Here is a 71,376-nt window from a genome sequence, read left to right on the forward strand (position 1 = left end):
TACATTCTTCTCAAAACGTCCTTTCTCTCACAGTCTTTTTTTATGTAAGGTCTCTTCGTGAAGAGATTTTTGTATATTTTATAAAAGTGAAGCATTACCATAACTTGCATAATTATCATTGTTATGGAAATAGATGCTCGTTGACGATCTCTTAAACTACGCATTCTACAAATTATAACCATAAAATAAGTTCAATTATTTACACTATCAAATAATAAGAAATACCATATCACATTATCCTTCATCATCACATAAGTAGTACTCATATATAATCCATATAATATATAAACTATGATATATATTCGAACACAACACCATAGAAAAAGTTGATGGAACAACAAAAAAAATTTCTTTCCGTTCAAGTTTTATGATGAATAATCCCATTAATATAATATTTTATTTTGTTTATATGGTTTTTAGAGTTCTTCTATAGATATTTTTGTCTTGCTTTTTTTTTAAGACTATCTTTAAGTACCTATATTTTTGGTTTTCTCTCTCTTAATTAATTCACTTTTTCCTCTTCTCTCTATAAAACTAATGAAAAAATTAGGTTAACTAATTCACCAGAAACAAATCATATGAGACTTCTAAACAATATAGTCAGCCATGAGTTAGAGTTCCTCACCATCTGTATCTTTTCTCTCACTAGCTTTTTGTAGCATGTGAAATATGGATGATAATCATAAAATACAATGAGGGCATGATCTAGCTTGTTCTAAAATCTTGGTAACACCATCTAGCGAGAGTTGATAAAATAATTCAAAGTTATGGAAGATTTATTCCAACAATTGATAGTTTTTTTAACTCCATTATGTTGTTAGGGATCCTATGTCCTTTCTCTGCATATGAATGAGAGAGGTAAATATGTTTGGTACAACAAGTACATCTCCATTAATGGGGATAAGCAAAAGTGTAAAAGAAAAGAAGAAGGAAAATTACTTGTGGAGATAGAAATTTCTTTTTAATCTTTTGTTTCTTCTTTAATCTTTTGTTTCTTCTTTAGAGCAAACAATGACTTTTCAAGATGGAGGGTAACTTAAAAAGTTCCTTTATATAGGTAGAAATTTGACGAAAATCTGATAAATATTAGGAGTTTTTTTCGAAAATATAGAAATAAATAAGGATTAGGATTCCAAATAATTTGAAAAGCTATTTCTTTAATTTCCATGGAAACTAATTCCTAGAGGGGGCAAGGAATTAAAAGTAGGGTATTTCACGGTATAAATTTCTAGAGAAATTGAAGTCGTGGAAGTAAACTTTGTATCAAACGGTGGAAATACCTATTTCCATGGAAACTCTTTTATTTCCATGGAAATAGGTTATATCAAACACACCCTTGAAGTTTCTTCTACACTATTCTCCTTATACTTTCTCTCTCTAGATTGTTCTTAAACTAGTCAAACAAAAGAACTCTCTACACCCTTTTAATTAATTTCATGAGACTTTTCCTTTTTTACCCCTTCTAGTTTGATCAAATCATTTACTCAAACCCACATTTCATAGTAGGTCCAAACCCAAATTTGGTTTAAAAGCCCACTTTCAACAAGTATGTTATATGAAATTTAGAAAAGTTAACTTCTACGATTAAGACTCAACAATTTGGTTTTTGTACTCGTGTGAAAAGATTTAGATATGAAATGAAGTCGATATTTCCATTAAAAAATAATAAAAAGAGATAATCGAACGTTAATAAGCAATGAAAAGATTAAACTCTCTCATTCACCATGTGAAGTGTCCAAAATAAGAGTTTGACTTTTATTTTCTTACACGGTCACATCATTCAACATTAGGATTTAAAATGACAAACTTGACAGAGATGCCTTTTATCTTGTTTGTATTTACATACTATAGAAAATGAGTTATTAGATCATTAAAATTAGGCTAGGTACATACAAGATTCAGATTGTGGCTATTATGAAAAACTAGCCGAAAAAAACAACTAACAATGACACTTGAACCTCAGACCACTTCATACAAGGCATAAAGCCAACCAATTAGGCTACCACTTTTATACTGCTTATATTTACTCCATCTTAATATATATCAAATAGAAATAACGATAAGGGACCTAAAAAAAAGTATGCTCCGTATGGTGGGTGGCCATGTGAGGGCACCCGACCGAGATCCCCATGGCACGGGCCTGCACCTTATAACTGTTTACATTTTCATTCATTCAAACGTAAAATTTTATTCATTCTAATACTATGTTAAACTCATCAATCAATTCTAACAAAATCCAGTTTAACACAATCCAAAAGTAAGAAAGCTATGAACTAATCAAACTAAGATAACAAAAACAACAAAAACTAAACAACTATAATTCCTTAACCATATTGTTTTGGAAGCATCACTAAATTGGCCTTCCTCTTCCCGTTCCTTCATTATTTAAACTTGCATTTTTTCAAAGGCATTTGGCAACAAATGTTGGAGGTTGCTAAGATTTGTGTTCGTAATATGTTCTTTTTCTTTTCTCTTTTTGCCTTATCTTTTTGCTTTTCTACTTGTTCCTTTCGTTTTTCCTCGAGTCTTCGAGCATCTTCCTGAAAGTGTTGATATGTTTCTTTAAGTTTTATATCTTTTTTTTTCAGTAAATTTTTCCTTGAATCTCGATTTTATTGATTGAAAACGAACTATTTTCTACAGTGCATTGGAGGTTACTCAACATGAAAAATAGTTTTCGGGAAAACAATAAAAAAACGGTTCCTGAAAAAAAAAATCGCGCTTTTGAAAAAATAGTTTTCACTATTTTTTCTCTCAATAGAAAATATCGAATTATTATAAATTATAAGATTTTTATTAGTTACCAAGCAAACCAAAGAAAATCATTTGGACTCCTGAATTCGAATGACTCACGATTCCTTCATCCAAACACACCGTCACTCAACCTTAACTCAACTCAAGTAAACCTTTAGGGTCCGTTTGATACGTGTGAAAACGTTTGGTGTGAAATCAATTTTTTTTCTCGTGGTAAAGAAAACTAAGTTTTTTCTATTTGACAAACATGAGAAAATTTGACAAAAACTATTAGGGGCACTCAACATTGTTGCTGTTGGCACTTTTTTAAAACACTAAAGGCGCGCCAATGACAAAAATGTTGGGCGCCTTTATAAGTGCTAAAATTCAAGTACCTAAAACTAGAAAACTATCTTCTGGCTATCTCCCTCGTTCTCGTCTATCTTCTCTTTCGCATCTATCTCTCTCTCTTTTTGAATTTGGTTTTTAAGATTAATAGGATCATTTAATCTCAAGCAAATCCTAATGGGAAAATTTAGATGCAAGCAAAAATCCATTAAGAAATTTACAAATTTACAGTGTATCATGGGAAGCAAAACAAAATCTTGAAGTTAGGGTTCATAAGAACCAAATCTTTGCTAAATTTTGGAAGCAAAACAAAATCTTGAAGTTAAGGTTCATGAAGTAATGACAACCGTAGATAAAACCCTAATTGTTTTTCTTATTCCTGCTGTGAAGTTAAGGTTTACTAACGTTCAAGTTTCTACCCCTCATTCACTTGGTATTATTTTTGATCCTGAACACTGAATTTATAGAAAAATCTGGTGTGATTATTTGCATGAATCACTGAAATTGCATTAATCACGGCTCTAAAGTCCTATTGAAAAATCTGGTCTAGTTGTTTGCAGAGAAAGAGAATAGTATAGAGATGAATAAAATTTCTAAAGGAGGGAAAGGAGAAGAGAGAGACAATGAGGGAGAAGAGAAAAAGAGAGAGAGAGAGACAATGAGGGAAAAGAGAGATAGACTATGAGGGAAAAGTCACAACGGAACATTGATGAGTGAGTAAGAAAACGATTTTACTACCTATTTGGTGGTAAAAAAAATTTCACATTTTTCCCACCTTTTTTCCGTTGAGAGTTCAACTTTCACACATATTTTATCATATCAAACGACATAAAATCTATTTTCGTAGAAGAATGGATTTTCCCATCCTATTTCCACGTACCAAACTAATCTTAGGTCTCTAATTAGGGAGTAAAAGTGTATTTACAAAGAGACACTACGAGGAAGAATAAAACAATTTCAGACTAGAGACCCAAAAAAATGTGTTTTCAATTTTAAACCTTTTTTGGACTTAAAATCATTTCTAATTTGTAGATGGATATACGATTAATTCCCATTTTTGGGTGGATTATATTCTCAAAAATCTATATAAGTAGAGAGGAAGGTATCTTTTTTAGAATATACCTTCCTATTCAATGCAAAATTACACTTCCCATGTTCTAAAACTTATCTTTAAAAGTTGAGATTTCATTTCTCAAACTTATCTCTAAAGGTGGAGATTATCTCTCTCAAATTTATCTTCAATGGATAAAATTATACCTCTCAAACTACCTCTCAAACTTGGGTGCCTCTATAGGCGCCTCCCAAAACTGCTATAGGGTCCTCTCGTCTGTAGACGCCTCTCAAGCACCCACTTTCCTTTTCATCTTTCTTCTTTCATTCTTCTTTTTGTTCTTTCTCTCTCTCTCTCTCTACTTTCTCTGAAACCACAGATTTGACTGACCATTGCCCGATTACATTAACCCTAACCATTTATGATTTTTTCATCTTTTGAATATGAGAAAAAATCGTAGCTTGAATCCATGAAAACCATAGCTTCAAATGAAGAGCCCTAACTATTTATGGTTTTTTAGCTTTTGAAGCCATGGAAAAATGAAAACCATAGCTTGAATCCACGAAAGCCATAGCTTGAAATGAAGAACCCTAACCATTTCAGATGATTTTCACGAGAAAAGAAGAAAACCGTAACTTGAATCCATAAAAACAATAGCTTGAAACAAAGAACCCTAACTATTTTTTGTTTTCAGGTTTTGAATCCATGGAAGAAGATGAAAACCATAACTTAAATCCATGAAAATCATAGCTTGAAAAAAAGAACCCTAACCATTTATGTTGTTTTTCAGCTTTTGAATCTATGTAAAAAGACGAAAAACGTAGCTTTAATCCATGTAAACCAAAGCTTGAAGAGAAGAACCCTAATCAGATGATTTTCAACTTTTCGGACTGGACGATCCGTCTATTCTTGGACTGGCCCCCCGTCCAAAGACATGCTTTGGGCCTCAAACTTTGTCAATCCGAAATGGGGGGCGCCTACATTTGACCTACAGTTGTCGGAGTTTGATCTTTTAGTCCAACTCTGTTAGGGGGCCTACAACAATTTTGGGAGGCGCCTATAGAAGCTACCCTCAAACTTAAGAGGTTAGAATTGTCTGTGGCGGGCCCAGGTTAATGAAAGATGCTCCTAATATGGAACAAGATAGTTAGTTGCATACTTCTTTTGTAAAATATTCTTGCGTTTTGCCCAAGTAACGGTGTACTCAACACGCCGACTTTACGGACGTTTTCTCTCTTTAACGCCGTCAACACTCTTCTTTTCTTCTAGAGAGAAATAAGGTTCTCTAATCTATTCCCCTTCTCCAAGATAGACAAGAAAACCCTTTTTTCCCATGAAAATCGTAGTTTTTAAGCCTCTTTTCATGATCTTTTCTCATTAAATCAGGTAATCTTTCTCCTACAATTGGCATTTGGATATCTTTGATCTTTGTTTCATTTTTCTATTCTTTCTAGGGTTTTAGCTGCAATTTTCTTGTTTTAAGAGTTCAATTTTGATACTGTTTGATTGGATATTGTGAGTTGTATTATTTAATCAAATTACTTCTGCTGATATTGGTTTATCTTGTTTGTTTGATCTCCAAATTGGCTGTATTTCTTAATGAAGTTGATTGATTTTGAGATTATGTATTGAAGAAGTTTAAGTTTTTTTCTTTCTTTTTTTCAAAAAGCTTTAATTTACTGGTCTGAAAAAAAGGCTTTAGGCTCTTGGAGAAGGGTTATTTCAAACGGTTGATTTCAATATCTATCTTGATTGAGCCTGTTGAAAAAATTTGATTCCGAAAGCACGGTGCCGTTTTGAGTCTTTTGTGACCTTGTTTCTTGAACTTCTAGTTCAGGAGTTTTGGGGTGAAATTCTACTTGACTGAAAGGAATTTTTTTGTTTCCGTATGTTTTGTTAAGATCAGGGAAGAAGATAGACTTGTACAAAAATGAACACTAACTGCAGAATTATGGTATGTTCTTCAACTTGCGGTTTTTTGCGTTAAAGATGTGCTTACGTGGAATCAATTACTTGTGTTTTTTTGTTTATATATACTCGTTAAAAAAAGTGGGACTTCTTGCTTCTTTCAAACAAAGTGATGAATCACAAGTTATTGTTGCTGCAATTTGTTCGATTCGAATTTGTATTCACCGAAATGTTATTACTTATAAGCAGTCTAGTTAAGGGCTTAAGGCAAGCCAAGCACCTCAGGTACCTTGACTTCATGTTGGGTATGTGTGTTGGAACTTCGAAGGTGAAGTAACTTTATGAACGTATATGCTTTTTGCGCTTTGGAATATGCAGAAAAGATATGTCTTACTAAATTCGGCATTTTCGGTGAAGACAGAAGTAAAACACTTAATACGCTATGAAATACGTACTTCATTTTAGTAAGAAGAATTTAGTAGGATGTGCCTTGAGTGTGCCTGCGCCCTTAATTAGTCTCCTTATTAGTAAGTGTATGATTCTCTAGTGAAACAATATGTTACTTTCTTGTTTTGAGCTATTATTACTTGTCAGTACTTCACTGAGTCTTTTGATTGCTGAATTACATTTCTTTTTAATGGAATAAGGCGGCATGAATACAATTGGGCAATCTGTTTCCTCATTATTGTATACAATTTTCAAACATGATAAAAGATGCACTGCTAAATGTAGGTCCATGACTCAGATTTGTTTAATTCGGACGCCATCTGTGTGCAGTTTGTTTAGAGCAGATGCTATGAAATATTTATTTTCCAAATAGATTTCCGGGTTTTTGTGCTATGATGCAGCCATGCAGGAAAGTATGAAGTAGATGGCGGGTGAGATGTGATGCTACGTAGTTTGATGCGAGGCTTGTCTAATTATGTTTTTCTTAATAAACTTATATAGAAGGGCTTCTACGTACATAAGCATAGTTATTATTTAAATGGAAAAACTTCAATGTATATATATATTTCTTTTACTATAATTCGAGAACTCCATAAAACATGAGAGAAAAGAAGAAATAACGAAAAAGAAAAAAAGAAAAAGAAAAAAAAGAAAAAAAAGAAAAAGGCTCAGGCCTCGGGGGTCGTTAGTTACTTCCAAGATCGATCACCATAGATGGTGACAGGGTCCTTGCGTTTGTGTATTTTGCCGACGCTTTATTACACAAGTTGGTAACCGTTGACATTGTTTAGGCGATAGAAGTCTGGCTTACGTTTCTTGGTGTTATAATTTATTAAAATTGAAAAAACCACTTTCTCCGTTATGATATGGCTTTGACTACTTGTCCAGTGCTCCTATGCTTGTTTGAGTTTATGGTCATAGTGGCTTACAACATTCTGTTAAAATGGTGGATGATGTGCTCGTCAATCGTCACGTGTATTGATTTTCCCGTGATCTGGACTCGATGCGTTACTTCGTTCTTTTAGCATTTGTGAAACAAATATTGTATGTTTCCGTGTCTACATTTAATGCTTCACTTAACTGCTTAATAATTTTATTTACTATCGGTTTCCACTTTCTATTGTTGTTCTTGTTTATTTGTATTTCTGTATTTGTAAGAGCTAGGATGTCTGGATTAGTATTAAACGGTCATTGATTTTAGCAATAAACAGAAATACCAATAAAGAAAAAGTTCCATACTATCTCTAATCTGAGTGGGGTAAGGTTTTATTCACATGCAGATCATCCTCATCAAAACCCTACCCACTCTATGCCCCAGTTCTCATCAGTTTTTACCATGGGACCACTCTCTACCCATTCTAGAAGGCTCTTAAGAAAATATACAGAACAACATCAAATGATTTAAGTCTATAGACTATAGTAGTATCGTGTTCTAGAAAATGTGAATACCAAAACAGAATAATTAAACATTTTATCTGTGGAAGGTTCATATCGATGTTATCTTACTTTCCGCTGTATATCGGTGTTCTTTTGTTCTGTTATTCCTTTTTTGTTGGTTAATGATCCGTGACATTGTCATGTGTACAAAATCCTGACTACTAACTTTTTCAGGGAGGAGTGCACTTCGTCGGCATGATTTTTGTAAGGTTCATCTAGATTAGAACTTGTACAGTAGATAGTAGTTCGACTTTGTGGAGTTAGATCTGTGCATAGGAATTGGTTTAATACAGAAAAATGAAAGTGAAGAGCGCAAAGGTATTGGATAATGGCCAAACAATTGTTGTTCATTTAAAGAGAGAGCAAGTAGCTCGTCGTGCTTCTCATCTTAGTGGAGCCGCTGGAATTGGAGCACAACGATGCTCCAGAAACTTGCCTTCCAAGAAACTAGGCAAGCGGGCGAGGTCGGTTGAATCCAATGACAGACGTGGGTCTCATGTTAGAAAATCTTTGCTGAAAAACTACTCAAATTTTATGAAGAGTGGGTTGCCGCAACGATTAATGTTTTATGATAATGGGAAATGGACAGATCTTCCAGGAAATACCGTTGGGTTGGTTAAAGAAGATTTTATGGTTAAGAAGGCAGCCATAGAAGTGGAGTTCGAGGGTTATAGGTCTGTTTTGGACTTTCTTCACATGGTTCAGATTGATCTGAAGACAGGTTGTCAACACCCAATTGCATGGATTGATGAAGGAGGCAGTTGTTTCTTCCCTGAATTTTATTGTGATGCTGATGAATCACGCGAGTGCTTTCAGCCCAGGTTTGAGAATGATAACAGACTCCTCCATTCTGAGCCAAATGCGACGCATGAAATAAAGTTGCAATTAGATATTGAATTGACTGCAGCTAGCTCGAAGCCTGTGGAATACATTGAAGGGTCAACTAAACGTGTTAAAAGGCTTAAAATTGATGGAAAACCTGCTAGCTTCTGTCATGAGATGGAAGAGGATGGCAGTCAGGAAAAGCCAGATGAAATTGAGGAGGCTTGTGGGGAGACGAAATTGTTGAATGCCTCACAAAACCCAATTCTAGAGTCTATGCATGAGAAATTGTCCTCTGACCATGTGGAGAAAATGTTTCTTAAGGGTATGGGCTCACTCTTAAGTGCAAAAAATGTATCTGGAATACAGCATGGTTCGGGTATGTCAGCACAGGCTCGATTGGAGCTCTTCCTGAAGCAGGTTGAGATCACAAAAAAATATCGTGGCAGTGCAAATGTTCGGTATGCTTGGCTTGCTTCTTCGAAAGAAGCAGTATCTAGGATATTGATGCATGGACTGGGGATTGATGGATTGCCCAAAACTAGCCCAAGATATGGGCATGGTGTTCATCTTACCTCGGCTGACTGCTCCAATATCAGGTGCATATTTTTGTCTAGAGATTATGAAGTTTCACCTTTAGTTATGTGGAAGTTGCCGTGTACTTGTTATTTTCTTCTGGCTACTAGTTTGACTGTTTTTATCGTTGGAACCAATTGAGGTCAATAGACTAGATATATATTTATATTCAGTTTAGTAGAATGGGAGATTTACTTTTATTGGTTTTAGAAAAATGTCTTTCCCCTCTGGAGGCGGTTTGCTCTGGAAAAGCGTTCGTTTTAATGCTTATTTATCAATGCGTAATTCGTAAAACTCGTACATTAATTTCGTAAGAGAAATATTATATAATACAACATGAGTTACATATCATAGTACTTTCTTACTTCCATCATTGCTATAATAATGTAATTCTCTAGTGTTTACAAACAATGGTATCTAATGTTGCATAAACTCAATCAGTCTGAACATCTTTTCTTGGTTGTAGGTGCCTATGTCTCAAGGTGAGTACAAACCTACTCACCTCGAGTAGAGCCTTGAGGCATATGCCTCTACATGCAATGTAGGAGATCTATAAAGATAAGAGTGATATGAAAAATTAAAATTAGCTCAATGACAATTCATATTTATTTTACCAATGAATAATATCCTAATATTATCCTTCATATCTAATTTGTTTATTCTGAGGTGTGGTCTGTTGAAGTTAAAATATCACTACCTGCCTATGCTTAGACGTGTTTGTAATTGCAATAACTTTAATAGGTTGTTGAATAGAGACATTGCGTAGGTTACTTTTTCTTATGCCTTTTTTTTCCCTGTTGCAGCTCAAGGTATTGTGATGTTGACGAAAATGATGTACGGTATCTCTTGTTGTGCCGTGTTATTATGGGAAACATGGAACTTGTGAATGCAGGATCTGAACAGTTTCACCCTAGTAGCGAAAATTTTGATAGTGGTGTAGATGATCTTCAAAATCCAAAGCATTATGTAATATGGAATGTGAATATGAACACTCACATCTTTCCTGAGTTCGCTGTCAGTTTCAGGGCGCCTCCTAATGTCAAAGGTGATATTTGCAATATAGACCTATTTTTTATTTATTTATGTGATATTAAATTCACTTTACTATCAGGAATGAAGTCCTTTTTCTGCTGTGGTACATAACTACGTACTTATAATGAAATCCAATTTCTGTATTTGGATCATGTAACTGGTTTATAATGTTTAGATGTATTACATGCTACTCAGCCATGTTTACTATTTGGTCTGGGGATAGAAATTTCTGTTATTCCTATTTCAGCTTCTTAAATACTTGAGCTTTGTTTTTCTTTTTTTACTGATGGTTCTATGATACAGAGCGTTTAGTTTCAAATCAGAACAGAGTTGACGGGTCTATGGTCACAAATTCTGCTTGCCAACTGCGATTCCAGCAATTCTCTCCTCTTGGCCCAGTAAGACTCCACATTGAAGCTGTAGTTGAATCTTAATTATAATAATGCGATCTGTATTAGATTAAAATTAGCTGATGAAAATTGCGTACTTTTTTTGTCGTTCTAAAACTCAAATCTATTATTTTCGAATTGGTTCTCTTTACTTAAAAACCGATGTATTTAAATAGTTTGAGCTTTGCAGCAAGGAATACGATATTCTCCATCACTGGTTGTGTCCCAGTGAGATTATTTCTATTGATATTTACCTTTTGTTGTTAACAAAATTTTACTTCTCTCTTTTTCTAGGTGGAAGATGGTAATGCGTCAACTCAGACTCAGGGATTAAAACCAACTACTGAATCGAAACCTCAGAAGGTTCCAAAATCACCATGGATGGCTTTTCCTACTGTTTTTGCAGCTATCAAGGATAAAGTTCCACCAAAGGCTATGGATTCAGTAAATCTTCATTATGACTTGTTTAGGGTAATGGACTGACAAACCCCCGTTCCTTTTCGATACCCTACTCTGTCCCCCAGAAGGCATGCTCCTTGAAGAGTTTAATAAGGTTTATTTTGCTTTAATCAGAGGAAAACAATCAGCCGGGAAGAGTTTGTGCAAAGGTTGAGGTGCATAATTGGTGATAGTCTATTGAGGTCTACGATCATTAGTCTTCGGAAGAGCAACGTAAGTTTGTATGATTTTGATAATTTAGCATATCTAACACCGCTGCATCTATTCATATTATAACTGGACAAAGTGAGAATAGGCCCACATGAGAGAAGGGTGAACTAGTAATTAAGAATAAAATGTCTAGGTCTTCTCCACTCATTGCCCAATTGAGTTTGAGTTGGATAACCACAAACCTCACTTGGTATCAGAGCTAGGCCACACATGACAGGTTTAAATGCCACATGTGCTCCACGTCACTCGGAAAAAAACACGTCTTAGGCTCAAAAAACGCCACACGTGAGGGGGCGTGTGAGAATAGTCCCATGTGGGAGAAGAGTGAACTAATAACCAAGAATAAATTGTCTAGATTCTCTCTACTCATTGGCAATTGGTTTAGAGTTGGATGGCCACAAACTTAACATATTATCCATTTTGATGATATTTTGATAACTTAGCATAACTTTTATTGTTCGTCTTCTGATTCTTGGTAATAACATTCTCTGATGGCATCTTGCATATAGTCTGTAGATTACTATCAGCAAGGGTTACATTGTGTGCTAGCTGTAGGCTGAGTTGGACGTGCCCCAACACGGAAACCATAAGTTCGTTTTAGCAGAAGTGCAAAAAGGGAGAGCTACGTTGATGGATGGTCTCCAGCTGCTGTTCTCCCTTTTCCTCTTATTCTGCGTAACTTACCCATATCTCAGCATTGCCTTTCTGAGGCCGCCATGTTCACCCATGTACACACGGTTCTGTACATGTTACATTTGAAAACAGCATGATTGTCACTCTAGGTTTACCTAAGCGAGGTCCGTTTAAATATTGTGGACCCTAAGACATGTAAAGGGATGTCGTCATATCAACAACAGTAACCCACGAAATTAATGATCTTGTAGCATTCAAAAATATGTGATTCCATTTCAAACATTATTTAATGACTGGCATTTGAAAAGCTATTTAATTTGTCGTCTGGTTATTAATTCTCACAATAGTTTATTTATATATGAATATGCAGTTAACTACTGCTGCTGCTGGTTGTGGAACAGTAGTGCCGGAACAGGAGAAAGAACCTTGATCTAATAGATAGGATTTCTCCCTTCATACTGCAATGGTGCATATATACTTGTGTTCGAAAAAATCTGCAGCTCTGCTGTAAAAGGGAATAACAATATGACTGTAAGGTCTTGTTGGTGTCTATTGCAGGCAAATGCGTCGACATGAAAGATTTTCATACGTTTTAGGGTTCTCAGGAATTTCAGATACATAAATTACATTTTTTTTTAATATTTACAATCTTGAATGTTTGTATGGTTGGCTTCTTTTGGTTTTATTGCCCCCTTTTTTTCTTTTCTTTTCTTTTTAAAATATAATAACGCCGGGTAACAATCTGATGGAATGTGCAAACCGTTTGTTCAGCCTTGATATATTCTTCTACGGTATGTGTTGCACCTCCTAAGGTGTGAGTTCCTCTTTCAACAACAAAAAAAGCTGTGAGTTCATCGCTGGTTCCTTCACTCAATTTCATCTTGGGGAATGTACATATCAGCGTTTTACTTGGTGAATTGATGGATAATGGGTATCTTTGATTTTAAAATTGTTCGGGTTTGCAAAAAACAGTTGATGGGAATGGCGTTAGAAAAATGCCCATTCAAATTCCGAATCGGAGTAAAATTCTCTTCAAAATTTAGGTTGAAAGCCCTGATTTGGATTAAAGAATTAAGATTCTGATGGAGGATAGTAAGAAGTAATATTTGCAACACCAAGATAACTCATTCAAAATTTAATAAAAGAACATAGCCATAAACATCAAAATGTAGGCTACCTGCATAAATCAGTAAAGGTGAAGGTTTTACAGAGATCAGCATTTCCATGACAAGTTACATATATTCCATCATCGCTCTTGACTGTTTAAGCTAAATCCGAAGGTGAATTCTTCTCAGTTGATGGATCCCAACCAGGAGGTTTGATGTTTGGCCAATCGCCACGACATCCTAGCCTTATGTAGAGACTCTTCTTTCCTTCAAAGATAATAGTTAAGTACGTGAGTTCGACTTCATATTAGTTTTGGCAGTTTAATGTCGAAAACAAGAGCTTCCCAAACAAGCTTATGAATTTCATTTCTCCAAAAATGGTTTTGGTAATTCAATGATATTTTCTACGTCGCATCCAGAATTCACTAGAAAGTAAAAAACCCCATTAGTGAAACCAAATGTTGGTAAATTACCTGGAAGTTTGTTGTCTGATAAGATTAATCTTTTAAGAGCACTCAAACAAGCTTGTGCCACAGGTTGAGCAAGATCAGGACCCGACTCCCCGATTTTGACAACCATTTCGGCATTTGAATATGCTTTACTCCTATCTAGTATTTCCATCTTAACCTCCTCTTTTGCTGAATCTTCATCTGCACGGAAAATTAGTTTAAAGCAGCACATACACAATTCCATCGAGAGCAAGTAATTACATTTCCATTATTCAGAGCATGGGATGATCGAACTCGAGGTAACCTACTAATGGTACCCTTCCAAGAGGCCTACTTGCTTCGGGTTTATACTAATGAGTATAAGATTGGTTCAATGCAGCCTCCGTTTAGATTCCGAGCGACTCTAGAACCATAAAAAGAACAACTATAAATGGAAAGCATCGTTTGACCCACACGAAGAAGAAAAGGCAGATACCTTACCAGTAGCTTCAGACTGAGATAACCATATCGTGAATCCTGAATAAAGGTGTCTCCACTTATCACTTCTTCGAGCAGCTCCATAGTGTCCCCCTAATGTTGCAATGACAGCACGGACATGACTGTATGTAAATAGAGACACTATAAGCGTGTCCTCTTCTCTCCGAGAAAAAAGAAAGAAAAGAATGTAAGCATCTGATCTGGTAATTGTTTGTACCTGCTAAGACTTTCTAGAACAGCACTTTCAGCTTCTGCTACAGAATCAACACCCTCTGTTGTTACCCCTAGAAGCAACAAAACTAGTTAATGCATGAAAAGATGGGGCCGAGGTATGTGGTATCTGGTAACCAGCAAGAGATATCTAAACCTAGGAACCAGGTCCATATATTTTTATGGCCCATAAGCGAACACCTAATATTTGAACACACGACTAGGAGTTCAGAAGTTGGGGGGTTGAAGATGTGTACTATAAGGGCATGAAATAAAAGAAAACCGATTCCAACAACCAGTAAAGGAAGTGCAGTATAGTTAAACCCACAAGCATCGATTGTCTGTTTAGCAAAAGCTTCCAGCAAATCCTTTGTATTAAGTGGAGTGTACCTGAGAGATCAGTAATCAGGCATTCATATGTCATCTATCAATGTATTCGTAAAAAATAAAACCCATGTTTTGGTTTTAAATAAGGTTAAAAAACATTCTTTAGCAAGTGAATTGAGAGTAGCCAAATATAACAGTTTCCTTCAACAAATTAATAGGTAAACAGAGTAGATAAGGCAGAAGCATACCCAATACCACTAGCAAGTTCTTTAGCCACACTTTGATTAATTTCAGCTGAATCCCCAACTATATAAATTGATGTTCCTTTTAGCAGCGGAACAACTCCTACTTTAAGGGATTCCCATGATTCCACAAAGTCAGGCCACTTCAAGTCCGGGTCATGCTTCTTCAAGTTTACAACTAGTTGGTCCTCGTCTATATACCTTTCCGAAAAGAAATATAAGAGAGTAAATTAATTTCAATCATGTACTGGATTTAGCAATACATATTGATGCATATACATATATAAGTTAATTCGTCGCTAGCTTTCTCTAAAACAACGCTGTGTCTTCCCTTACCATCTCGACAGTGTCTTTCTCGACACATGATGCTTCATGAAAACACAAGTTTATGGGTATTGTTTAACATCTCTCTCTATTTAGTTCTATTTCGGGGTGTAACATTGTTGTTGGTGGGGAAGAAAACCATAACATGCCAGTAAACGACTCTACTTAGACAAACCACTGTCAAGAACTTGAACAGATAGTCAATGAGGATCTAGTTCGTACTTGGATGTCATAATCCTGTCTAAGCCGGCTGCTAAAGGTGGAACGTTAAAATTTCACTCATTTCAATATAACTCATCGATATCAATTTTTATAACACTCGATAACAAATTAGAAGTCATTTATACAAACCATATAGTTTCTCCGGGCTTGATCTTCCCATATAAATCAGTAGTTTCTAGTAGAGTAATAAGTGACCCAGAGGACTTCATCCTGATTGTTAAGGAATTCTCATTTGCATCCACAAAAATATCTTTAGAATTTTGAACATCTTTGACTCCTAACTGTATCCTCAATTCTACCTCAGCACCACCATCAGAAAACTGCATTAGGGTTTTTACATACAAATATATTCTCAATTCACAGCAACCAACAAAAACAAACTAATTACAATTACAAACAACAAAAGTTCTAGAGAAAATTATGATAGATAAAGATGAACATCAAAATTTTCATCAATGTCAATGTGGGTAGTCTAAATTTTGAGCCTCCAGTAGATTAATCATCGAATTTTCCATAAAATTCAATCTGGGTAGTCAGAATTTTGAAGCTCCATTTGGGTAATCATCATAAATTTTCAGGTTGGTTGATTTCAATTTTAATTTCCATAATTTTGCACTAGAGAATGGAAGTATAAAAACAAATAGAGAAGGAAAAATAGGGTTTTTTGTTACATTACCTCGTAATCTTTAGTGTTAATGGAAAAGGTTGAGAGAGAACTTTTACATGAAATGCATCGCAATCTGTTAAAAGGGACGAAGCTATTGATTTGAAGATGAGATTGGGGAGATAAACAGAATTTCTTCTTTAAGGAGAAAATAAGGTTGGAACCGTTTGAAAGATTGAATTTGGGTGGAATAGAGAGTTCTAGGGTTTTAAGATGGTTTTGGGAGTTCAGGCAGATAGTTGTTGGGAGAAGACTAGTAGGAGCTGCCATTTTTGTGACACAGAAAGAGTGAGAGGATAAGAGAGCCGTTAAGATTAGGAATCGGAGAGCAACGTTATAAAGGTTAAACGGTTTTTTAACGGTGTAAGAGCATCTCCTGCCCCAGCCCGGCGCTCCAAGCCCAGCAGCTTGGAGCGGAGGCTGGAGCCCCAACATTAGTCGCCCCTAACATTAGGGGCGACTGAAGGGGGTCCCCATGTGACCGTTGGGGTCCCCAACGGTCACATTGGGGACAGATCTAGCCGTTGGTTTCAGATCTACCTTTTTTTTTTTTTTTTTTTAAAAAAAATAAAAATAAAAACATTAAATAATTAAATATAAAATTAAAAAAAAAGCTAAAAAATAACAAAAATCAAAACAACCATTAATAATGAAATTATATTAATACAAACCGACTTTTGCATTAATAATCCGACGATCTAAAACGCAAAACTAATAATCCGACGATAGAAAACACAATACTAATAATCCAACGACCAAAAGTTATTCATTGTCATCGTTTGATCTCGTATTCCATAAGTGTTCAATAAGATCTGCATTCAACCGAGAATGAGTATCTTGGCTTCTAATTCGACCTACACGTTCAAGCACTTCGTCCGATAAGTCTTCTCCACGCTCTAACGGACCCATTTCATATCCCTCAATATTGGTTGTAGCATTTGGACCTCTTCAATAATCATGTTATGCATTATGATACATGCCTTCATAATGTCACTCATGGTCTTTACGTCCCACCAACGTGACGGTCCCCGAATAATTCCCCAACGAGCTTGCAGTACACCAAAAACTCGTTCAACGTCTTTTCGAACCGACTCTTGTCTTTTGGCATAATATGCTTCTTTTGGACCATGTGGATTAGCAATAGTTTTAACTAAAGTACCCCATGGAGGGTATATCCCATTAGCAAGATAATAACCCATATTATATTGTGTGACATTAACTACATAATTAACTGGGGGACTCTCATTGCTTAACAGTTGATCAAAAACCGGTGAACGTTCAAGAACATTAATGTCATTGCAGGATCCAAGCATCCCAAAAAATGCATGCCATATATGGAGGTCTGACGATGCAACTGCTTCTAGGATGATAGTTGGGGCTTTGACATGGCCAGTGTAGGATCCGTGCCATGAGGCAGGAAATTTACTCCATTCGCAATGCATACAATCGATACTCCCTAGCATTCCAGGAAATCCTTGCGATTCACCAAGTGCTAGGAGTCTAGATATATCTAACTCATTCGGATCTCTCAAGTATCTAGGGCCGAACACATGGATGACTCCGATTAGAAATTCTCTTAAAGATTCAATGATAGTAGACTTACCAATCCGATAATATTCGTCTTGTGAGTCGGCCGCACATCCATATGCAAGCATCCTCATAACAGCTGTTATTTTTTGATGAGGTGAGCATCCCTTTTGCCCCAAATGCATCAACTCTTTCAGTAAATCTGGGGTTGTACCCCCCAACAACATTGAGAATACGCAAAAATAAACCACGATTCATCCTGTACCGTGTGCGAAACAATGTGTCATCATAAGTTCGAGTTTCATTGAAATAGTCTCTCATGATGTTTTCATGGCCGAGTTGTCTATTACGATCTATAGTTTGGCGACCAAAAACAGAACCAACATGACGAGAACGTTTTCGTGTAGCGTTATTTTCCATTTCTTCTAACATTCTACGATCATCGTCATCTCTTTGTCGAGCCCATTCATCTTCTTCAAACATCAACATTAATAAAGTAAAATTGGAATTCATGGGATTCAAAGGATTTATGGGATTCATAATATTCATAGGATCCATGGTAGAGAAAGAAGAAGATGAAGTTTGATGAGAAAGAAGAAGATGAAGTTTGATGAGTTTGTAGAGAAAGGGAGATGTATTTATAGAGAAATATGAGATATTTAATATGGTGGTTGGATAGTTAATAATATTTAATATGGTAGAAAAGAGGGAAGTTCAAATTTCAAATTCAAATTTTCGGCCTCAAGAGAGGCTGCGGCTGGAGCTGAATTTTAGAGGCTGAGCTGAGGCCAATAATTTTAGGTGAAAAAGTGGTTTTTTCGGCATAAGACAGGCTGGGATTGGAGATGCTCTAACGGCCTTGTCAATGGTTTTTGGGTGGGGAGCGGCTAATAACACCAGTTCAAAGTGCTGTTAGTCCCCGCCCTCTATTAGCCCCCGATACGGATCATTATGAGGCACCCGAGAGACCCATATTTTCTGACTCTAGTTAAAACCCAAATCTTGCGCCCAAATGACCAAATCTCCATCCCTCATGCTGCCCTAATTTGAAACCGAGAGAGCTACTGAGATCGAGAGAGAGAGACCAACTATTTCAACTCGATTTCTTCATCTTCTTCCTTAATTTCTTGCTCGAAGAAGAAGATCCTTCACCTCTCGACCTTTCTCTTGCACACCTTGCTTCGTTCGTGGTGTAGAAGGACAGATCCAAGACCTTCAATTTTCATTTTAGGTAAGATTATAAATTCTTAGTTTTGCTTCGATTCATCTCAGTAAGAGAAGGTTATTTGTGATTTATATGTTCATAATACTAGGAAGTACTTGTATGATGTATGTTTGTGGAAGATTTGTAGTGGTTTGCCTTTAAAACTTTAGATCGTGAATCTGTGTAAGTTCAGACTCAAACGAGTTCGAACTGTGTCGGACTATCCAATCCGAATATGTACGGATAGGTCAGTCCAAACAGACAGCGTCATGTTCATTCCCTTATTTGTTTTTCTTAGTTGTGTTTATTCTTCACCCCAGATTATTCCTTTATTTCCATGGTTGGGTTCATCCTACCGGGTGCGAGAGGGCTCGTAGAGTTCAGAGTCAAATAGGGGTTAATATTTCGGTTTCGACAGAAGAACCAATTGCTACACCACACTTAGAGAGGACCAATAGTGTTGAACACAGGCATAATACACAACAAAAGGAACCAATATCAGACCCTTATCTGGGAGGTCCGTCAAATTGATCTTTGCTTTGAGGGTTCGAGGAACACATTGCGTTCCTAATGTAGAAGAAATTGGCAAGTTTAGTCTTGTCATTGAATAAATAATTTAGTTATCTTTTTTGTTAATGTTTATTTCCTTTTTGTTATTTTAATTTAAGAAAGACTGCCTTTGAAATTACACAATCATGCTTCCACTGTTCTCATCAGATCTCTATCCATCGAGACAATATATGAAATAAAGAAAGCGCAAGTGTGAGACTTGGAACGGGAGTGCGACGAAGTTCAGTAAATGGTTCAGAATACGAGACTGGATCCCACTGCCAAGTATTCGTACCAAAAGTTGGATCGAATCCTACTTTCGACATTTGTGGAGAGGTGGTACAAAGACACTAACACTTTCCATATGCCCTCTGGATAGATGACGATCACGTTAGAAGACGTGAATCGTATGTAAGGTCTTCCGATGATAGGTGATGTGGTTTACGCACCAGAGGAGAACGATGAAGAAGATATAATTGTGGTGACCCGACTTCTAGGTGTACACTATGATTATGTTGAAGAAGAAATGGGTACTTCAAGATTGGTCTGGTTGAAATGGTTGAGACAGAAATTTAGTGGATCTAAAGCTGAAGACAATAAATATTTCTGAATCAATGAAATTGTTTCCGTTCAATTTCTCCTTCTCAAGAATTGAACATAGGTTGAAGACTCCTTCTTTTATCATAATTAAACTACATAAAATAAATGCAAAGTAATTTTAAAACTTGTTATAATTACAAAATCTAATTTGTCATATTTAGTCAATGAAATCCGTCCCTGGTTGAATAATATGATTCCAAGATCCCATTTCTTCGATCTTAAGATACTAGGGCCCTGTCCTCAACCTCGTCGACCTAGGTGAGTAAACTCTTTACTGGTCATACTCTTATGACTCTTGGTTAATTGATGAACCACACGTTAATGTGTTGGATTGATCATTTGCCTCGATGTCCAAAACCCTTGTGCTAACTCGTTGAGAATAACAATTTAGACGTGTAGACTTCTGCCAAGGTCTACCCGTATTGTCCCAAGGTAAAAGATGGCATCCCTGTGGAGGCAGACCCATTATTAATGAACAAGGGCGCCATAGGTGTCTTAGTCTGGGTAGGCTTTACTCACAATTATTTTTAGGGACTTAGACGTTTTTGTCGTACATGCAATACTGTAAACTCAAACATAACCATCCACGACATAAAACGTAAATAAATAAGTAAATGCACGCAAGAAAATAAATCGAACACATCGGGATCCTAGTATGGACCCTAACCTTAAAAATCTAATCTTCTTCAGTTTTTTCTTGTTTTGCCTTTGATTCGCTTGGATCTCCATCCTCGAACCTCCACTTGAATCAGGATCCTATCCTTTAGTTCTTTATTGGACATTATTAACCCTAATTTGAAATTACAAGACTCAATGATATGCACATCGTATAAACCTTAGATTTGAATTAATTACATCAGGGACATATTTGTGCTTAAAAATTAGAATGAAAGAAAAATCTTCTAAGCCCAATTTCCACATTCACATCCATACATACACAATAATGTGACATTCATAATATAATCAAGTACGCATACTAGTTTAGATACGTCTCAAAGTTCGAATCTAGGTTCACTACAATCTATATAGCTTCTCGGGAGAAAATATTGACATTTCAATGTCAAACGGGCCCTGAGTCTATTTTCGTAAAATTTGGACTAATGACGCGTTTCAGTTTTATCCTCAACTATTTCTAAAATCGGTTTTAGGGAAAAACCCGCTTGGGCCTTCATATGACCCGGATCAATTTCGAAAAATTATGTATGTGGAACGAAGAGAAAAATTAAGAAAAAGACGAAAAACTCTTACTCGAGTCGAGACCCGAAATCTCAATCCGCAATCCAAGTCCAGACTGTGAATGTCTCAGGATAAGCCTTGATCAAGGTTCAAGACACTCTCGGCCTAGACCCATGGGTCTCGTGAAGGATATAATGCCTAAAGTCTGAAGGAATGGTATCCTTCCGAAGGAGTGTCCTTCAACCAAGGATGCAATGCGTACAATTTGGCGAATAGGATCTTAATGACCTTACTCGGAAGATCATTAGTCCGGTCCAATTAGGGGTCGTAATGCTTAGCTAGAAGCCAACTACGATCGTCGAATCAAGAGTTGATTCGCGGCTAACATAGACCGGATCCTACAAGGGTTACACATCAGAGTAGTGATTTGAACGGAGAGAATTGACTAGATGGATAATGGCAAATAAGTGGATTGGATCCATTATTGGTAAGTCCTGAATGATTCGGAGAAGTCCGAAGAGACAAACATGTCTGGGCCCAAAAGAGAGGCCCGGAAAGGCTTTAGGAAGGCCGGCCATGTGATGGTCGACCTAGGCAATAGGGCCGGCCATGTGATGGCCGGCTAGGCCCTAAGTGGACCGGCCAAGGAAGCCCATAGAGGGCTATGTTGGCCGGCCACCTTAAGTGACCCAAAGGAGGGTATTTCGGGTGTTGCCTAATAATTAGGTTTATGGAATCCTAGTTTGAGTCTAATACCTCTTCTAGGGATTTCTATATATATACCTAATTATACAACCTAAAAAAGGAGGCAATTCAAGAGCCAAGTTTGTGTGATCTTTTCTGAGTGTCTGAAAGAGTTTCAGAATATACATCTCAGAGAGAGAGAGAGAGAGAAAAGGAGTTTTCTCAAGTATCTAGTCAAGAAGAAGGAGTTCTTCATCTCAACCTTCAAGAAGGTCCTAGCTGACTGAAAGGAGGGAGTTTAAGTCATTACTCGGTGTCTCAAGTAGAGGAGCTACACTTGGAGCTCTTATCTTCCGAATACTGGTCGGGCTTTAGTTCGTGGGAAAGCGATTAAGAGGTAATCATCTTTCCAATCTAGTTCATTGGTATGTTCATGTATAGATCCTGGTAACTAGTGTTAAACATATAGATGTTTGAGATTCCGCTACCAACACTAGACAATTAGGTGTATGAGATACCCTAGTACGATCTCCTTCAGTGGCATCACGAGCCGTTTGCATGAACTATCTTTGACTAGACGAATTAGATTCATACTTGAACAACTAGATATAGTGTTTATGATGTTTGAATAGAGATTCAAGCATAGTTTGATGAGATCAAATTAGGGTTTTTGAATGAGATTCATGACCTAGAAACACTAAAAACATAGTTTTATGAAAAGAGTTTTCATAAACAAGCTTTAGGGTATAAGAATTTTGATAAAAATCATCAAAACCATGAAGATTGGTGGATGAATTTACCAAAAACAGTACCTAACAGCAGCTGGAACAAAGAAAAACAAAAAGAAAATCAGTTGGAACGGTTGGATTTCCAAAGAGTTTGGAAACCCTGCTGGCCGGACCAGACAGGACGCGTCCGGGCCGGACCAGCACGTCTCGGACAGACAGTCCGAGACAGACAGGGACACGGATTGGAAATCCCAGTCCGTGAAGGACCGGGAATCCTAGTCCGAGCCGGACTAGGAGTCCGAGACTCTCGGGTCTCGGACGTCCCAGAGCGTCTAGGACGCGTCTGGGATATCCCAGTCGGACACGGACTAGGAGTCCGAGACTCTCGGGTCTCGGACGTCCCAGCGCGTGGAAGACGCGTCTGGGATATCTCAGTCCGAGACGGAATAGGATTTCGAGACAGGAGCGTCTCGGACATCCCTGACGCGGCTTGGACGCGCTCGAGGGAACCTATTAAAGTCTCGGTCTAGGACCGAGACACTGGACGGGTGTCCGGACGCATTCAGGATGCGTCTGGAGTGACCAGATGCATCTTAGATGCGACTGGAAGCTTCCAGACGCGACTAGGATGCGACCGGAGCATCCAGAAGCGTCTAGGACGCGTCTGGACGCGTCGAGAAGGCATCCCAGGTAGGATGGCCTTGCCGTCTGTGCACAGAAGCGTCTGGGACGCGACAGTGGAGCACGAGTGCATCTCGGACCGAACATCCGAGATGGCACATGTGCTGTCCCAGGTCAAGACACGTACGGGACGCGTCTCGAAGTTCCAACACCTCTCGGATTGAGTACCCAAGAGGGATGAAAGGTGACTGGATGGTCTGGACGCGTCTGGGACGCGACCAGGACGCATCCTAGACATCTCACCCGAGATGTCTATGGCCTATCCTAGGGCAGAAGCGTCTAGCTAGGCTAGGACGCGACTGCCCGAGAGACTGAGCACGACAGGAAGGTGCTATCTCATGGTCCGGACCTTGACCAGGTTAAGTCAATAGTTGACCAGAGACCAGTCAAGGGACTTTGACCAGGGTTGACTCAGGTCTTTTTGAGTGTGACTGAAGGGCTTTTAGGCCATGACCTAAAAGGGAGTTTTTCAGACTTTTTCTCCCGGTTCCGAGCATAATTTTTTCCGACATAGACCCGGGTTAGAGAAGAGCCGGAACTGAGTTTTTCCTTATATTGATTTAGGAAACAATTAAGGAAGAAACGTAATGTGCTTCTAGTTTGAGTATTGTGAATACGAAACTTTAGAGCCCATTAGACATAGAGATGTCACAAATTCCCACGAATAGCTATACGAGACATAGCAAAACCTAGAAACGAATCTAGGATCCATACTTTGTTTATTATGATTGTCATATTATTGTATGTATGGATGTATGTGATTGCGTAGAATAGTATACCTTTAGATAAGATTATCGTTTCTTGTTTTAAGCGCAAGGAGTTCTGCCCGAATAATACTTAGAGTATAGGGTCTTAGAATCTATTGACGAACTGAATGATGAGATCAGGGTTCAAGTGGGAGTAGTCAATAGAGGTTCTTGGATATGGATCCAAACGAACTATAGGCGAACAAGAAATAAACTTAAAAGATGAGATCTTTTAAGGGGTAATACTAAGATTTTACAAATCATTACGCAAACCCACATAAACTTTTACGTAATAAATCATGAATGGTTATGCAAGAGTTCACAGTAACGCAACTTGATAAATTACGTAATAAGTCCCAAAAAGAATTTTGAGTAAAGCCTACCCAGATTAAGACACCTGTTGAGCCCTTGTTCATCGATGGTGGGTCATGCCAAAGCAGGGTGCCACCTTTTACCTCGGGACAATACGGGTAGATCTATGAAGAGGTCTACATGTCTAAATGGTTATTCTCAACGAGTCAGCAAAAGGGTTTTGGACTTCGAGGCTAAAGGACGATTTAATGTTTAAATCGTTAACCAAGAGTCATAGGAGTATGATCAGTAAGGAGTTACTCACCCAGGACGACGAATTAAGGGCAGTGCCTGAAGGATATAATGCCTAAAGTCTGAAGGAATGGTATCCTTCCGAAGGAGTGTCCTTCGACTAAGGATGCAATGCGTGCAATTTGGCTAATAGGATCTTAATGACCTTACTCGGAAGATCATTAGTCCGGTCCAATTAGGGGTCGTAATGCTTAGCTAGAAGCCAACTACGATCGTCGAATCAAGAGTTGATTCGCCGCTAACATAGACCGGATCCTACAAGGGTTACACATCAGAGTAATGATTTGAACGGAGAGAATTGACTAGATGGGTAATGGCAAATAAGTGGATTGGATCCGTTATTGGTAAGTCCTGAAAGATTCGGAGAAGTCCGAAGAGATAAACATGTCCGGGCCCAAAAGGGAGGCCCGGAATGGCTTTAGGGAGGCCGGCCATGTGATGGCCGGCCCAGGCAATAGGGTCGGCCATGTGATGGCCGGCTAGGCCCTAAGTGGGCCGGCCAAGGAAGCCCATAAAGGGCTATGTTGGCCGGCCAACTTAAGTGACCCAATGGAGGGTATTTTGGGTGTTGCCTAATAATTAGGTTTATGGAATCCTAGTCTGAGTCTAATACCTCTTCTAGGGATTTCTATAAATACCTAATTATACAACCTAAAGAGAGAGATTGAATTCTCAAGAGTCTGAGGGTTAACTGAAAGAGTTTCAGAATATACATCTCAGAGAGAGAGAGAGAAAAGGAGTTTTCTCAAGTATCTAGTCAAGAAGAAGGAGTTCTTCATCTCAACCTTCAAGAAGGTCCTAGCTGACTGAAAGGAGGGAGTTCAAGTCATTACTCGGTGTCTCAAGTAGAGGAGCTACACTTGGAGCTCTTATCTTCCGAATATTGATCGGAATTTAGTTCGTGGGAAAGCGATTAAGAGGTAATCATCTTTCCAATCTAGTTCATTGGTATGTTCATGTATAGATCCTGAAAACTAGTGTTAAACATATGATGTTTGAGATTCCGCTACCAACACTAGACAATTAGGTGTATGAGATACACTAGGTTATTCCCCTACAGTGGCATCACGAGCCGTTTGCATGAACTATCTTTGACTAGACGAATTAGATTCATACTTGAACAACTAGATATTAGTGTTTTTGTTGTTTGAATAGAGATTCAAGCATAAGTTTGATGAGATCAAATTAGGGTTTTGGATGAGATTCATGACCTAGAAACACTAGAAACATAGTTTTATGAAAAGAGTTTTCATAAACAAGCTTTAGGGTATTAGAATTTTGATAAAAATCATCAAAACCATGAAGATTGGTTGATGAATTGATCAAAAACAGTACCTAACAGCAGCTGGAACAAAGAAAAACAAAAGAAAAATCAGTTGGAACGGTTGGATTTCCAAAAAGTTTGGAAACGCTACTGGCCGGACCAGCCAGGACGCGTCCGGGCCGGACCAGCACGTCTCGGACAGACAGTCCGAGACAAACAGGGACACGGACTGGAAATCCAAGTCCGTGAAGGACCGGGAATCCTAGTCCGAGCTGGACTAGGAGTCCGAGACTCTCGGGTCTCGGACATCCCAGAGCGTCTAGGACGCGTCTGGGATATCCCAGTCCAACACGGACTAGGAGTCCGAGACTCTCGGGTCTCGGACGTCCCAGCGCGTGGAAGACGCGTCTGGGATATCCCAGTCCGAGACGGAATAGGATTCCGAGACAGGAGCGTCTCGGATATCCCTGACGCGTCTGGGACGCGCTCGAGGGAACTTATTTAGAGTCTCGGTCTAGGACCGAGACACTGGACGAGTGTCCGGATGCATCCAGGATGCGTCTGGAGCGACCAGAAGCATCTCGGATGCGACTGGAAGCTTCCAGACGCGACTGGGATGCGACCGGAGCATCCACAAGCGTCTAGGACGCGTCTGGACGCGTCCAGAAGGCATCCCAGAGAGGATGGCCTTGCCGTCTGTGCACAGAAGCGTCTGGGACGCGACTGTGAAGCACGGGTGCATCTCGGACCGAACATCCGAGATGGCACATGTGCTGTCCCAAGTCCAGACACGTCTGGGACGCGTCTGGGAGTTCCAACAGCTCTCGGATTGAGCACCCGAGAGGGATGTAAGGCGATCGGATGGTCTGGACGCGTCTGGGATGCGACCAGGACGCATCCTAGACATCTCACCCGAGATGTCTATGGTTTGTCCTAGGACAGAAGCGTCTAGCTGGGCTAGGACGCGTCTGCCCGAGAGACCAAGCACGGCAGGAAGGTGCTGTCTCTAGGACCGGACCTTGACCAGGTTGAGTCAAGAGTTGACCAGAGACCAGTCAAGGGCCTTTGACCAGGGTTGACTCAGATCTTTTTGAGTGGGACTCAAGGGCTTTTTAGGCCATGATCTGAAAGGGAGTTTTTCAGACTTTTCTCCCGGTTCCGAGCATAATTTTTCCGACATAGACCCGGGATTAGAGAAGAACCCGAACGGAGTTTTTCCTTATATTGATTTTGGAAACAATTAAGGAAGAAACGTAATGTGCTTCTAGTTTGAGTATTGAGAATACGAAACTTTAGAGCCATTAGACATAGAGATGTCACAAATTCCCACGAATAGCTATACGATATATAGCAAAACCTAGAAACGAATCTAGGATACATACTTTATTTATTATGATTGTCATATTTTTGTATGTATGGATGTATGTGATTGCGTAGAATAGTATACCTTTAGATAGGATTATCGTTTCTTGTTCTAAGCGCAAGGGGTTGTGCCCGAATAATACTTAGAGTATAGGGTCTTAGAATCTATTGACGAACTGAATGATGAGATCATGGTTCAAGTGGGAGTAGTCAATAGAGGTTCTTGGATATGGATCCAATCGAACCATAGGCGAACAAGAAATAAACTTAAAAGATGGGATCTTTTAAGGGGTAATACTAAGATTTAACAAATTATTACGCAAACCCACATAAACTTTTACGTAATAAATCATGAATGGTTATGCAAGAGTTCACAGTAACGCAACTTGATAAATTACGTAATAAGTCCCAAAAGGAATTTTGAGTAAAGCCTACCCAGATTAAGACACCTGTTGAGCCCTTGTTCATCGATGGTGGGTCATGCCAAAGCAGGGTGCCATCTTTTACCTCGGGACAATACGGGTAGATCTATGAAGAGGTGTACATGTCTAAATGGTCATTCTCAAACGAGTCAGCAAAAGGGTTTTGGACTTCGAGGCTAAAGGACGATTTAATGTTTAAATCGTTAACCAAGAGTCATATGAGATATGATCAGTAAGGAGTTACTCACCCAGGACGACGAATTAAGGGCAGTGCCAAAGTACGCTTAATTTCGAAGGAATGGGATCTTGGAATTATATTATTCTAAGGGGACAACAAAAGTAGAATAATATAGGCAAATTGAGAAAATTGCCGGGATAACAAGTTTAATCACTTTTGCATTTCTTACATGTAGTTTAATTATGACAACGAACATCTTCAACCTCTATACCATACTTGAGAAATTGAACGATACCAACTTCGTTCAATGGGAGAGGAACCTGAGAAAGGTTCTAGGAGAAAGCGCAGAAATATTGGACATTCCGATCCCCGTGCTTTCAGAAACTTCTTCTGATGAAGAACGTAAGCAAGTAGACGATATTCGAAGGAAGTCAGCGCCAGTAACCGGTTTAATGCTAATGGCCATGGAAAGAAAATATATAGATATGTTCATTGAAATGGAGGCATACACCATTATTCGACGACTAAGAGAAGTGTTTGGAACACAATGTCGAATAGAAAGATTTAGAATCACAATGGTGACACTGGGAATGCGACTGGAGAAAGGGAAACCCGTCCGTTATCATGTTTTGGAGATGATTGATCACTTCAAAGACATGGAATGGATGGGGTCTCCTATGCCAGTCGTAATGGCAGTTGACATCATCCTGAATTCATTGGATGAAAGGTTTCAGGATGTAGTAGCAAACTTTGAAGATAAGTTTGGACGGGTATCCTTCAAAAGTCTACTGGCGATTCTGGAAGTTGCTGAAAGTAGGTTCAGCACCCCTGAAACTCTAGAAGAGATTCTAGGAGTTCAGGAGACTGTAAATACGGGAACGGAAGACGTGAGGAGAAGGAAGCCGTCTGGCAAGAGAATGGGCAGGAAAGCACCAAGACCCAGAACTATCCTTCCTAACAAGAGATGTCTTGTGTGCGGTAGTACATCTCATATTCGATTAAGAGATTGCCCGCGATTCTTGGAAGAACTAAACGACGGAGCTGGGAGTTCCGGTCAAGGTAAAAAAATTATTAAAAGTTATTCAATTAAATACACATTCCTCGAGGTATGTGATACCTAAAAGACTCTTATCATTATGAATGACAGGAGCAAGAGGGAGCTGAGTATTTATTGAAGAGGAGATGAACCTGTCGAAAGCTGAGAAGCCAAGAGTTGCTGGAAAAGCTCAAGAAGGATCATAGACTCGATAGGCAATACTTTAAAGTAGTTTTAGTATTTCTTTTTCTTTTTAGAACATTGACTCTGTAATGAGATTATGGGAGTAAATAAAATATGAGATATTTTATGATGTTCTTAAAAGAGCCTATCTAACTTTTAAGTAATTTTAACGAATGATCCGACTTAGTCATTCTAAATCTTGTAAGAGTACAAGAGTTCAGTTAATCGTAGAAAATAATGTTAGACATGAAAGTCTGCGATTAGTCTGATTAGAATGGACGTAAGACTTGATTATGGAGAAGTTTTGGAAACAAATCCTAAATCGAGAAGCGGATCTGGGTGACTAAAGAATATGATGAGATCATAAGTTCAACAGTCATCGGTCTTCCAAAACACAAAGTCTAATACGTATCTGCCAAACCACTAAAAACATAGAAAAGCTATAGTGAATAATTGAGTCCATCTGGATATGGATATTATTTTAGAAGGAGTTCTAAAATTTGTCAATTATTCTAATGTCTAAAGCGTGTTAGACATAAGTTCTTCAAAGGAAGAACGGGGTTTTCTCGCAAATCATCGAAACACAATGAGATTGTTGCTCTCGATGGTGTCTTCATTAAAATGAGGGTCCTTCTAAGAAGACAAGTGGGAGGAAAAATCGAATGGGATTCGATAAAGAGCAACAAGAGGAAGTAAGGAGTTACTTGCCTTAAAACGAAAGAGAGTAAGAGTTACTTGGCTTAAAACGAAAGAGAGTAAGAGTTACTCGGCTTACGTGACAAGGGATGTCGACTTGAATGGTTCAAGGGACAATCGCCTGGAAACTTCTTAAGGAGTTAAGAAGGTTGCTCAAAAACCCCAAGGAATCTTTAGAAGATTCAAAAGAACTATAGCAGAAACCAATCTGAAATTGGATCGGAAATCCAAAGAGATAAGAGTAAGAATGGTTAAATCTTGTGAGACAAGAAGGTAAGTGGGAGTGAAACAAGCGTTGTTTCAGGTCCTGTATGTAGGAGACATACAAGAAAGGACAAGAAGACGAGGGTGAATTAACCATGGGCATCAAAAGTCTATGGAGATAGACCAGAGGATGATAAAGACTCGTTCAAAAGAAGTTTTGAAGAGGTCTGAATAAGAAGATCTCTTGGAGAGAAATTCTACCCAACTTCCGTGATAAACATGGGAGAGACACTTATGTTAGAAAACATAAGAACGATCATGAGATGATTGTTGTTTACCCGAACATCTAAAAGTACTTGGAGTACGAAAAGATGTCGTCGCCCATACAAGTCAGAAGATTGAAGAAAGTCATAAAAGTAATCTTCCGAAAATAAAGATAGGAATCTTTTAGGAAGGGCTAACAGGTGGAAAAGAGTTTTCCATGCTGGGAGTCGTTACTTAACTCTACTAGATAAGAAAGTAAAATTAGAACTTGGGAAGTACTAATTTCAGTGGGAGAAAACTGATATTATCATAAAAGCTTGCGAAGAGTTCGAAAGCAAGATAATAACAAAGCGAAGTGAAAAGGAAACTAAACTGTCACCTTAGAACGATCATGAGATGCTCGGATCTAAGGAATTAGGATCCAGGAAGGAGAATCCTAAGATGACTTGTAAAATTGAGAACGTGAAGGAGTTCACACGGGTGCTCAAATTTTACAGACTCTTGTTATCCGAAATAAACTAGGTTTATTTCGTCATCTAAATTGTGGTTTAGAATTTAGACGACAGTCCAAAAGGATGGAGTGTTCCAGGTAGGCTTATTAGATACGTGATCTAATGAAAGAAACCCTACTAAGTGAACATGGAAGCACATCATCCTACTATCCCTAGTCCAGGTCATTAGTTGGACAATAATGACTTAGGAAGACTAGCATGAGTGATTGACAAGATAGCGCTGTTTCTTGGGCTATGGGAATAGGAGTATTCAAAGGTCAACTTCATGGGTGTATAGTTGATACACTGGAGACCCGCCGAATGAGAGTACTTCAAGAGTTGAAGTTATAAGATGTCATAACTCTCATTTAAGCAAGTTGGAGAGATTCCTCAAAACATGAGTACTCACTCAGTTTATGGAAGGAATGTCGAACTTTGGTACCGTCAAACGCCATCCGTAAAAAGTGGTTATAAAAGCGGCATACTGGGGGAGACAGGATAGACATGAAATTGAGTGGGAGTACAAGAATGGATTATGTTTTCCTGAGTAAAATTAGGATAAAGTATCTCCGGGCCATGATGAGACATGAAAATGTCCCATCTGAATCTTTTAACTCGGGTTAGTTAGTCTATTTCGAGCGATTACTCTGATGATTTGTAAGTTTCTGTTGTTCAGGTGTCTTCTATGGAATTGTGCTCGAAAATTAGATAAAAACGGGAGAAAGTCACACAAAAGGGCAATTTGGTCATAAGGGTATTCTGCGAGTCGTGGCTGATTTTGATGCTCGGATGAAAGTAGAGTCCGAGACAAATCCAACGGTGAAAGCGGAAGTCAAATCGGAGTCCGGACGAGCAATTTAGGCCAAGTCAAAGTTTCGGTCAAAGTTATTGACTAAAGTCAACAGAAGGACATGTGGCGTGTAATGTGACGGCGTGGGAGAAATTGTCGGTATATTGGTGGGCGGAATAGGAGTCATTCGGGAATTTATCAAGCATGAAATCTGGTGGGACTTGAAGTAATTTATTATAATAGGCCCGGGTAATCTGACGGTGGTTGTTTTTTCCCGGACGCGTGTCGTTATCGGCATAGAGCTTTACCCCTTTAATTACCTAACCACGCAGCACTGGATCCTTTCCTCCCGCCAGCTAAGAATAACGGGATTCCCAAAGAAAGTCAGTTCATAGTCACGGGATTAAAAAGGTCGAGCTACGGTGTTTGACGAATTAAGTTGCTTCGATGGGTCTGTGTTAATTAACCGTCCATCTCCATGCTCTCTTTGATCTAACGGCTCCTATGTAGTCTCTTCCATACAGCGATTGCAAGGTGCCCTGTTTCATTGCTTTAAACCGCATGCAATACACTGAATCAAACCCCTAAACAGCCAACACCTTATCCACGTTGATTAATTCCAATATTGAGGTTTTATTCCTTTTCAAAATCTTAAATTTAGGAATATTGTTTCTCTTTCCATGTTATCTTCTCAACTATATTGGCAAGAAGATATAATATACAGCAAAGAACCGAGAGGATTATGGGAAGATTTCTTCATCAACAAAGAATGTGATTTTTGGAGTTTAACAGCAGGTTCGATTTCTTCTATAACAGAGGACATATTTTCTTTGATTTGAAGGGTTTGGTTGATATTTTATGTGGAGAGAGATTGGCATGAATATATTGTAATGAGGTGTCTGGAGCTATTACAAGGAGGTAATTTTCGTTTTAAAGAAACAAATAGAAAGAAGGTATTTTCTCCCTCTAATATCATAAACTGAGCACAAAGAGAAAGATACCAAGAGTTTTTTTAGAAAGATTGGATTGAGAGAGCTGGGTATTTCGAATTTGGAATGAAGATAGGAAAGATTTCAAGTAGAGATATCTAGAGAGGGAGAGAGATTGATTTGGTTGGCTTTATCTCTTATATAAGAAGACAGAAAACAGAGTGAAGGATTATCTCATCTTTGGGGGTCCTCTCTGGAGCTCAAATCAAATAGCAAGATCAGAGAAAGAGAGAGAGAAAAACAGAGTCTCAATATCATCCTCTCATTTATGTTTTCTTTATTATTCTTTTCAATTTCTTCTTCTTCTGTAAGTTCTTTCTTTTAGTGAGAGAAAGAGAGTTTAATAGAGAGAGAAAGAGAGTGATTAGAGAGCAAAAGAGGGATTGTTTCATTACTGTTAAATTGTAGAGAGAGAGAGGGAGAGAGAAAAATTCATTTAAAATCAGAGATTGATCATTTGGATTGTGAATCATACAGAGAAGATTATTACATTTCTTTCATCATCTTGTATTCTCCTTTTTCTGTTGTGTTCCTTTTAGTGAGAGAAAGGTTGAAACAGAGAAGAGAGAGAGAGAGATTCTGAGGAGGAAGAAGACCTTGTTTGGGAAGTAGGTTCTGGTGGAAAATTATTTTCCTCTGCTGCTGGAAAATACTTTTCTGCTGGGGTGCGTTTGGTTCTGAAGGGACAATAAATTTTCCTACGATAAAAAAGTTTAGTTTTTCTTCCATTCTCTCTATTTATTTTAATCTCGTTGATCATGAATAGCTAAATCTCTCATCTAGGGTTTTACGATGAAACCCATTTTTGATCTTTTAGAGATATAATTTTTATTGATTAACTCTTGATTAATGCTTCATAGTTTAATTCGTTTTAGTTTGATAAATAGATTTTCTTTTCACTATTTATACTTTTCGATTTGATGCATCGTGCTTATGTTAAATCATTTGACGGTTCATACTTATTAATTGATAAATAGTAGTTTAGAGATTTATTTATTTAAAATAAAATGATTACATTGTTATGTTTTATTCGGTTTTAACGAAAACATCTCCCGGAATTAGGATAGTTCATTATCCGAAATTCTGAGTTATAAAAAAAAAAGAGAATTAACCATTTTGAATATTTGTTTCTAAAAGTGATTTTATGTGGTGGAATCCTAAACCCTAGAATCCTCCCCCCATTTGAGTTAGTTTCTCGTTATTTGTTTTAGTATTTTATTAGTTAATCACCAAAACCAATTTCAAAACAAAAACCGTGTTACTTCTAAGTTTTAGAATAGGTTTCACTTAGTCTCTGAGGAACGAACCGGTCTTACCGGAATTATCACTTGACGCCCGTGCACTTGCGGGTGGTGACCTATTTAGGGTAACCTTTTAGGCCCATCAAGTTTTTGGCGCCGCTGCCGGGGACCGAGTTCAAAATTTTTTCTAAACTTGGAAAGTTTTTATTTTTGGTAAGTTTTTATTTTTGGCCACTTTGACTTGCTTCTCTATTTTTGGTGTGCAGGACATTAAGGAGCGAAAGAGAAGGCGCAAACAAGGAGGAGGAGTCGAAAAGAAGAAATTTACAGTTTTATTTTATTTTATTTTTGGTGAGAGAGAGACTTTAGACTTTCTAGACTTTATTTTTGGATTTAAGTTTTGACCCTAAATTAGAGGGCTTATAAATTGTAACCGAAAAACCAAAACGAAGCCTCGGGTTCGAACACTCGCGGGGAGAGTGGCCCGAGTCGTCTGCAAAGGTCGTCGCCCGTCTCGAACGGGAGGTAACTTTCTCTAATCACCCACGAATCCCCTGTTAGTGGGTACTTTTTATAAGATCTTAGTAGTGCTTCCTCGGTTTTCGTGTTAAAAAAAAAAAAAAAAAAAAAAAAAAAAAAAATTCGGACCAAAAGAAAGGAGTCAAGTTTAGTTACATAAGTGTCAATTCTCATCTTGTGATCGTGCCTGACCATCATGGCGCATTTTTCTAATGGTTGGACGTACCCTGTTGATGATGATGACCTTGATCTAAAGGGACCCGTCATCAACCGAACTGATATAACCTTAAGAGAATACCAACAGTTGCGTAAAGACTGGCTTAACCAACGTGGTACGACTCTAAGAGATTGTCAACGACTTAACGAGGGGAATAGGCTAGTTGAGCCTAACCGAACTGGTATGACCCTAGGAGAGTACCAACAAATGTGTAGAGACGAGCCTAACCGACCGGGTATGACATTTCAGGATTATAAACGAATGTCTAGAAACAGTCCGATTAGTGAGTGGAGTAGACCATATGAGCCTGATCGATCTCATATGACATTAGGAGATTATCAGCAAATGTGTAGAGATGGTCCGATTAGCGATGGATATGGTCCGACGCCAAATATATATGAGAGACCTTATTGTCCACACTATTCTGAGACCAATGACTTTAGAGACAGGTATGATCCTAATATGTACGGAGGAAGTTATTATCAAGAGTCTACGTTTAATTACACTAGCGAACCTTATTATGAGGAGACTCTTGAAGATAGATCTCGATCAGAGTCCGAGAGTCGTCTTATTGAGATTATGTCACAATTTGCGACTCAAATGCAGCAGGATACTGAGTCCTTGGCTCAACAGATGAAAATGTTTAAGTCACAGTTATTCGCCGACGAGGAAGGGGGTTCACCACCCCAAACTCAGGAAGGTACTAGGTACGATGACGAGGTTAATACGTCTAACCCTAGTACTAAGTTAAATGTCGATGAATTTACTGATAATACCCTAGAGCCTGAAAGGTCTGATGACCTTGTTGTCTTGCTTCCTCCACCTATGTCATCTCACCATGATAGGACTACACTAGACATTGATATCCAGAATGACGGCGCTATGAGCAAGTTTGGGAATGACACTATTCTGAACTTTCCGACATTTGAGATTTGTAAGGAGTCAGCCTTAGATGAAATTCTAGGAAGGCATGATATTATGAATGACTGCGAGACTCCAGATGTATTTGAGGACATTGATGACAGTAGAGACATGTTAGATAGTTTGTCAGACTGTTTACCTAAGGAAACCATGGACCTTGACGTGGTCCCCGAGCATATTGCCTTACCCTTAGAGTCTAGTTTGACCTTTCACATGGTCTCAGACTCGGTTGTTGATCCCTTTTGGGACACTTCAGATGTCTCCTCGAGAACGTCTATGGAAATAGTGGATATTCTATCCACTAAACTTGCAGATGACTTTCTGCCTTCGACGGATATATTGGCCCTTCATTGTTATGTCGATCCTTTTGATGACTTTCTAGTCATTGGTCCGAGTATTTATAGTTACTTAGTGGACTGTGCATCCACTAAGTTTGGCTAATAGGATCTTAATGACCTTACTCGGAAGATCATTAGTCCGGTCCAATTAGGGGTCGTAATGCTTAGCTAGAAGCCAACTACGATCGTCGAATCAAGAGATGATTCGCGGATAACATAGACCGTATCCTACAAGGGTTACACAACAGAGTAATGATTTGAACGGAGAGAATTGACTAGATGGGTAATGGCAAATAAGTGGATTGGATCCGTTATTGGTAAGTCCTGAAAGATTCGGAGAAGTCCGAAGAGATAAACATGTCCGGGCCCAAAAGGGAGGCCCGGAATGGCTTTAGGGAGGCCGGCCATGTGATGGCCGGCTAGGCCCTAAGTGGGCCGGCCAAGGAAGCCCATAAAGGGCTATGTTGGCCAGCCAACTTAAGTGACCCAATGGAGGGTATTTTGGGTGTTGCCTAATAATTAGGTTTATGGAATCCTAGTCTGAGTCTAATACCTCTTCTAGGGATTTCTATAAATACCTAATTATACAACCTAAAGAGAGAGATTGAATTCTCAAGAGTCTGAGGGTTAACTGAAAGAGTTTCAGAATATACATCTCAGAGAGAGAGAGAAAAAAGGAGTTTTCTCAAGTATCTAGTCAAGAAGAAGGAGTTCTTCATCTCAACCTTCAAGAAGGTCCTAGCTGACTGAAAGGAGGGAGTTCAAGTCATTACTCGGTGTCTCAAGTAGAGGAGCTACACTTGGAGCTCTTATCTTCCGAATACTGATCGGAATTTAGTTCGTGGGAAAGCGATTAAGAGGTAATCATCTTTCCAATCTAGTTCATTGGTATGTTCATGTATAGATCCTGGAAACTAGTGTTAAACATATGATGTTTGAGATTCCGCTACCAACACTAGACAATTAGGTGTATGAGATACACTAGGTTTTTCCCCTACAGTGCCAAAGTACGCTTAATTTCGAAGGAATGGGATCTTGGAATTATATTATTCTAAGGGGACAACAAAAGTAGAATAATATAGGCAAATTAAGAAAATTGCCAGGATAACAAGTTTAATCACTTTCGCATTTCTTGCATGTAGTTTAATTATGACAACAAAAGACTCAAGTAGCATACGCTGGCTTCTGGAAAAAGAGAAGTTGAATGGTGACAACTTTATGGTATGGGAAAGGAATCTAGGACTTGTCCTAAGATCCGAACATAAGGCAAACGTGTTAGACACACCTATTCCTGTTCTCAATGAAGATTCGACTGAACAAGAGAGGGAGCAAGAAAGGAATATTCGGAAGAGGTCCGAACCCATAACATGCCTCATGTTGGCAACCATGGAACCTAATCTTCAGGATAAGTTCATAGAAATGGATGCCTACACCATGATTCGACAACTTAGGAATTTGTTCCAAAAGAAGTCAAGAATGGAGAGGTATGAGATTTCAAGGACGATATTGGATATGCGTCTTGAAAAGGGAAAGCCTGTAGGGCCACATGTTTTCAAAATGATTAGTCTTTTTGAAAAACTAAATCGACTGGGAGTCGACAATGGCCGAGATTTTGCCACTGATATTATTTTGCATTCGCTTCATAGTGGATTTAACCAATTTAGAATGCACTATAATATGAATGGCTGGGACAAATCTCTGGAAGAACTACACGCTATGCTCCAAACAGCCGAAGTGAACATTGCAATAGTTGAACCAAAGAAAGAAGTTCTAATGGTTCATAAAGAAAAGGGATTTAAGAAGGACGGGAAACAGAAATTCAAAAGAAAGAAAACGGGTAAAGGGAAAGGCAAAGAAGTTGCCATGAACAAAGGTACCTACCAAGTGAAAGTACTTCAAGAAGTTGAAGATATGAACGTCATAACTCTCATTTAGAAAATCAAAGAGATTCCTCAAACCATGAGTACTTGCTCGTTTTATGAAAGGAGTGTCAAACTCTTGGTCCCGTCAAACGCCGCACCGTAACAGGAGGTTATAAAAACGGAGGCCGGGTAAGAAAGGTTACACATGAAATTGAGTGGGAGTACAAGAATGGAATATGTCTTCCTAACGAGAGTTAGGATAAAGTATCTCTAGGCCACTTGAGGAGTGACAATTGGAAATGCATGGCCGTGCTCAAATGGGTTAAAAGTTAATCATTTGATTTGACAGTTTGTCCTCCCGATCAAGAAAGTCTGATAAGTATGACGTATCAGATGAGATATGAAAGACATGGGAATCGAGCATTGCACTTGTTCTAAGTACAAGTGGGAGACAGAAGGATATATGTCCTTAGAGTCTAAAAGTATATCCTTCTGAAGGATTGTCCTTCGACCAAGATGGCAATGCGTATGATTTGGCTCATAGGATAATGATGACTTTATTGGAAGATCGATCAATCCGGTCCAATTAGAAGTCGTAATGCTTAGCTAGAAGCCGCTCACGATTGTCGGATCACTTCGGTTATCCGCGGCTAACATAGAACGGATCCTACAACGGGTTACACAGAAGAATTTGTAACTTGAACAGTGAGAATATACTGATGGGAACTTGTAAATATATGGATATGATCCGGTCTAAAACATAGAAAGAATCGGGCTCGGAAGAGAAGTCTGAAAAGGTAAAACCCACTTTTAAGGGGCAACCAGGGATTCCCTTAAGGGGAGATCCCTGGCCGGCCTAACTAAAGGGGTGGGCCGGACAGAGCAATCCCATTCAGGGCTGCTCTGGCTGGCCATACTAATAGGGAACCCTAATTAGGGTTTTTCCCATATTAAAGAGTCTCGGTTAGTTTAAACACTAACTTGTGCTTATCTTTTCTGAAGGGATTTTAGGATTCCTTATTTGAGTAAGACTCTACTAAGGTACTGCCTATATAAAGCCCCATTATGTGTTCAGAAAAGGTGTGGAATTTTCTCAGAAGAAAATCATCTCTCTCACACATCTTAGAGAGAAGAAGATTTTAGAGAAAAAGTTCCCATTCTTTCTATCAAGTCTGGAAGAAGCAGGTCTTCATCTCAACCTTTAAGAAGGTCCTAGCTGACTCAAAAAAAGGGAGTTCGAGTTATACAATTCAGTGTCTCAAGTAGAGGAGCTCCACTTGAAGCTCTTTATCTTCCGAACTGGTTGGAATTTAGTTCGTGGGAAGCGAATCCAGGTATTATTCTTCAGTCTAGTTCATTGATATGTTCATGTATAGATCCTGGACAACCTAGTGTTAATTATAAGATGATTGAGATTCCGCTACCAACACTAGTAACATGATTAGGTTATGTATTAGATACGTGTAATTCCCAACAAAAAGTCCCTCAGAAAAGATAAACACAAGTTAGAGTTTAATCTAACTAGGACTCCAAATAAGGGAAAACCCTAATTAGGGTTTCCCCTCGGTGTGGTCGGCCAGACTAGCCCGTAATGGGCTTAGTCTGCCCGGCCCACACCCCACACATGGCCGGCCAGTGATCTCTCCTTAAGGGATTCCTTTGTTGGCCCCAAAAGTGGGTTTTTGCCCTTTTCGGGCTTCCCTTTCGAGCCCGATTCTTTTCTATTTTTTAAGCACTATCAGACTGGATCATATCCATCTATATGCCAATTCCCATCAGTCTATTCTCCGTGCTCAAGTTACCATTCTTATGTGTAACCCGTTGTAGGATCCGGTCTATGTTAACCGCGGATAACCAGAGTGATCCGACAATTGTAAGCGGCTTCTAGCTAAGCATTACGACTCATAATTGAACCAGATTGATCGATCTTCCAAATAAAGTCATCATTATCCTATGAGCCAAATCGTACGCATTGCCATCTTGGTCGAAGGACATTCCTTCGGAAGAATATACCTTGAGACCTTGAGGATATATATCCGTCACTATAAGGGAAGAGGAAAGCTCCTTAGGTATTTTTTTCTTTATTTAGGCGTTTATTTTTTGAATCACTTTCGCTGAGGATACAAATGCAGATTCGTATATTAGCTATTAAGTAAAGTTTTGTATCTTTTTTTTTTTATATGGACTACGATAGTCATTACAAGGCATTGATACATCATCAAGATGTAATAAATAGATAACCGCCTAATTAAACCCTTAAAGGCTAACCGAAAAGGCCTAAATCCCAACTAACTTACTTTATTTAAACCCACATTCAATAAATCCCAGATTCCTATTTCGATGGGGTTGAAGTTGTGACCTTCATGTTGAGGAGTGAGTCCATCCACTTTAAACAAAATTTAATCAAGCATAATGTAAAAATTTTCTATGACTCCAAAACTTTGGCAAGCTCCGCTCTCGTGGGCATTAAACAAAATATAACGTGCTAAATCCTGCTAGCCAGGCGGTGTGGTAAGCCTGCTGGTCAGACACATAAAGTTTTTAAGGCTTGCATCGAAGGCCATCAAATAAAATAAGCCCTGGTAGCCTAAACGATAACCAAACGCCCAAAATTTAATATGGTAAGCCCTGTTGCCCAAGCACACATAAATATAGTAAGCCCTGTGATGGGACCCAAAAGGGTGACCACCAGCAAGTGTGCGAACCCGAAGCTTCTTTAGTTTCGGTTACAAAAATTAATGTTCTCTAATTTAGGATCAAAACCAAATGAAGTACTTAAAACAAAACAATAAAATAACAAGAAACTCAAAAAGAGTCTATATTACTCTCTCACCAAATAAAAGAAGTACTAAAATAACTAAAAAAATTGGTCTTCTTTGATATACCCCTCCTTGCTGTGCCTTATATTTAGTTCCTTCATGCATTACGCACAAAAAGAAAAGCAACTCGTAGTAATCCAAAAGAGAAAAAAACTACTAATTAAAAATAGGAAAAACCATAAATCTACCTAATTTAATAGTTAAAACAAATTTAAACTTGTCCAAGGCAGTGGCGTGAAATACCTTATGGACCCAAAAGGGTGACCACCCGCAAGTATACGGGTGTCAAGTTACAATACTTGGTAAGTCCGAGGTCGATCCACGTAGACAAGTTAAATCTATTTTAAATCTAAAAATTAGCACGGTTCTTAAAGTTGATTTTGATAATGAAAAATAATAAAGTAGGAAATAAAGAAGAAATCAAGATGAGAAAAAGTCTAGGATTTTAGACACGAGTAATTAACTAACCAAATCGCTTTTGTTATAACTCGGAATTTAATATATTGAACTATTTAAAATACGGAAGAAATTTTCAAAAAATGATTTCATAATCATGAAAGTCTAATCATCTTCTCTATAAAGACCATGATCTCTTAACTTTTATTCATAAACTAAGAAGCATAATCCATCAAACAATTTAACATAAACATGAAATATCAAACCATGAAGTATAAATGATGAAAATCAAATCAAATCCATATAAAGAGACAATTAATAAGCATTTAAGCACAATCAAGAGATCTAAAACATGTCTCAAAAAGATCAAATATGGGTTTCATCATCTACTCTATATAGTTAGATTAGTTATACATAGAATCTTGAGAAATATCCATTGGGATTACAAATAAATGGAAATACAAGAGAAGAAATGGAAGAGAAATCCAAATCCATAACTAAATACACCTTTATGTTGATGTCCAAGATTGCCCCAAATTATATCCCAAATTCCTAGTAATAGCCTCTGTAGTTGCTTGAGAAACTATTAGAGAAATGAATTGTAGAGAAGAAACGAGAGAGAAAAGAATTAGATAGAACTTGGTGACAAAATAGGGGAGAAAGTGAGATAAGATTGAATGTTGGAGAGATAAGAAATTATGGAGAGAAAAAAAGAATAAATTATATTTACAAGAATTGGTAGAAGAAATTAGATGAGAGAAGATTAGAGAAACAAATGAGGCATTTCTTAAAAATAGAGGAAGAAAGAAGAAAGGGATAAGCGTGAGAGGGATTTGAGGTCTGAAATTAGTGAGAGAGAGAGAAATATGGCCTTTTAATGCACGAAAGCCTAGAAGAAAAGTCGGTTGGGTTTGGAAATTAGGGCTAGGGTGCTTCGGGTGGTTGACATTTAGTTGCCTCAACATCCTTGGCCGTCAGACTAAAAGACCATGCGGATCTGGATGGACACGGGTAATTGGGGTAACGAAAGTAATGAGTGCTGATGTGACACGAAAATGTCACATTTGGAGAGCCTAACTTAGACTAATTAGTCATTTTCGAGTGTTATCAATAATATTTTATGTGTTTTTCTTGTTTAGGTACCATATTTGGAGCTAAACATGGAATTCGGAATAAAGGGGGCGAATTATCACTATCATTTCATGTGCCCAAAATGAGAGAAAAAGCCTTCAAGCAAATCATATGAGAAGAGGAGTCAAAGACGAGCCCAACGGTGAAAACGGAAGTCAATTCCGAGTTCGGACGGGGAAGTTGTGAAAGAAAGAAGTCGAGGTTCGGTCTTAAAACAAGGATTCTATGAAGGCACCCTCCTTTGGTTATAATTCTAGAAGGCACTCTCTTGATTTCCAAGTGAAGTCTAAAACCCAAGCCCAAAGAAGATGAAAGAAGGAAGAGATTTTGGAGGCACCCAATGGACTCAAGTTTGAGTCAAAGTCAAGGTTGACTATGTCTAGGGTTTGAGTCAAATACACTATTCATCTTCTTCCTTCTTCATTCATCATTCAACAACCAAGAGAAGAGAGAGAGAGAAAAGGAGGCTAGGGTTTGGTTCTTCATCACTAAGGTTTGAGAGAGAGAAAAAGAGAGGAAGGAGAAGGAGGAGTGCCGGCCAAGCAAGGCCGGCCAAGCTCAAGGCCGGCCAAGCTTGGCCGGCAGCAGCTCGGGCTGCTCGGGAAGCAGCTCCGGGACGCGCAACAGCAACTCCTTCACGAATCAGCAACAGCCTGGCAGCAGCTTCACGCCGGCAGCAAGATCGGACGTGCGTGGGTTCTAGCTCGGGACGCAACCAAGGACGGCAGCTGCAGCTCGGATTCACGGGACAGCCGGACAGCAGCACGGGAGGCCGAGTAACCTGCTCGGGATGCTTCCAAGATGGCACGGGACAGCATCTATGGGCCGGATCTAAGCTTCCTTTGGCCGGAAATCTTGATTTTGGCCGGAAACCCAACTTTCTTTGATCGGATTTTCGTGGTGTTCCGGCAACTTTCTTGATTCAAAACCTTAGGGCTTTTACTCCCCATGTCTTGATCTATCTTCCCATGTAGTTTGATTTGATTTTGGGTGAAAAATCTTTAGAGGGAGAAAGCTTGGTTAAGCTTTAATGGTGGATGTTCTTAAGATGGAGAAGATGATGATGGGTGCTATGGGGAAATCTGATTTTTACTCAGGGACACCCAAAGTTCACTATCAAAGGGAAATCCAGAAAATTGCTACGGGGAGATCGACTATACTTAGAGACTCATTTTTCTCGACGAACCTAGCCTCGAGCCACATCGAAAAAGGGGGATTTCTCATCATCTTCTTTTCATTTATTACTTATTCACCATGTTAGCTAAATCAAGTGTGTCGATTATATGAGATGAAATGTGATGAATTTATGATTATGTTTAATATGATTTGATGTTTTGATTATGAATTGATGTTCATTTGATTCGATTATCGTTTTGATCGTATTTTCATGTGTCTTGTCAAGCACTTCACATAGTTAATAGACGAAACGAGGTATTCGATATCGATAGTAGTCTAAGTCATAATTTCATGTGTCTTGTCATGCACTTCACATAGTTAGGCGACTAGGCGACACTTTCATTGACTCGGGATTAACCGAATTAGGCGTTTGTTTGACTAAGTATGATCTCCGGATATACGTAGTACTTAGAAACATCTACTTTAGGAGTCGAACATCGATTATACTTCGACACATTAGATTGAATCATACGTAGTCGTAGGTTTATTATTATGGATTCCCGGACTTCGACACCTCTCTCGCCTATTTGTTGCCCGAATCGAGTCTTACCGTCTCCCGACTCTTGTTCCTCCGACTCTTCTCTCGAATCTCTTTTGCCCATTTACATTTATTGTTTAGTTAGTTTTACTCGCTTTATTCTTTTTGTTACTCTTTCAATCAAAACCCCTTATTCATCTTTGTTTCCTTTCCGTCTTAGTCTAAGTTAGCTAGTGATACCTAGACCGACGAACGAGACTCCTTCGTTATTCAAATTACCTTCCTATCCTTGGATCGATCCCGGCTTTGCCGGATTACTACTTGATACCTCCGCTTGGTTGTGCAACCTTTTCGGGTGCATCAAGTTTTTGGCGCCGCTGCCGGGGATAGGTTTAGTAGTTAGGATAGCGTTTGTTGTTTTGTTCATTAGTCTTGTGTTAGTTGCTTTCTTAGACGTTTTCTCTTTATTTATTTTTGTAGTTTTTTATCTTCTTTTTAGGTACCGTTTTCGAGAAAAGAGCCAAAAGCGACATAAAGGCGAGGGAAAAGGAAGGAATCGAGAAGCCAAGGAAAAGGCGAACGAAAGGAGAGGAGCACTCGATAGTATCACATTCTATCTCTTCCTTTTTACTTGTGTGTGATTGTTAGTCTATAAGTGTTTGTCCCATTTTGCGATTGTGTGTTAGTATCCTTGAACATTGTGAGATCATGGCAAGTTGGTCATTTGATGAGAATGACCTTATGCGAACCCTTTCCAACACTAGTCGACCATCTACAAGTCATCAGGACTACACAAATTTACATAGGAATGTTCCGACTAGTGATAGGAGTAGGCGAGTTGAGCCTGACCGACCTAAGATAACCATGGGTGAATATCGACGGATGTATGGAATCGGTCAGACTCGTCATGAATATGGTTTTAGGGATTATGGGCATGAGGGTAATCAACCCCGTAAGAGTCTTCGAGACTATCGACAAGAATTTGGGATGACAACACCTTCATGTATGAATTTGTCATTTGATGATAACCGTAGTTCTATTAGTATTGATCGACCACGTCGAAGTCTTCGTGACTATCGACAAGCATATATGAACGGTTCACTTAGTGATGACAATTCCCGACTCGATGATTCCACTCAAAGAGTCGAGTCTATGTATATACATGAAGGTAGTGAAGAAAGGACCTTGGAGACCATTAACCCGGTTTGTGCTATTTGTGCGAGCTTAGACCATTTAACCGAGTATTGTCCCATGATCCGTGTTCCGCGAGAGTCTTCGTCTAGTTATACTCATGTGCCTTATTACGAGGAGATGTCTGAAGACACTCTCCAAGCAATTTTAGAGTACCAAACTAGATTTAATCGAGATATAACAGAGATCACGGAACGGCTTCTCAAAATTGTTGATAGACTTGAGTCAGAGCCTATCGTCGACGAGGAAGGGGTTTGCGCACCCCAAACTCAAGAGGAGACTATGAATGATGGTGAGGGTAATACACCTAACTCTAGTCTTAAGTTAAATGTCGAAGAAGCTCCTGATAGACCCTTAGAGCATGAATTGACCGATGACCCTTGTTGCTCACTCCCCGGACCATCGTCATCTCACCATGATCAGACCTCATTAGGTTTTAATGTTCAGGATGATAGCTCCAGGAACAACTTTGGGGATGACACTATTTTGAGCTTTCCGATTTTTAACACTTGTGAGGAGGCAGTCTTAGATGCCATGTTAGAAAAGAATGGTGTTGTAACAAACTTTGAGGCTCCAGATGCCTTTAAGGATGTCGATAACATATTAGTTGAAGAGAAAATGGATAGTTTGTCAGACCATTTACCTAAGGAAACCACAGACCTAGACTTGGTCCCTGAGCCGATTGCCTTACCTTTAGAGTCTGGTTCGACCTTCCACATGATCTTAGACTCGGTTGTTGACCCCTTTTGGGACGCTTCGGACGTCTTTCCTAGTATGTCTAGGGACTTAGTGGATGTTCTAACCACTAAGCTTGAGTTTGACTTTTTGCCTTCGACTGACCTTCCCTCACTTCGCCTATATGTCGATCCTTTTGACGACTTCTTAGTCGTCGCCCCTAGCATTCATGCTAACTTAGTGGACCGTGCATCCACTAAGTTTGGGGATGGCCTCTTTTCGGTTTTCGTCTCACGCGCACTTATTTGGTTTAATATTTCTGTGAGACGATTACCATTTGTATATAGCTTTCTTTGGGTTGACCCCCAAATCTTCCGTCTTTTGCTATATGATCGTTAGCCGATTAAGGTGGCATTTGATGTTTGTGGGTAGCATCTCTGGAAACCCTCCGCGAGACATAACTCGTGCTCTTGTGTGAAAACAAGAGAATCAAAGGCTAATTGCATAGCTCGATGCAATCGTCTATACCCGCGTTAGTGGTAGACTTTATATGGTCATGTCTTCTTTTGTGCTTCATTCTCATTATATTTTTGGATATTTTAGGAGCATTTCTTATATGTTTTACTTCTAAGGCATAGTTTGTTCCAAGTTTGGGGATGGCGCGAGCTTGGCATCAACTTGGAACCTCTTTATACATAAGCCTTGGTAGTATCCATTTTTTTTATCTCCTTCGGTTATGGTAATATCTCTCCACTCTTCTCTTTAAATTGATGTGTCTCTTTATCTTTTGGTGAGTGTATGCTTAGAACATTGAGGACAATGTTAGTTTTAAGTTTGGGGATGCGGGATATGACCATAACCAATGCATGACCATGGGTTTCAAAGACAAAAGGGTTCAAATTAGCCAAATTTTGAAAATTTTTGAACATTTTGAGTAGATTTGCATGTGATTATAGTGATAGTTTTAAGAATGTTGATGGATATGTGTCGAGTTGATGAGTTTTGTGATTGCTAATGGTCTTTGCATGAAAGTCGAGTCCTTGAGTGTTTGTGTTATGCTATGGGAGTAACATCTTAGTGAAGAAGAAACATCTCTAAGAAACCTAGAGTAGTCATTAGTGGAGACTTAACCCATGTGAGAGCTCAAAGCCTAAATTATCCTTCGAGGGTACTCTTCCGCGCTAACTCCGAGTAGAATGAAGAGCTACTCAACCTCGTAACTTATAAAAGAGCTCATTTGATCTCGTGTGCTCAAATTCCTTAGCCACTAGGAGTGACATTAGGATAGCGAACTAACCTTGCCCTTGTAGTTCATGAAACCCGATAAGAATGCCAACTAGAGGGAGGCGGATACTCCATCACCATCCATCATCTTATATCCCGAGAATGAAGACATGAGAAGAAAGAATGAAGAATGTCAAGAGCAAGTATGAAATGAAAAGTTGATTGCAAGAATAGAGTTATGTGTGTTGCATTTTGTTTTGGTTGATTGTATTTGTGTTATGAAAAAGAAAAAAAAAAAAAAAAGAATGAAAAAAAAAAGTGAAAAAGTGAAAAAAAAGAAGAAAGAGAAATGAAATAAAGTGGTTTATGTGTATGTTTGAGCATGTTAGCTCTTTTGTGTGAGTGATGTGATTGTATATATGTGTGTTTGTGTTTGTGTTTATGTTCATGAATAAGTATTCGAAGCAAGAAACGAATGTGGAAGTGCTCAAGAGGTTCTATCATGAAGAGTTCGACATTCTCGAGAATCCTCCATCGTCATCCATCTCTAGTATCCGTTAAACTTTAGAAGGCATCTTTAGAGGGTAGAATGGGTGAGAAGGGCGAGTGAGCTTCCCCACTCTATATAGTGGCTAATTCCTTTTCGAAGATCATTCGTTCCAAAATGTTGTCCTCACCCCTTTTTATGTGTTGAGTCCATGTTAGTGATCACACTCACACATACGAGCGAACCATTCTTGAGTGATTTCATATTTGGAGTGTATGTCCGTGAGGCCGAAGTCGAGGCGAAATGTACTATACTAGGAATCAAGGCGTTGTGACTTCGGAACATAGATGTTACTCATTATGGTATGACACTAGCACTTTAGGGTAAGATCATTAGTGAAGGGGCCTTTAGCTTTTACAAGAACTTATTTACTTGATTCATTATGTGTTGACATGCTTAAACCCTTTACTATGTGAACTATGCTTATCTATGATTTGGATGTTGGACCCTTGTGTCTCATGAGACTCGATGTTTGTGGGTATCATCTATGGAAACCCTCACGAGACAACACTCGTCCACTAGGGGTAACCTAGGGGTTTAACGGCTTGTTGCATATGCTAAATGCAACCGGGATTCCTCCGAAAGTGAGTTAGGCTTTCATTTTATTCTGTTTGCTCGAGGACTAGCAAAGTTCAAGTTTGGGGATGTTGATGTGACACGAAAATGTCACATTTGGAGAGCCTAACTTAGACTAATTAGTCATTTTCGAGTGTTATCAATAATATTTTATGTGTTTTTCTTGTTTAGGTACCATATTTGGAGCTAAACATGGAATTCGGAATAAAGGGGGCGAATTATCACTATCATTTCATGTGCCCAAAATGAGAGAAAAAGCCTTCAAGCAAATCATATGAGAAGAGGAGTCAAAGACGAGCCCAACGGTGAAAACGGAAGTCAATTCCGAGTTCGGACGGGGAAGTTGTGAAAGAAAGAAGTCGAGGTTCGGTCTTAAAACAAGGATTCTATGAAGGCACCCTCCTTTGGTTATAATTCTAGAAGGCACTCTCTTGATTTCCAAGTGAAGTCTAAAACCCAAGCCCAAAGAAGATGAAAAAAGGAAGAGATTTTGGAGGCACCCAATGGACTCAAGTTTGAGTCAAAGTCAAGGTTGACTATGTCTAGGGTTTGAGTCAAATACACTATTCATCTTCTTCCTTCTTCATTCATCATTCAACAACCAAGAGAAGAGAGAGAGAGAAAAGGAGGCTAGGGTTTGGTTCTTCATCACTAAGGTTTGAGAGAGAGAAAAAGAGAGGAAGGAGAAGGAGGAGTGCCGGCCAAGCAAGGCCGGCCAAGCTCAAGGCCGGCCAAGCTTGGCCGGCAGCAGCTCGGGCTGCATGGAGCAGCTCGGGCTGCTCGGGAAGCAGCTCCGGGACGCGCAACAGCAACTCCTTCACGAATCAGCAACAGCCTGGCAGCAGCTTCACGCCGGCAGCAACATCGGACGTGCGTGGGTTCTAGCTCGGGACGCAACCAAGGACGGCAGCTGCAGCTCGGATTCACGGGACAGCCGGACAGCATCACGGGAGGCCGAGTAACCTGCTCGGGATGCTTCCAAGATGGCACGGGACAGCATCTATGGGCCGGATCTAAGCTTCCTTTGGCCGGAAATCTTGATTTTGGCCGGAAACCCAACTTTCTTTGATCGGATTTTCGTGGTGTTCCGGCAACTTTCTTGATTCAAAACCTTAGGGCTTTTACTCCCCATGTCTTGATCTATCTTCCCATGTAGTTTGATTTGATTTTGGGTGAAAAATCTTTAGAGGGAGAAAGCTTGGTTAAGCTTTAATGGTGGATGTTCTTAAGATGGAGAAGATGATGATGGGTGCTATGGGGAAATCTGATTTTTACTCAGGGACACCCAAAGTTCACTATCAAAGGGAAATCCAGAAAATTGCTACGGGGAGATCGACTATACTTAGAGACTCATTTTTCTCGACGAACCTAGCCTCGAGCCACATCGAAAAAGGGGGATTTCTCATCATCTTCTTTTCATTTATTACTTATTCACCATGTTAGCTAAATCAAGTGTGTCGATTATATGAGATGAAATGTGATGAATTTGTGATTATGTTTAATATGATTTGATGTTTTGATTATGAATTGATGTTCATTTGATTCGATTATCGTTTTGATCGTATTTTCATGTGTCTTGTCAAGCACTTCACATAGTTAATAGACGAAACGAGGTATTCGATATCGATAGTAGTCTAAGTCATAATTTCATGTGTCTTGTCATGCACTTCACATAGTTAGGCGACTAGGCGACACTTTCATTGACTCGGGATTAACCGAATTAGGCGTTTGTTTGACTAAGTATGATCTCCGGATATACGTAGTACTTAGAAACATCTACTTTAGGAGTCGAACATCGATTATACTTCGACACATTAGATTGAATCATACGTAGTCGTAGGTTTATTATTATGGATTCCCGGACTTCGACACCTCTCTCGCCTATTTGTTGCCCGAATCGAGTCTTACCGTCTCCCGACTCTTGTTCCTCCGACTCTTCTCTCGAATCTCTTTTGCCCATTTACATTTATTGTTTAGTTAGTTTTACTCGCTTTATTCTTTTTGTTACTCTTTCAATCAAAACCCCTTATTCATCTTTGTTTCCTTTCCGTCTTAGTCTAAGTTAGCTAGTGATACCTAGACCGACGAACGAGACTCCTTCGTTATTCAAATTACCTTCCTATCCTTGGATCGATCCCGGCTTTGCCGGATTACTACTTGATACCTCCGCTTGGTTGTGCAACCTTTTCGGCTTTGCCGGATTACTACTTGATACCTCCGCTTCGTTATTCAAAAACTTGATGCACCCGAAAAGGTTGCACAACCAAGCGGAGGTATCAAGTAGTAATCCGGCAAAGCCGGGATCGATCCAAGGATAGGAAGGTAATTTGAATAACGAAGGAGTCTCGTTCGTCGGTCTAGGTATCACTAGCTAACTTAGACTAAGACGGAAAGGAAACAAAGATGAATAAGGGGTTTTGATTGAAAGAGTAACAAAAAGAATAAAGCGAGTAAAACTAACTAAACAATAAATGTAAATGGGCAAAAGAGATTCGAGAGAAGAGTCGGAGGAACAAGAGTCGGGAGACGGTAAGACTCGATTCGGGCAACAAATAGGCGAGAGAGGTGTCGAAGTCCGGGAATCCATAATAATAAACCTACGACTACGTATGATTCAATCTAATGTGTCGAAGTATAATCGATGTTCGACTCCTAAAGTAGATGTTTCTAAGTACTACGTATATCCGGAGATCATACTTAGTCAAACAAACGCCTAATTCGGTTAATCCCGAGTCAACGAAAGTGTTGCCTAGTCGCCTAACTATGTGAAGTGCATGACAAGACACATGAAATTATGACTTAGACTACTATCGATATCGAATACCTCGTTTCGTCTATTAACTATGTGAAGTGCTTGACAAGACACATGAAAATACGATCAAAACGATAATCGAATCAAATGAACATCAATTCATAATCAAAACATCAAATCATATTAAACATAATCACAAATTCATCACATTTCATCTCATATAATCGACACACTTGATTTAGCTAACATGGTGAATAAGTAATAAATAAAAAGAAGATGATGAGAAATCCCCCTTTTTCGATGTGGCTCGAGGCTAGGTTCGTCGAGAAAAATGAGTCTCTAAGTATAGTCGATCTCCCCGTAGCAATTTTCTGGATTTCCCTTTGATAGTGAACTTTGGGTGTCCCTGAGTAAAAATCAGATTTCCCCATAGCACCCATCATCATCTTCTCCATCTTAAGAACATCCACCATTAAAGCTTAACCAAGCTTTCTCCCTCTAAAGATTTTTCACCCACAATCAAATCAAACTACATGGGAAGATAGATCAAGACATGGGGAGTAAAAGCCCTAAGGTTTTGAATCAAGAAAGTTGCCGGAACACCACGAAAATCCGATCAAAGAAAGTTGGGTTTCCGGCCAAAATCAAGATTTCCGGCCAAAGGAAGCTTAGATCCGGCCCATAGATGCTGTCCCGTGCCATCTTGGAAGCATCCCGAGCAGGTTACTCGGCCTCCCGTGATGCTGTCCGGCTGTCCCGTGAATCCGAGCTGCAGCTGCCGTCCTTGGTTGCGTCCCGAGCTAGAACCCACGCACGTCCGATCTTGCTGCCGGCGTGAAGCTGCTGCCAGGCTGTTGCTGATTCGTGAAGGAGTTGCTGTTGCGCGTCCCGGAGCTGCTTCCCGAGCAGCCCGAGCTGCTCCATGCAGCCCGAGCTGCTGCCGGCCAAGCTTGGCCGGCCAAGTGCCGCGTTACATCATGATGATCCATGAAAATGGGCATTAGTTGACTATGGTCAATGGGTCAAGAAAAGACCAAAAGCTCGCGGGTAAACCCGAATCAAGTCAACAGGGAGGTCAACCACGCAAGCCTAGGGGGGTCGGTTCCATTGTCCTAGGCGCCTTAAGCCCTACCCTGACTCAAATACGACCAGGTGTGCCTTGGGATTAAGAGAAGACTAGGCGGTTCACGTTAGTATGGTCGGTAACTCAATCCCAAAAGATGGGGGGGGGGGAGGTAGAAGCGTGATTAATGCTTTCCAACTTAATCCCGAATCCTATCAAAGATCCAATCAGCGAGGATCTTAAGTATTTAATTAACTTGGGCCTCAAGAGTCTTCCAAAGTGGAAACATCTCCTAAAGAATCTACAAACTTGGAAACATATCTATCAAGTATCCTAAAACAAATGAACTCCGAAATATCAAAGATACGGAATAACCTCGAAGGAAAACCCTAATATCTTCAGACTATGAAATAGTAGTTTCAATCTCAACCGCCTTAATTGCACCGCCTACCAATAGTCGTCCAAAATATCCTATAAAAGGTAATCAACTCGCCTTGAAGAAGGTACGAGCATCAGAGAGTTTTCTGAGCTCCTTATAGGTTCGCCCCTTACGTTCACAAGAGGATTGATCACAATGGGATCCAACATCACGGTCTCATCATTCTCACTGATAGCAGATTGACAAATTTTGACATCAACACATCACATCAGAGTTTTAACGCACATGCTCCAGTATATTACGAACTTCCAAGATGGTTCTGCAATGGCTCTTGGGCATTGGATCATCAAATCTCAGATCTACACGGAGCTAGACGCTTGTGACCACCGAAGCCTGCTAGCCTCATGTTGCACCATATGGCGCGCTTTGGAGCGGGACTTTCTGAATCGCGTCTGACAAACTAAAGTTACTTTGTGTCTTGGACTTGCAACACCTCATCTTGTCGATCTCGATTGCGCAAATGAATACCGAAGTTGTCCTACTGGCCAACTTCATTTGACCCCAACTTTGACTTTGCGTAAGTCACTCGTCCGGAGTCTGATTTGACTGTTTTCGCCTTCTGGTTCGTCTTTGACTCTAATTTTCATCTGCACACTGATATTGTCTAAATTCAACAGAATAACTCTAGTACCAAATGGTTGAAATGACCCTCATGTGTCTATCTTCCATTATATCCATTTTTCGTACATGGCTCCGTAAAAGACACCTAATCCAACAAAATAAGTATTTGGTTGATAGGGGAGTCGGGTATCCAGAAGTCGGTCAAGATGTTGATGTAGGTGCCTTTGTTGATATCCCAGAAGATGAGGCTTTTGATGGAGGAGTGATTTCTGGTAATGGCTTTCCAAATCCAGTAATGGGATGGTTTGACTGAGTCTGGAACCGAAGTTATGCAAATATTTTCCTTTAAGAAAGCGGACCCAGATCGCATTAGGTTCCAGATGAAGACATCAAGCCAATTTTCCTAAGAAAGCCTGGTTGTCGAGATTTGGGAGGCGAATCCCCAGTCCCCCTAGATTCCTCGAGGGACAGATAAGATCGAAGACCACTTAATAGTGTGAATGGTTTTGGTTTTTCCCACCAGATAGACCGATGAGCGGTCTCGATGCTATTACTTATGCCCTTAGGGAGCGCGAAACATTATATTTGGTATAGATAAACGGTCACAACAATTGTAGAGAATACAATAGTGCGCCCAACTTGGGATAGGAGATTGGTGTCCCATTTTGCCAGTTTGTTTTAGATCTGATCTAGGATACCAGAGAAAAATATGATTTTTCTGGCTCTTATGAAAAGTTTAGTGCCCAGATATTTATCGGTGAAAGACATTGTCGGACCCGAAGATTTCGAATGAGCATCCGGTTGAACTTTGGGTGGGAGTTTTTGGAGAAAAATGGTGGACTTCGCATAATTTATCATCTACTCGGAAAAACAGAAGCAGAGCAGAAAGTATCAAGAATGCGCTTAAGGTTGTGGATGTTATCCAGAGAGTTGAGACTGAAAATTACACAATCATCTGCAAAAAGGAGATGCTTGATTGCAAGATTCGAATGGGGGGTAGGGAAACCAGTGAACTTGTAGGGACCATTTTCCGAGTCAAAGAGACGACTGAGTCCTTCCATAACCAAGGTGAAAAGAAAAGGAGACGACCGAGTCACAGGTACGACTGAGTCACTTCATAGTTTTGTACTAGCATGACTACCTCATTTGATAGAAGTTGTATCCATTAATTATTTTTTAACATTAAAATTCATTTATGAGTGTACATTTTGAAGTTCAAAGTGAATCAATAAATTTGAGATCTCACAGTCAATAAGTTCAAAGTGAGTCCACAAAGAAACACAGTGCATCACCCATTGTTCTTTTCCAAGGATTAACCTTCTTAATGGATTCTTAACCGACAATTGGTGTAACATCCTTCCTATATAAATTATATATATAAATATAAATGAAGTACATGCTTTCTGATTGTGCATTAATCCCTTGCTTAACATTTGATTCGAATGGAACACAAATATAAAAATCATCTAATTCCCCTCGTAATTAACTAAACCACATGGTCGGACCAGTTCTAGAAGTCAAAGGAAACCCTAACTTCTAAACTCCAGTTATTTGTTATAATACCTCGATTTTCAAAAGAGATTCACTCGTAAATCTTAATTCTTATCATAGTCACGGCCTAGGTAGGTCGAATAAAGCTAAATGCTCGAGCATCGAGTTTTCCCATTTAGCTCGAGCATTGAGTTTTCCCATTCACTGATTGTTAGATGCTTCGAAATCCCTTTTTTCAGTGATAAAAATGTATAATATATAATATTAAGTCAAGTAACCGAGGCAGAGTTGACTATAAACTCGGTTAATTAATTATAATCAATATGATAACTTGATTACATAAAGACTATAGCAATTAATACTAAACAATATAAAAACAGCATGTCAGGTTTAGATATGTGTAGCTACCTTGTCTGGTGCAAGGACCCATAAATCTTGTGCATCATTTTTAGTTCTCAATATATTTTGGTCTCTTGTGGGTGAGAGTCTGAGAGAGAGACTTTGGGGAGAATTTGAAGATTCCTCAAATTATTTCGAGAGATTTATGTTTCTTCAAGTTTTCCACTGGGTATAAAGTTTTAAATGTTTTAAATTAAACTTGGACCTAGATTAATAGGGAAATAATTCACTACCGTAGTTAGTTGACTTCCGCTGTGTGGCATCCAAAATATTCTCCGCAAATAAAGATTATAGTCAATTACATTTGACTCAGGGACAATCATGTTTTGAATCTAAAAATTAACTTGTTTGTTTTTCACCTCTTAATGTTCCGCCTTGGATCACCATCCACCACCTTCGACCACCACCATTTCCGACCACCACCACCAATATTTCTCTCTCTCTCTCTCTCTCTCTCTCTCTCTCTCTCTCTCTCTCTCTCTCTCTATGTGTCCCCCCCTCTCTCTCTCTCTCTATGTGTCCCCCCCTCTCTCTCTATCTCTCTCTCTTTCTTCCAACGAAAGAGAACGTTCGTCGCAACAACCTATCTGGTGTGGGTGAAGTTCCAAACTATATAGGTTATCTTGTTTGGCGGTTTGGGGAATTTCCCCAAACTCGGCTGCAATCTGAATTCCCAAACAAGGTTGTGATTTGGTTTGGGCTTCTCCCAAACTAGAACGGTTGCTGCGGCGAAGGATCTCCCGTATCAAAATAGAGAAAGGAGAGAGAGAGAGAGAGAGAGAAAAAAGAAAGATAACAGGAAAGGAAAAGGGAAAGGGAATTGGAGAAGTTATGGGGTGGTTGTAGTGCTAGTGGTCAGGAGTTAAGGTGGTGGTGCTAGTGGTCGGAAGTAGTGGAGGTAGTGTTAGTAGTCGAAATTGGTGGTGGTGGTGATCAGAGGTAAGGGTGAAGATGAAGATTAGGATGCAAAAATCAAATAAATTAATTTTAGATTCAAAACAAGGTTGAACCTTAAATTAAATCTAATTGACCTAAAAGTCTTCATGCTCAGTCCCGAGATGGCCTAAAGTCACCAAATTGTTTGGCTTCTAAAATTGACTGAGTATTATACTCTTTTATATCCCCTTTTCTTAATTTTATTTTTTGATGTAAAATATATACATGTTTACATAACATAGTACCTCTTGTAAACAAAAAAAAACATGGTACCTCAATCAGGTATACACGTGACAAGAACTGTTATGATAAAAGTGGTTTGTTATGATCGAAATCAAGTAATCTAAGAAAAGCAATAGGAAATAAAGAACAATCACACAGAACACAATAGATTTACGTGATTCGGTTGGTGAGACCTACTCCACGGCGATAACGGTGCGATGAATTCTACTATGATAAACAAACAAGTTACACAAGGGATTCGTGAGAATTCGACACAGATATCTCCTAATGTTTTAGTTTATATAGCCAGTAAAACCCTAACCCCACCGCCTATCTCTTTCTAAATCCGAAATACACATGGATACACTAATACTAATAACCGACATAAGCTCTGCTCCACATTTCAGCTCTGTCTCGGAGTCCAGCTCTGCTCCACATTCCAGCTCTGTCTCGGAGTCCAGCTCTGCGCTAGGAGTCCGGCTCTGCCTCGGAGCCTTGCTTCGCATACCAGCCCTGTCTCAGTAATCAGCTCTGCTAACGGGTCCAAAATAAGCGGGTTGGCGGGTCGTAAACCAGGTTAAATATCAACCCCTATTCAAGACACTTTCAACAAGAACAACAAAAACATGTATCCCAAATCACCAATAAAAACACATGTGCTAGGGTCAAAGTACGCCACAAATTTTCTAGTCCATGACCGCGCCACCCGAACTAGATTGCTTAACGCACTAAAGGTATGTCGGAATAGTGAGCCCGAGACGGGTTAAACGACTCGTAAAATTGGATGTTAATAGTTAGGATGTTCGTAGGTCCCTCTACCCGTGTCCCGACCCAAAAGACCCGCACATTAAAAGCCTGCGAGTTGAGACCTGAGAACCTGCCCATTGACTGGTCGATATCCACTCGCCCGGAAGAGTACCTGCTTGCCCGCGTGCTAGACGACACATACCCGACAGTTGGAATTACATGCTCTTTTAATGAATCCTGCCCGTTGATTATGAAGGGGCTTGTCTTCAAACCCTAACTGACGCACCTTAACTCCTATATAAACTTGTCATTACTTCATCAAGTTTCCATTCTTCTCCGCTTCTCGCACCTTCTCTTCTCTCATCATCATTTCTTCTTGAAATTTCTCGCACCTTCTTAAAAGTTTTGTAACATGTTCATTTTCTAATCTTCTAGGTCGTTAATGCGCATGTTGAGATATTCTTAGTTCTACGCTTGTTGTGTCATTCTTGTGTTCTTCCTTCTAGCATCTCGCATCTCTTAGTTCTTCACTGGTAATGAATAACGATAGTAAATATATTTTCACATTTCTCTTCCTTTTATCTCTGTAATTTTTTCCAAAAACGATATTGAAATGGTCCAATCGAAACGCAAATCATCATTTGATCATATGACGCATTCAGATGTTGTTGATGATCTTCAACCGGTTAGGTGTTTTTTTAAGATTGTTGATCTTCAAACATTTCTTCTTATTATTTCTGTAATTCAAGACTTATTAATTAATCACTTCCACAATTATTTACTCTAAGTTTTTATTATGTAGATTTGAAAAAAGAATTCTTTTTGTGCAAGATACCTGGAGAGTAGATGTTAAGTGTTTTATTATCCTTCTTCATGGTGTCACTCTTTGAAGGCCAATAGGCTTTTTCGTATTTTTTTACTTGTATTCTTTTTTTTTTTGCTATAACTTTGATCTTTTTGAATTGTAGCTGTATAGATTTTTGTTGTAATTCTCACTCCTTCCATCAATTAAAATATTTTGTGCTAAGAAAAATTATAGAATAGATAAAAGTCGATCTGCCCTAGACTTAAATAAGAATCTATTGTTCATTGAGAGTGAAAATGTCCATCAAGCTAGAGAGAGAAAGAGAATTGACTCGAAAATAAAAACCATGTGTGTCTTCAATAGAGTTTGACTTGTAGTCTTTTTAGCCCCTACTCGGACATAAGGGCAGAGTTTGAAAAATTAAAAATGTTGGAGCCTAAAAAGATATCCAGGCCAAAATGAATAGTTTTTTTTTTTTTTTTTTTGTTGAAATAAAAGTCAGTCAAACAACAGCAACTAAGAACAAACAGGGTACAACGAATCGGGAAGATCAGTTAGCGACAGCCACATCCAGGATCCTGCATGCAATCTACTCCATTTGGCTATTTGGTCCGCTTTGTGGTTGCCTTCTCTGTGGATGTGGGTGTAGAGAACTTTGCTGAAATTAGCGTCATTCTGATGTACCATGTCAATCCATTTGTTTGCTTGCCAAGAAATATCTGAGGTCTCATTGTTGAGGAACTGAATTATATTGCTATTGTCGCTTTCTATGTGGAGGTACAAAATGTTCTTTTTTCTGGCCCATTGCAGAGCTTTTATGATAGCCCTGCACTCCCCTTCTTCTGCATTTTGTCCTCGAACGTTGCAGGCCATAGCCGCTATGAATTGTGCTTTATCGTCATGCATTATACAACCAATACCGATCAATTCCTGTTCAGTCAAAAAAGAGGCATCCACGTTAATTTTGATAAAGGGTGGTTGTGGAGGTGACCATGGGATAGTTCTGATAATTTTCTTGTTGATGTTTGGAGTATTTGACGCAACAGTAGAGCATTGTATAAGTTCCACGATTTTCATAGGTACTATCTGGGTGCGGGAGAAGCATTGATCACATCTTGCTTTCCAAATCTGCCAAAGTGTGTTAGCAAAAAGGCCAGTAATTTGTTCATCTAGGTCCTTCCAGGATATAATCCAGTCAAGAAGATTCGGAATATTAGTAGAGATAATATTAGAATGAAGCCAGATTAAACTGGCCAACTCACAATGCAGTAAAATATGGTTTATCGTTTCATTTGCCTGACAAAAAACACAGTTGAAAATATTGCCCACGTATTTACCTATTTTATCACGTACCGGTAGGCTGTTGGTACAACATTTTCATAGAAATAGTTTGATTTTAGGCTGAAGTTTCATGGTCCAGATGAAAGCCCATTCCTTTTGTTCGAAAGGATAGTGTTCGGTACGAAGATAGTAGTACATAGATTTGATTGAGAATTTACCTGATTTTGTAAGAGACCAACGGGGCACATCCTCCATCTGATTCTGCAAATTAATACTTAAAATAGAATTACAGATATCTCTATTAAAGCATTGGTATAAGATAGTCAAATTCCACATGTTATTACAAATAAGCTGAGAAACTACATTGAGATTACTATGATTAATATTACTAATGGGTGGGGGGTGGTTAGGAATCCAGTAATCATGCCAGATATTAATGTTCGTACCTTTATTAATATCCCAAAAGGTGAGTTTGGTCACGTTATCAACCTGCTTGTAAAGGGATTTCCAGAGCCACGAATGATGATTTTTCGCTACTTTAGGTTTATGCTTTTTGTTGAAGTACTTCGCTCTAAGAATCTCAGTCCACGGGGAGCTAGGATCTTTCAGAAGACGCCAAATCAGTTTACTGAGAAAAACTTGGTTATCAAGATACGGAACGCGAAATCCCAGGCCACCAAGTTTTTTCGGGAGACAGATGGCAGACCAGTTTATTGTATGGATGGAACGGGTTTTTCCCCACCAGAAAGCTCTTTGGAGAACTTCTATGCGATTGCTTATACCTTTGGGGATGGCAAAGCATTGCATTTGGTATCGGGGAACAGCCGCTGCTATTGTGTGGATCACAACAGAGCGGCCAGCAGGGGAGAGGAGAGAAGAATGCCATTTGGAGAGTTTGTGTTGGATTTGGGTAGTGATGGACGAAAAGACTTTCCTTTTATTTGCTCCAATAAAAAGATGAGTGCCTAGGTATTTATCGAGGTTGGAGGATTGACGCACTTTAAAATTGCGAATGATAATTCGCTTGAATTTCGGATGGGTGTTTTTAGAAAAGAAAATGGTAGACTTGTTGAAATTGATCATCTATCCCGACGCCTGACAAAAAATATCAAGAATGTGCTGGAGCGAGGAGATGTTAACAAGGGAGTTCTGCCCAAAAAATAATACAATCATCAGCAAAAAGGAGGTGTTTCAGGTTGATGCTAGTACCTGGGATGGGGAAGCCTTGAAAAGGAGTCGTCAGTCTGGGAGATTCTAGAAGTCGACTCAGGCCTTCCATAGCCAGAGTAAACAAGAAGGGGGAAAGCGGGTCTCCCTGCCTAACGCCTCTACTGACATTAAAGGTGGGTCCCGGCCGACCATTGATAAGGGCCGCCATGGTGGAAGTCGAGAGACAGGTGTGTATTAGACTAATCCACTTAGCGCTAAAACCCATCTGTCTCATGATCACGGTTAAAAAGCTCCATTCGACCCGGTCGAAGGCTTTCGACATATCTAATTTGAGAGCAAAAAAGCTTTTGGAACCTTTACTGGATTTGAAGGAGTACACGACTTCTTGACTGATGATGATGTTATCCGTGATCTGCCGCCCGGGAACGTAGGCTGCTTGAAAAGGGGAGATGAGGTTGGGAAGGACAATCTTGAGACGGTCGGCTAGGATTTTGGTAATGATTTTGTAAGTGGTGTTGAGCAGACTAATCGGACGATAGTCAGCTGTAGATTGAGGGGTTTTGGTTTTGGGAATCAGACAGATGTGGGTGTGATTAACATGATTAGGCAGGTGGTTATTGACGAAGAAATCAGAGACTAGCTTGCAGATGTCAGTCTTAACAGTATTCCAGTTGGACTGGTAAAAGAACGGCGGGAAACCATCGGGGCCAGGAGCCGCATCGGATTTAAGAGATTTAACAGATTTAAGGATCTCCGCCTCAGTAGGAGTACCGGTAAGGATGAAGTTTTGGTTATCTGTAATCTGGTTAGAAAAGAGGTCAAGAATTTCAGTAGAGGAAGTAGGATCCACAGACGTGGAGATGCTGCGCAGATTATCCGAGAAAATATTAGCAATCTCGGAAGCCTCCTGAATCCAATTGCCATTATTGTCTTTGATGGCCGTGATACGGTTTTTCCGATTTCGATTGATGGCTTTGGCATGGAAGAATTTCGTGTTTTGGTCTCCCAGCTGGATTTGATCATTTCTGGACTTCTCTTTCCACAAGCTTTCCAGCTGGATATACGCTTCTTCAAGCTGATTATTTAACTTATGATAATTCTCAAAATCCTCTGTGTTTTGGATTTCCTCGGTCAGATTGCGAATCCGATAGTCGAGGTTACCAAACACTAGTTTATTCCAATTAGCAAGCTTAATAGCAAGATGGTTTAGCTTTGGTTGGATAGGGTTATTGTTTGGGGGCCAGTGGTTATGGATAAAATCCCCACACTCAGGGTGGGACATCCAAGTCCGGATAAATTTGAATGGTCTATTTCCCAGGTTAGAGATGGCCTGAGTGGTAAGTAAAATCGGGCTGTGGTCCGAGCCCACACCAGAAAGGTGAGTCACTAGGGAAGAGGGGAAGTCCGCCAGCCAAGTATGATTCATGAGGGCCCGATCCAATCTCTCCTTTATGAGGGTGCCCTTAAATTGCCGGTTTGTGCAAGTGAAAGTAGAGCCTCTAAAACCCGCATCTTTAAGACCCATCTGGTTAATGGCGCGGTTAATCTTGTTGACGTAGTTAGGGACATCTTGTCTACCTCCTTCCTTTTCCGAGGGATGAAGGATGGTATTTAAATCCCCAATCACAACCCAAGGGATAGAAGGGTCCGGCTGATGGAGATGTATGGCCTCCCAAGGAGTCATTCTATTTTTACTGTAGGGGCTCCCATAAAAGCCAGTTAAGGCGAAGTTAAGGCCCGAGCTAATGTGGGTGCAAATAGTGTGGATCATGTGGTCATCTGTCCTAATGGCTTTGGTCTCATAGTCATTATTCCAATATAAGGCTAGCCCCCCAGCCTTGTTTCTCGGCTCTACCACCAATCTATTATAGTTGTCATGCAGTTTGAGGTTCTGGTGAAGTTGTTGAAGGGTGCTTTTAGTCTCAGAGAGGAAGATGAAGTCCGGCTTGTTAGTCCTAATGAGCCGATACAGATGTTTACGATTGAGGTATTGCCCACAGCCTCTTATATTCCAGGCCAGAATGGACAGGTCAGGCTTCGGGAGGTCCATGAGGGTCTAAAGGCACCACCGAAACAGAAAGAAACAGAGAAAGCAGGAAGCAAATACAAACTACAAGTACTATTAACTATTAACTAGAAACACAGTACTACAACAAAAACTAAAAAAAAACAGAACAAAAACAGAGAACACGAGAACAAGACCGGAAGGGTCACAACACCAAAGCAGCTGATTGGTACAAGTGACCAAAGTTTCTCAAAAAAGGGTTCAAACTATCTCTAGTGGTTGAACCACAGACACAGCTGAACCCAGTCCAAGCTTCTGGTTCGAAGGAACTAGAGCAAATGAAACTGTGGCGACCTGTACCAGACAAAATCAAGGCCTAAGAGCCTAAACAAACCACCCTAACAAAGGACCAGAAGGGTCACAACAGAACAGAAACAAACCGAAATAAAACTAAAAAAACCAAACACTAACTAGAAAGGAAACTAACAAAACAAGACACCAAGAACAGCTAGTCAGACCGGTCTGGATGGTTGACACCATCCCCTTCTTCCCCTTGCACTAGAATGTTGAGACTTCTGGATAACATCATGGACTCCTCAAGGAGAGATTGGGTTGTCTGATTTTCAGAGAACAGGGATTGAATATGATTATCCTCTTCTGAGAATTCAGAAGAGCTAATGGAGTGGTGGCTGGCCTGCTCTCTGGGTCTCTTGCCTGTGGGGTTAAACAGAAGATGAGGGGGGGTAGGACGTCTGACTGGTGAGGGTGGTGGGGCTAAAAGAAGTGGTTCCAACGGTTACCCGAGAATAGAAAGAGAGGGTCAGGCTTCCTTTTCCTCGGTGCCAACATGGTTAGGACTCTGTCGATTAAACCGTCCTAGGTCATGGGTTCTTTTCTAGCTATATCCCAGAGTACACTGACTTGTCGAAACCCTTTCTTTAGGGCTTTCAGGGTGAGCTCTACATTCTGGCGAGGGATTTGCACCATCTCATCCTGGAACCTTCGCCAACAACTTTTAATGATTCCCCCTTGTTTAAGACATTGTTAAACAGGTCTCTCGAAAAAAAATTAGTACCTTACAACATTGGAAGGCGGTACAAAAGGCAGAGGCGTAGTCTTCGTATCATTTTATATTTCCGGAGGAGAGTGTGGCGTACCAAGGCTGGCACCACCGCTTAGAAGTTGTAGGGGATACTCAACACATAACCTACTTGTCGGTGGTGGTCTTGAATGAGATGACTTCCAATCAAGATGCTAATGCGATCAATTTGTCAAACAACACAAGTGATGAACATCATCAACTCTGGCCATTTTAGGGATCGTAATGTTAACCTAGAAACCCACTATGATATGCGGCTCATTTAGATGACCCGTGGCTAACGACAATCAGATCGTAATGTTAACCTAGAAGCCCACTACGATATGCGGCTCATTTAGATGACCCGTGGCTAACTCGATCGAAACATCTAACTAGATGGAATGGGGATAAATAACACGGATAAGATACGTTTAAAAAGTAGCTAAAGGACCCAGCTCACAGGGACGGGTCAAACGCCCAAGCCAAGGGATGGTCGGGCGCATGGCTCGATCCATGCTAAGGGCGGCTCTATGTGACCCGACAAAGGCATGGGGCAGGGCAGTAGAGTCCCATTAATTACTGACTCCGGGCAACCACATCTAAGAAAGTCCCAGATGCGAAAGATTTTCGATTTGGAAATCTCAATTAGTTTTAGAATTGTGTTTTTAATTGATTTCTGACTTTAGAAGTCTCTATAAAAGGATATGTATTAAACAGAAATAACGTGGAAAATTCTCAGGAGTTATGGCTCTCTAGCTACACTGGCAGAAGACAGAAAAGATAATCAATTCCCAGGTTATCTATCTAATTATAAGAGAATAAATTCTCATCTTCACTGCTCAAATAAGTTCTAGCTAACCAAAAGGGAAGAAGATCGGACTGATGACTCGGATGTCTCAAGTAGAGGAACTGCATAAGTGAACCTCTAGACCTTCTAGAAAAGATAATCAAGTTTGTCTGAGGGAAAAGCGAATTCAGGTAAGTCTCTAACTTCTAGTTCATTATTAATTTTGGCATGAGATTCAAGTAACCTAGTTTTATATCTATAAATATATAAGATTCTGCTTAGAACATCAGGTGACACCATAACCCTACTGGCCTAACTCGGAAGGGAGACATAGTTATGTATGAAAATATCCAGGTATCACAAGCCTTCATAAGTTTCCAAAGCATGAGACTTCAAGTCCCTGGACCGTTCGGTCTTGAGTTTTTCAGGTTGAGGGAAGGTGGGGTGATCTTCCCCAACAATAGTGTTCCTTTCCATCGACTTTATTGGTTTATTCAACCAGCTGATGTATAACTAAGGGATTCAGGAGGACTCCTCCTTCTCCATTGATGGGTGGTAAGGACCCATATTGAATATCATGAGGTCTTTTCTTGTAGCTGATATAGTCTTAAGTTTTTTGCCCGATTCATTATTCTATGAATTGCTAAAAACGAAATGAAGTTCATCGAAATTCAAGATCTAATAAAATCAAATAATTAAAAATGAAATTTTCAAATTAACTTAACGAATTTTTGGTGCATCGATTTCTAGCTCTAGGTCGGGGGACTTTCTCTTCCTTCTTGTTAGGCCATGACGATGGCTTCTTCATGCTCCTTTTGAAGCCTTTCCACCTCTTTCACTCTCACCTCTTCCCTTCTTTTCAAAGCTCCTTGTTTCTGTTAAACCTATATATAGCTTCCAGATTCTTATCGCTCTCGCTAAATGGGGTAGACGCCCCCTACTAGGGTCGCAAACAAGTTTTTTGCTAGGGACTAGAGTGATTCTCTTTTTCTCTATGCCTCTTTGAACTTCCTCAGTTGTTCTATCTCTTTTTGCATTTTCAACAAAGTGGATTGCATGAGTGTACCCAAGGTTTTCTAGGTTTTTTATACTCAGGGTAATTTGGGCATTTTCGAAAACGGTGAAAAAGCTCATATGAGTGTACTAATTGTTCGGACGAAACTACCATTATTCGAACCTATTTTGGACATATTGACTGATGATGCACAAAATGTCCAGATGTTGATTGGCGTCAATGAGTCAAGAATAGAACAGAAGTCCAACGGGTTAACCCGGCTTAAGCTAAGGGGTTCAAGCCCTGTTTCGCCCACGACACAATCAGATCAGCCCTCAGATTCTCTAAAGTTGTAAGGGGGGGTCCACGTGAGCAAGGTCGATGTCTTACGCCCTAAACCGGGGAGGCATAAGCGCCATACGCTTACCGACTCAAGCCCGATATCTTCCTAAAGATCTTAGTCGGTGATATTAAGTGTTTAAGAAAGCTTGGACTTCAAGAGTCTCAAAGGAGGAAACATCTCTTAGAAGATTTATCACCTCGGCAGGATATCTACGAAGTATCCTTGAACATAGGAACTTCTATTTATCCTAGATACGAGATAAACCAAAAGGAAAACCCTAACTACGAACAGTAGGAAACTTCCCTAAAAGGTGGATCACGACCGCCTCAGCTAGACCGTCTATCACAGTCGGTCCAATTCAGCCTATAAAAGGGCCCCCATCGTCTTTCACAGGACACCTTGAGTAACATTAACACATACCCCAAAAGGTTCAATAAATATTCAATCTTTTACTGCAAAGAGCAATCTGACTGTCTTGAGCGTCGGAGCGGGTTCCGAACCCTTTGCAGGTTTTCCCCAGGTTTCTAAGGAGCAATGAGCGGGAGCAAGAAGAAGGAATATCAAACAACTACACGAAATATCCTTTTCATAGCAGACGTTGTCATGCATCAAGTCCCAATTTCTTACTGATTAACGGAAGACTAGTTTTTGACATCAGCATTGACCATTATACCATATTATTTTGGACTTAGTTGTCATGTTTATATTATAATGGACTTTTTGGCCAATATTAAACCAAACTATTTGGAGCAACCAACCATACGCGAGGATGATTGAAAAACCCAAAATTTGGGGATAATAGGAAATTAGGCCCAAATTTGAATAATATTTGAAAACAAACCCATTTTGTAATTACAATTTTACCCCCGAAAATTCCTGTTCAAATCAACGTGAAAAACACTTTCCAAAATTTCTGAACAAATCTCAATTTGCTCTCAACAATTTTATAAATTTCTGAACAAACTCGTTTTTGCTCAAAAATTGTTTTGCAAAAATGTTTTGCATTTGACAAACACATTTACCGGCACTAACATTTTGGCTACAATATTTTTCGGTTTCTGTTGTAAAGAAAGAAATAGTTTCCGCATTTTTTGTTTTGCTTTCAACATAAACGTTTGGACTAATGTGTTTTTTTATTTGTCTTTTGAGAAAAATAAAATATTATGTATATTATCCTTTGTATTTGACAAGCCTATTAACGGAAAAATAATATTTTTGCTAATGCATTATATATGTGGTTAAGACATAATTATATATGTTGTCAACATTTTATAACAAGTCAGAGCAATTATATATGGTGTTAACATTTTATAACAAATCAGGACATTATTATATTATATATGTTGTCAACAGTTTATAACAACATAATTATATATATATATATATTGTCAACAGTTTATAACAACATATTTGTATATGTTGTCAACACAGAAGGGTAAAAATGAGATTATGAAAAAATAGAATTGTATTTTAAACAACATAATTACATGTTGTCAATAGTTTAAAAAGTGTTCCTAGATCATTTTTACATAATGAGATTTTTAACATCAATTTTTCGGGGTGGGTTTTTCCCTATTTGGACCCAAATTTTGGACTTTTCATGCATTATTTCATTAACAAATGAGAGATGGTCGTAATATGGTGAGAAAACAAAACAAACAATTAGATGCCAAAAGATCAAATTTAATCGAAGAATAAAAATTAAATTTCCTAAACACTAAAATTACATGATGAATAAACCAAATGTGTTCCTAGATCATTTGAATATAGGGAGATTTCATTGATTTTGTGCCTGCGTTTTCATTGATTTTGTGCCAGATTCACGGTCTGGTAAACCAGACTCCCTCGCCGGCAATAGAAAGAGAAGAGAAAGATGAGAGGGAAGAAGAAGGTAACGAGAAGAAGAAGAATGAAGGAGAAAAACATGGAGAAGGAAGGAAGAAGAAGAGAGAAAGAAAAAAGTTTCCGTTAGGTCAAACATTACTTAAGTCATTGCCTCTTAAACGCACATTGCCTTTAACAAAACTAGAGATTGCCTCTAGCGAGATTGCCTATAACAACTTTGGGCATTTCCTATAAAATCTCCCTTGAATAAATGACTATTACTCGAGGAAATATGTAATTAAGATCATGAAAACATTTAAAACAAAAAATATAATAGTAGCAATCATATCTATTTTCGTAAATATTCTAAACTTTAAATATATTAAAAATAAACCAAAGTAAATGAATGAGAGTAGGGTTGGGAAACGGTCTTGACGGACAGTCCGCGAACAGACTAATTCCCGGTCCGGACATAATGGACAAAACTCCACTATGACCGTTCGGACAGGCGGACTAAATGGACGGACTTACCGAAAATTTTATCTCATCAAAAAGTCTGCCCGTGTCCGTTTTAACGATCCGGACATGCCGGACAACGGTTGGTCGGACTTCGGGAATTTATTACTGAAGGCTGAAGATAAAAATTTTAAAATTTACAAACTATACAGTTGAACTTGGAAGAGTACAACTTAATCGAACAAAAACGAAGGTTGAAGAAGATAATAACGACTTCACCAGTTCACCATGAAGACTTGAACTTGAAGGTTGATCTTCTTTGAAGAGTAAAAGACTGAAGACGGGTGAGAGAGTCGTACCTTTAAGGCTTTAATCGAACAAAGACGAAGGTTAAAGATGATAACAAAGAGTTAACGACTTCAACAGTTCACCACTTCGTTGAAGACTAAAAGACTAAAGAGGGTTGAAGAGTTGAACTTCGAAAGATTTGGAAGATTAGGGATTTTGGGATTTAGGGTTACGGTTGTTCATTCGTTGTAGCCGAGAAGCCAGAAGAGAAGAACGGAATAAGTAATAAGATAAAAATTATTTAGGGTTTTTCTTGTGGTTTATATACTCGGCCTTAGGAAAATCCAACGGCTCTAACATAACCCTAGAAAATCTAATGGTCCATATTCTTTCGGTCGAAGTTCGGGCTAAACGGTTTGATATAAATGGACGGGTACACGGTCGGGTAGGCAGGCATTAACTAAAGGGAGATTTTATAGGGCCTCCTCATTTTTGTTAAAAGGCCTCCCCTCAGTGATAATTTAGCAAGTAAAATGGTCATAGAGAGGCCTTTTAACAAAATTGGGGAGGCCTTATAAAACTTCCCTTAACTAAATCGAACGGTCACGGGCAGACGTTCGGGTAAGCCCTTTTGTGAGCGACCGTCCGCTAGAATTTGCCGGACGGGCGGGTAATGCCCGACTCAATCACCGAGTACCCGCGGTCACTGTCGGTCGCGGGCGGGCCGGAGTGACCGCGGGCGGGCCCTGACGGACACGGTTTGGCGGCTAAAATGAGAGGTAGTGGCTATACCCTTCCTTAAACCAGATTAGGATTTTTCTAATTACAAATTTGGGACTATACCTGACAAGACAAAAGATTACACTTGATTGGTCAGAAAATTAGGGTATCTCGATTTGTTAATTAATTTGGAGTTGGACCCACAACTGTTTATCACAAGTCGACAGAAATCTAATATTGTGTAGAAGAATTGAATTTAATTTATGTGGAATTGGTCTGTGGTTTCAACATCTTATTAAGGTGATTATAATTGGTAAACAACCCCAAGCTAAGTAAAGATTAGGGTTTCATCAAGTCAAATCGTTGTAAGTAATGAAATTAGGGTTATGATGAGAAAGAAAAAGACAACCAAACTTTCAATTTCAATAGAGAATTAGAGGAGAGAGAGAGAGAGAGAGAGAGAGAGAGAGAGAGAGAGAGAGAGAGAGAGAAGGGAAGGTACACCATAGTGGTTGAGAGACAAACCCACACGTTAAAGCTTACACTAAAAATTTTTCTTTTATCTCACAGAAAACAAGAAAAGGAGAGTAGAAAAGGAATCAAGTCTTAAGCTTAATTTCCTTTTCCTTTTCTATTATCTCTTTCAATCTTACTAAATTTCTTTTCTCTCTCTCTCTCTCTTTCTTCAATCCTACCCCACGTTCACTAATGTAAATCTCTCTCTCTCTCTCTATCTATCTATCTATTTTTCTCTCTCTTACCAAGTGTCCTTGTCTCACATATACTTCACACAAACAAGCAAAGACACAACTATTTCACTTCACAAGTTGTCATATCCTAACCTTTCTTCTTACCCTACTACAAACCCAAACTCACAAATTTTCTCTAACTACTCCTTCAACCTCAATTTCATTAGTGTGTGTTTAGAGAAGAAGAAGAAGAAGAAGTATACATATATATTACACATATAGAGAAAGAGGGGGATTTTAGAGAGAGAAAGGAAGTACTGGGACTATATTGTTTAAATTAGTGTGTGTTTAGAGTGATGGAACTTTTTCCAGCACAACCTGATCTTTCTCTACAAATTAGCCCTCCAAACAGTAAACCCAAATCTACTTGGGGAAGAACAATAGATGAAGAAATGGATCTAGGGTTTTGGAGAAGAGCCTTAGATTCTTCAAATAACTCTGTGACTACTACTACTGCAAAATCTGATCATTCCACTTGTTTTGATCTCTCTTTAGCAAATCCAACTAAAGTTTCAGAATCTAACAATTATTATAATCTTAACCATGGAAATCTTATCCAATCTCACAATCAACATCAAATTAATCATAATCAACCACAACAATCCCATCATCAACAAGTACTACATCAAGCATATCAACAACAAGCACTTCTTCATCAGCATAATCAAGATCAACTAGGTTACTTAAAACCCATTAGAGGAATTCCGGTTTACCGAAATCCTTCTTCTTCTTTCTCTTATCTTCAACAACCACCCCCATTTGATTCTTCTTCTTCTTCTTCTCCTTCTACTACTTCAGTTTCTTTCCAATCACATAATATAATGATGAGACCAAGATTCCTAACAAGATTTCCAGCAAAACGAAGTATGCGAGCGCCTCGAATGCGGTGGACTACTACCCTTCATAATCGATTTGTTCATGCTGTTGAACTCTTAGGTGGTCATGAAAGTAAGCCCTAATTTTGTTCTCTTAAATTCTACTCAACACCATTCATAATTAAACAATAATCAATTTCTAATTTCATGTTTTTTGTATTAGGGGCAACACCTAAGTCAGTTCTTGAGCTAATGGATGTTAAAGATCTCACTTTAGCTCATGTCAAATCCCATCTACAGGTATCATAAATCTCTTAGTAATCTCAATCTCAAATGGGTTCTTCATTTTGTTTTCATAAACTACATAATGGGTCATTGGGTCTAAGTCTAACTAACTATTCTCTCTCTCTCTCTCTCTAGATATCTTTCACTCTTTCTCTCTCTAAGGTAGAGAGTAGTACAGCTTAGGATACTACTGAATATTTGTCATTAAAACAGACATTGTAAGAATCAAGGTTTCTCATCTGCCTAGGGTTTTTCAAAATAACTCTTTCTCTCTTTGTTATATTAAAGAAATAAAGAAAATGTTTCTTGATTTGAGATCTGCGCAAGTTAACAAGAAGCTTTATGCTTGGAAGAAGAAACCATTTCTAATCAAAGAAGGAAAAAAAGTCAGTCAAGATGATAAGTAAGACAAACCCCAAAGATTTCAGAAACTGAGTCATAACCCCGAGTCAAAACAGAGAAAACCGATCCCCTTTTTATTATTATTATTATTATTATTATTATTATTATATCATACCTTTTTGCAGGAAAATAGCAAGTTTACAGCAAGTACGACAATCTATTATTTTTCAATGATTTCTTCATCTAATCTATTTGGATTTTCTCAAAAAAAAAAAAAAAAATTATACCTCCATGTATCCCTATCATTCATTATATACATACCTAAATGCAGATCCATGTACAAACATATATATGTGTTCATGGTGCATTTTAAATTTAATAAATTTTTTATTTCGATTTATGGGTGGAAAATATAAAGAAATAAAAATGTGATTAAGATTAATGTAATTGATTTGTGTTGTAGATGTATCGTACGGTGAAGACAACAGACAAGCCTTCTGCTTCGTCTGGTAAATCTTATTTTTGTTATTTTGCTATACGTAATTTGGGTATTCGGTTATTATCAAAAAGATTAATTGTTTTATGTGGAGGAACCAAGGATCAATATTCTTAATATAATTGAGTATTTGTAAAAAAAAAATTATAGGCCATTCAGATGGATTCGAGAATGGGTCGGCGGGAGAAATTTCAAACGAGATAGCGCTTGATCAAATTCAACACCATCGTGTGTCTGAACTATCATCAGTGCCACAGGAATGTCGAGCCAATGTGAACCAAGATGAAGATTATTGTAGCCTCTGGAGCAATTCTTCGAGGTGAGACCCGATTTCATAGTGATAATTATAGCACTCCTTCAAATCTTCAATACAATTTCATCTTTTCCATAAAACGTTTTAGAGGCTGAGATCTTAATTATAAGGATTTTTCTTCATGATCAATTTACCACTTTCTATTATGTTACTGTGAACTAGATTGCTAGTAGTACTTGTTCTACCGAATTCCTATTCTTGGATATTCTAGATAATTGTGTAAAATTGTTCCAAGTGCAAGAACTGTGAAAATAATAAGAG

General features: G+C 39.1%; 5 protein-coding genes across 7 annotated transcripts in view; 3 read left to right on the forward strand and 2 right to left on the reverse strand.

The window, feature by feature from the left end:
• Positions 1-5,235: 5,235 nt before the first annotated feature.
• Positions 5,236-12,815, forward strand: LOC147544338 (inactive poly [ADP-ribose] polymerase RCD1-like). 3 transcript variants are annotated; one of them, XM_086674134.1, is made up of 8 exons: positions 5,236-5,518; positions 6,034-6,086; positions 8,099-9,345; positions 10,126-10,367; positions 10,658-10,752; positions 11,038-11,214; positions 11,317-11,415; positions 12,416-12,815. In XM_086674134.1, exons 3-8 carry the CDS (start codon positions 8,222-8,224, stop codon positions 12,473-12,475), a joined length of 1,797 nt encoding a protein of 598 aa, XP_086530260.1. In that variant the 5' UTR covers positions 5,236-5,518; positions 6,034-6,086; positions 8,099-8,221; the 3' UTR covers positions 12,476-12,815. The 3 variants fall into 3 exon arrangements, with proteins under 3 accessions (XP_086530260.1, XP_086530261.1, XP_086530262.1); XM_086674135.1 differs by having other exon boundaries at positions 5,274-5,518; positions 6,039-6,086; XM_086674136.1 differs by lacking the exon at positions 6,034-6,086 and having other exon boundaries at positions 5,288-5,518.
• A 335-nt stretch (positions 12,816-13,150) lies between these two features.
• On the reverse strand, positions 13,151-16,475 carry SKL2 (shikimate kinase like 2). Its single transcript, XM_086674137.1, has 8 exons — positions 16,079-16,475; positions 15,532-15,722; positions 14,863-15,057; positions 14,616-14,677; positions 14,295-14,361; positions 14,081-14,199; positions 13,625-13,801; positions 13,151-13,418 (listed from the first exon to the last, which is right to left on the reverse strand). The coding sequence occupies exons 1-8, from the start codon at positions 16,334-16,336 to the stop codon at positions 13,309-13,311; spliced, it is 1,179 nt and encodes a 392-aa protein (XP_086530263.1). The 5' UTR covers positions 16,337-16,475; the 3' UTR covers positions 13,151-13,308.
• Positions 16,476-16,962: 487 nt separating this feature from the next.
• LOC147544340 (protein ANTAGONIST OF LIKE HETEROCHROMATIN PROTEIN 1-like) lies at positions 16,963-18,082 on the reverse strand. Its single transcript, XM_086635681.1, has 2 exons — positions 17,944-18,082; positions 16,963-17,795 (listed from the first exon to the last, which is right to left on the reverse strand). Exons 1-2 carry the CDS (start codon positions 18,080-18,082, stop codon positions 16,963-16,965), a joined length of 972 nt encoding a protein of 323 aa, XP_086491807.1.
• A 24,295-nt stretch (positions 18,083-42,377) lies between these two features.
• LOC147544341 (uncharacterized) lies at positions 42,378-49,277 on the forward strand. Its single transcript, XM_086634958.1, has 2 exons — positions 42,378-42,507; positions 42,648-49,277. Exon 2 carries the CDS (start codon positions 44,250-44,252, stop codon positions 45,804-45,806), a length of 1,557 nt encoding a protein of 518 aa, XP_086491084.1. The 5' UTR covers positions 42,378-42,507; positions 42,648-44,249; the 3' UTR covers positions 45,807-49,277.
• Positions 49,278-68,704: 19,427 nt separating this feature from the next.
• LOC147544342 (putative transcription factor KAN2) overlaps positions 68,705-71,376 on the forward strand; it is a 5,269-nt gene continuing 2,597 nt past the window's right edge. Inside the window, exons 1-4 of the mRNA XM_086636997.1 lie at positions 68,705-69,812; positions 69,903-69,979; positions 70,770-70,815; positions 70,953-71,121. Coding sequence (XP_086493123.1) covers positions 69,161-69,812; positions 69,903-69,979; positions 70,770-70,815; positions 70,953-71,121 — 944 coding nt within the window. The 5' untranslated portion in view covers positions 68,705-69,160. The remainder of the gene's footprint in view (positions 69,813-69,902; positions 69,980-70,769; positions 70,816-70,952; positions 71,122-71,376) is intronic.

Source organism: Eschscholzia californica, unplaced genomic scaffold (assembly GCF_041429995.1).
Source record: "Eschscholzia californica isolate CP2 unplaced genomic scaffold, dmEscCali1.0.p SCAF_4, whole genome shotgun sequence".
Lineage (NCBI taxonomy): Eukaryota > Viridiplantae > Streptophyta > Magnoliopsida > Ranunculales > Papaveraceae > Eschscholzia > Eschscholzia californica.

What these genes read in the sequence shown, in the direction of transcription:
- LOC147544338 (XM_086674134.1), top strand. Translation starts at nt 8,222, where the DNA reads ATGAAAGTGAAGAGCGCAAAGGTATTGGATAATGGCCAAACAATTGTT. An exon ending in GGCGCCTCCTAATGTCAAAG is followed by an intron (nt 10,368 to 10,657) that starts GTGATATTTGCA and finishes TCTATGATACAG; the next exon opens with AGCGTTTAGTTTCAAATCAG. An exon ending in TTAGTCTTCGGAAGAGCAAC is followed by an intron (nt 11,416 to 12,415) that starts GTAAGTTTGTAT and finishes ATGAATATGCAG; the next exon opens with TTAACTACTGCTGCTGCTGG.
- SKL2 (XM_086674137.1), bottom strand. Translation starts at nt 16,336, where the DNA reads ATGGCAGCTCCTACTAGTCTTCTCCCAACAACTATCTGCCTGAACTCC. An exon ending in TTAACACTAAAGATTACGAG is followed by an intron (nt 15,723 to 16,078) that starts GTAATGTAACAA and finishes ACCCTAATGCAG; the next exon opens with TTTTCTGATGGTGGTGCTGA. An exon ending in GTTCTAGAAAGTCTTAGCAG is followed by an intron (nt 14,200 to 14,294) that starts GTACAAACAATT and finishes ATTTACATACAG; the next exon opens with TCATGTCCGTGCTGTCATTG.
- LOC147544340 (XM_086635681.1), bottom strand. Translation starts at nt 18,082, where the DNA reads ATGTTGATGTTTGAAGAAGATGAATGGGCTCGACAAAGAGATGACGAT. An exon ending in TGGTCGCCAAACTATAGATC is followed by an intron (nt 17,796 to 17,943) that starts GTAATAGACAAC and finishes GTACAACCCCAG; the next exon opens with ATTTACTGAAAGAGTTGATG.
- LOC147544341 (XM_086634958.1), top strand. Translation starts at nt 44,250, where the DNA reads ATGGCAAGTTGGTCATTTGATGAGAATGACCTTATGCGAACCCTTTCC.